Source organism: Fundulus heteroclitus, chromosome 9, assembly GCF_011125445.2.
Source record: "Fundulus heteroclitus isolate FHET01 chromosome 9, MU-UCD_Fhet_4.1, whole genome shotgun sequence".
Classification (NCBI taxonomy): Eukaryota; Metazoa; Chordata; class Actinopteri; order Cyprinodontiformes; family Fundulidae; genus Fundulus; species Fundulus heteroclitus.
The window spans coordinates 31,329,495-31,401,583 of record NC_046369.1 but is presented as its reverse complement, the minus strand read 5'-3'; the positions used below and the strand labels follow the sequence as shown (position 1 = coordinate 31,401,583).

At 40.1% G+C, this 72,089-nt stretch overlaps 2 protein-coding genes across 3 annotated transcripts; both read left to right on the top strand.

Moving 5' to 3' along the window:
* Positions 1–25,728: 25,728 nt before the first annotated feature.
* On the top strand, positions 25,729–27,142 carry gsx2 (GS homeobox 2). The gene is made up of 2 exons (XM_012851481.3): positions 25,729–26,232; positions 26,391–27,142. The coding sequence occupies exons 1-2, from the start codon at positions 25,857–25,859 to the stop codon at positions 26,732–26,734; spliced, it is 720 nt and encodes a 239-aa protein (XP_012706935.2). The 5' UTR covers positions 25,729–25,856; the 3' UTR covers positions 26,735–27,142.
* An 8,107-nt stretch (positions 27,143–35,249) lies between these two features.
* pdgfra (platelet-derived growth factor receptor, alpha polypeptide) lies at positions 35,250–59,905 on the top strand. Of its 2 annotated transcripts, XM_036141484.1 has the most exons (29): positions 35,250–35,455; positions 37,570–37,645; positions 37,730–38,002; positions 38,288–38,545; positions 39,434–39,570; positions 41,528–41,690; positions 42,098–42,290; positions 42,743–42,858; positions 42,948–43,238; positions 43,322–43,579; positions 43,689–43,813; positions 44,088–44,256; positions 44,365–44,554; positions 44,667–44,782; positions 44,920–45,046; positions 45,155–45,351; positions 46,434–46,528; positions 46,762–46,894; positions 47,168–47,272; positions 48,489–48,599; positions 48,972–49,125; positions 50,784–50,944; positions 51,246–51,361; positions 51,858–51,980; positions 52,080–52,191; positions 54,277–54,376; positions 54,553–54,658; positions 56,148–56,383; positions 57,468–57,615. In XM_036141484.1, exons 2-29 carry the CDS (start codon positions 37,588–37,590, stop codon positions 57,613–57,615), a joined length of 4,371 nt encoding a protein of 1,456 aa, XP_035997377.1. In that variant the 5' UTR covers positions 35,250–35,455; positions 37,570–37,587. The 2 variants fall into 2 exon arrangements, with proteins under 2 accessions (XP_035997377.1, XP_035997378.1); XM_036141485.1 differs by lacking the exon at positions 35,250–35,455 and having other exon boundaries at positions 37,588–37,645; positions 57,468–59,905.
* The last annotated feature ends 12,184 nt before the right edge of the window (positions 59,906–72,089 follow it).

The following is a 72,089-nucleotide window of genomic DNA, read 5'->3' as shown; positions in this document are numbered from 1 at the left end:
AAACCATTTTCAGGTCAATATACAGCACTTGGCATGTATTAATGCTCCGTGCTGGCCGCCTTTCTCAAAAACTCGGCAATGTGAATTGAATTCTAGTCGCTGAATTCTAGGTTACCGCCGTCTGTGCTCAGATTGCTGTAACAACAAGATAAAACAGATTTGACACTTACCTGATCAGACATATTTTTGGTTTTCTGATGCAGATATAAATAATTTCTCCATATATACTGGTCCAAAGCGGTCTGCTATCAGATTCCAAAACATGGAGGGAGACTGTTTAATTTTGCGACAGTGCAGTGTTGCCAGTGGCCTTTAGGGCCACTAAACCTGAAAGTAACAGGTCTAGTGCCCCTAGTGGATAAAATTTACATTATTGTGCTTTAAGACGGTTAATAATAATATGTTACTAACTTCAAACAAATTAACAAATTAATCCACAAGTGTGTTTTATGATGATAAGACAGTAGTAAGCATAGTTAAAGAAACCTGTCCTAGATACAGAAGCCTAACAAACAAGAGCCTTTAATGCCAAAGGCAATTCTTTGCTCAGTACTTATCTTCTGTGGAATTAACAGTGTAACCAGTCAACCACTCACAAGATAGATGATGCCAACATAGCGATTAAAAAGTCCAGTTCTGTTTATAGTGGCAAATGACATACAAACACCTCTGTCACCTGCACTGACTTATATTTACCTTCCCAACCTACACCCTCCTTATGTGTGCTTCATAAAGAGCATGCGGTGCACTATAAATGACTGTTAACACTAAACATCTGCAAAATAATGTGATACGAAGAGACATAAATCTAATATGGTGCTGCGACACAGTCTATTGATGCAAGCATTTACATTTCTATCGTGAGCTAAACTGTGCTGTACCTAATTTGGTCTGCAATCTGCTGGGCCCATTTTCACCCATTTACTCAGTGAGGGTAATAATATGTTTGTTTTGCTCATGGGTTTGGTTTGGATATGAAAAGGAAAGATTGACAGTGCACCTGTGGGCTGCTTGTAAAGGAGTGACCCTGAAAAAGAATGGAAGGGAAGAAGAGGGGGAGCGGCAAGCCGAAAGGTTTCTCAGCTCTGCAAACCACTTCAGTTCTCACTTGAGTGCCTCTCTTTGGGCCTTAACCCACACAGACCCCCACCTCACCGTTTCAGATTCAAATTCCTCCACTCGGCTAGACCCCGTCATTCCCCTCCCTCCCCCAGCGCTCGGCACACACCAAGGGGCATTCAAAACGCATTAACACCAAATCAATGGGAAACAGTAAAAAAGCAAAAAAGGGGGAGAAAAGAAAAAAAATCTCCTTAGCAACATAATCTAGACGGCCTGACGAGAGGAGAGGTGAAAAGAAAAGAGAAAGAGGGTTGGTGGTGGCTTTTAGGAGGGGAAGAAGAACTGAACACAAAAGCTGGACACACATACAGAAACAAAATTGAAAATTAACACAGAAGAAACTGTTCCTTTTTTCATGGGAACACAATCGGCTACATTAAACCCTGAGCCGGGCCCCACCTCCTCGCCTGGCCTCGCCTGGGCTCCCCTAGGTGGTGGCTGGAGGCTCCGGTGGAACTCTGCTTTGTTTCAGACAAGCCCAGCTGAAGGAAACTGAGTCTTGGGAGTTTTTAACACATTTGTTTGTACAAGATTTCTCCAATGCACGGCTTATGAAAAGTAAACATTATAATTTTTGAAAATGTTTTTATTTGCAAATCACCAAGTAGCAATCTGTACCACCTCAAGAAAAAATTGTCATTAAATGGTGGCAATTAAAGTGTTTTTTTTTTAATATTCATGGATCTACATATTTTTTAACATTACAACCACAGACTTCAATAGATTTTTTTTGGAATTACAGGTCATAGACTCACACAAAGCAGTGCACAGATGTGAAGTGGAGGAAAGGGATTTTTATTTTCTAAATGTTTTTTGCTGTAATAAAATTCTGAAATATGATGCACACGTTCTTATTCAGACCCCTTTTTTTCTGATAACCCTGAATGAATACCAGCACATCCAGCAGCCTTAAAAAAATCCCCTACTTAGAGTTCATTCACTGGTTATTTATTATACAATGTATATGCACGTACATACGCGTAGGTGCGTATGTAAGTAGGCGCATAGATATATGTATATATTTAAGTATATAGATATGTTTATATATATATATATATATATAGACCACTAAGAATGTAAATGAGACATCATATGCCCATTCCTATTTCCTTTTTTTGTATTTTTTTTGGTATTCTTTCTGATCCATTGTATATATGAAGATTCACTGTATATAATTGAATGCACCTTCCCTACTCTGCACCTTCTTGTATGAGCCGATGTGACGAGTGAATTTCTCCATTGTGAGATCAATAAAGACTATCTTATCTTATCTTATCTTATTTATTCTCAGTATAAATACAACTTTTCTATGAAGGCCTTAGAAGTTTGTTAGAAAACATTAGTGAACAAACAACCTTAAAAAAAACAAAACAAGGAAGCACATGTGTACCAGATTTGGTGCTTGTACCACCAAGTGAAAGGTTGGTGCTCCCTGCTCTGTTCTCCTCGTGCCTGACTGTAAATGAAATCATTTGAACTCGTCATGCTGGTCCACAACAAACCTCATCAAACATGACAATGTGAAATCACAAAGTGGGGGCAGGGATGCTAATGCACATACTGCAAAGAAGTTTTAAACTTGCTGCAGTAAACCGCTATAGACCTTCAAACTTAACGTGGCCTTCAGTTCCAAAACAGTGCAGCTGAAAGGAATGAGACATTTCTCAAATGACATCACATTTGCCCCCCCCCCCCCCCCTCCAAGAACACAACTTCTGTTGGTCCAAATGTAGATGCCGGAAAGTTGGCGGAAAGAAAGCTGCATTGGTGTAAAGGTAAGGCTTTCTCTTGCTTTCTCTTGCTAGTCTGAATATCCTGCGTTGCATTGTGGGGCATTTTTACTGTTATGAGGAGAAGGGAAGTCTGGATTGTCTGCTGTTTTAATTCCTCTGAGAAAAGCAAAATACCCGCACACGTTGCAGCCGCTGGTATTGGGTCTGGATATTCCTCTTTTGGCCCCTTACCACTGATGAAATGTAATAAACATATATAGGTGTTTCTGGTCACATTTTGAACAGTAAATGGTAAATGGCTTGTACTTGTACAGCGCTTTATCTAGTCCAATGATCACAAAGCGCTTTACACTACAGTCAGTCATTCACACATTCACACCCTGACGGTGGTGAGCTAGGTTAGTAGTCATAGCTGACCTGGGGCAGACTGACAGAGGCGAGGCTGCCATACATTGGCGCCACTGGTCCCTCTGACCACTGCCAGCAGGACATTTGGGTGAATTGTATTGCCCAAGGACACAACGACTGAGATGGATGGAGGGGAGGATCAAACCGGCAACCTGTCAATTGCAAGACAAACTCCTGCACCACTGATACCCCGCAGTGGCGCAGTAAAGCCGTCCGTCCCACTTACATGCTTGTATGTTGGCATTTGTTCAGGGTTTGCGGAAAGGAATGAAAAAAACTCCTTTCATATGGTCACGAAAGCCATATCGAGAGTCACTCAGGCACACATAGAAGTAGCAGTGTTTTGTTGTTACCATTATATTTGCTGATGTAATATTCAGGACAAAGCGTTCCATGCTTCTACTCTACAACGTTTGTCTGACTCCAAGATGGCCATAAGGCATGCGCACTGCACTGTTCAAAATTCAGTATATTGACGTCATTTGAAAAAAATGTCCTATTAGTTTCCATGGCCAAGCTCCAGTATCCAAGCTTGATTTAAGCAACTGTAATTCAAAGCGTTGGATGTTGGGGTATAAAGCCATCACCACAGGACTCTAGAACAGTGGAAATGTCTTCTCTGGAGTGATAAATCATGCCTCTTTCAGGCAATCATATGGACAAGTCTGGATGTGGTGTCTTTAAGTAGAATGACCTTATTGTATCTGGTACAAATTTTGGCAGATTATGATGTGGAGATGTTTTTATGTTTTTTTGTGAGTTGGCCCTTTAATTCCAATTAAATAAACTCCTAATTATTTGGTATACCAAGAGACAATTTCTTGCAACCAATGAAATGGTTAGTGGACGGGCTTTCCTGGTCTGAGATGACTGTGCACCATTGTACTAAGCAACATGTATAAAGACCGGGAGGAATGAGCTTGACTGGCTTATGGAGTACAGAGCTCAGTCCGATAAAACACCTTTGAGCTTGATTTGGGTGGAGACGGCGAGGCAGAACTTCTCATCAAACCTCAGAGTCTGACCTCAAAATTCCCTTTAAGGAGAATGTTAGTAAATTCACGTAATTTACACACTCTTAAACCATGTGGAAAGCTTTGTATTAGTCTATGAAAAATAAAATTCTTAGAAAATATGCAAAAGATGGGGTTGTAATGAGACAAAATGCGGAAAACATCAAGAGGTATGCATACTTTCTAAAGGTACCGTTGACACTTCCTACCCTGTGAATTCAGTGGTGCATGTTTGCAGACCACAAACACTTGTAAAAGATGTGAGCTGTCTCATCCAGCCGTTAGGTAAACACTTACCCGGGCTTAATGAACTCTTCGTCTGAGTTTGTGGAAGAACAATAAAGAAGTTCCTTAGAGATAAGACCAGTCTTTGTTTGCCCTGACGGTTCAAACACAACCAAATTCACTCTTAACCAAACAAGCTAACAAATAAAATGATTAAAATATTGATTTAAGTTCCTGAGGGGAAGCAGATGAACTGTTAATGTTTACCAGAGTGATCATGTCGTGTTAAACTGTGTATTTTGCAGGGGCAATTAGCATGGAGCAGGAACTCTGGCCACCAGCAGCCCTGTAAATGACCCCTGACCTCTCCTACATGATCAGCCCACTGAGAGGAGGACCTGCTTTAATTAGGAGGTCATTAAGACCCAACCTCGTTCACCAGAGAACTACACAAAGCCAGGCCTTGCTCCCACCTGCAAAAAAAAAAAAAAAAAAAAAATGGGCTAGTTTTATTATTCCAGAAAAAATATCTGCACATTAGTTTCATGTTTGTTTTGTCCAGTTCTATTTTAAATGACTGCTGATCACAGCTAGAGTGTTGAGTTATTCTTATTTATTCAGTATTTAATTGTATTTTCATTGCGCACATGTAAATCTAAGTTGCTTTTTTTTGTTGCTTTTTCTCAATGTTTTTTCAGTGAGTGAAACAACTCTGCGCCTGGCGAAAAGGTAAAGTGCCGGTTAAACTCTCACTGTGATTGAATGGATGAAAAATAGAAAGAAAATGAGTGAACCATGAAAGACAAGCTAGCGCTGCCCGGCAAAGGAAAGACTAAAGAGGTGAAATAACAAAGTCAAATGGACTATAAAGGTGGAGAAAATAGATGACAAGGCAAAGAGTGATTCCAGAGGCCTTTTATTCAAGCCTCTGATTTCACACTCGCACAAAGAGCTTTGGGGACGTTTCATCCTTTTCACATTTCTTCTGCGTTTGGTCAGTGTTGCGCTGCAGCGGAGTGTCTCCAAAACGGGAGAAGCAGCGCTGCCCTGAGAGAAGTCAGCTCCATTCACAGCTTTATAAATCACCTCAGCATGTGCAGACCATGGCCAATCGGCCAATTACGCCCCCCTGACACCCAGGGGCTGATAAAGAAGGCCCGCGACAATGGGATCACAGGCCAGATAAACGACCCTTTAATGAAGTCGCCCACAAAACAGGCCAAAACCGCGCGCCCCACTTACGTATTCCATCACGCCGTTGCCCTCACATTTCCTCTTGCTCAGTCTCCACGGCAGCCACAGCTGGGGAGAGGTGGCCGCAGAGAAAGAGAGGCAGAGTGAGAGAAAAAGGAGAGAAAAATGACTCTGTGCTCTGACACTGCTAAGCCCCCCACCTAAGGGCCCCTTTCAGACTTTTGGCTGAACAAAAGCATCTGTTGCCATACTGTGCCGCTCAAACTCACCCCCCAAACCAGCCCCCTCACACACTTCTTCTCCAGTTAGGAGCGGAGCCATGCCGAAGTGAAAAAAAAAGAGAAAGAGGCGGCAATGGGCTGTCTGCAGCTGAGGCTGCTCACCTTGTGGCACAAGCTATTGTGCGCCCCATTCCAGGAGCTTCTCCATCCATCTTTGTGTCTCCGGGACAAACGGAGAGAGAGGGAAACTTTGTATGATGGAGTGAGAGAGAGAGGGGCAAAGGACTGCAGCTGCGGGATGAATAGGAGAGGGAATGAAGAGATGAGGTGGGAGTGAGAGTGAGAGAGGGGCAGCTGCAGGGTGGTCCCACCCCTTCGTCCCTTCACCTCGGCAGAGTTGTTTGGCTTCTTGAGATTCAGAACACAAATAGTCATCCAGCCATGCACTTTGAGTTCGGGTTGCTCCTGTGAAGCAGCAGAAAAGACTGATGGGGTGGAGGACAGGAATGGCCAAATAACCAGAGAAAAAGGGTAGTATATTTGGAAAGATGTTTTAGTTTCATCGTCTCTCCCTATTTCCCCTTTAAACAGCACGAAGGGTTCACTTTTAACTCATTCTATCACAAAATGTATGCAGCCTCAATTTGTTCCAGTCTGGCAAGGTTAGGGTATTACTTTTACATTTGCTCACATTACAACCACAAATTACACTGTGTTTTGTGTGTTATACTTATTTAAAGTAGTACAGAATTGTACAATGGAAGGAATTGTTTCAAAGCATTTTACAAAAACCAGTCTGAAAAATGTGAAATGCTCATGGGTCAATACTTTATTGCAGCTTTTGCTCATTTCTTTTTTCAATATAGGTCAAGTTCAGTCAGATTGGTCGGAAAGCATCTGTCAATATAAGTGTTTAAGTATTGCCAGGTGTACTCTAATAGGTCTGGCCTTTGACTAGGCCATCCTAACAGAGCTGTGGATATCTGCAGCTCCCTCCAAGTTACCCTACACCCCTTGGTGCTTCTCTAATAAATGCTCTCCTTGCCTATCTTTCGGTTTAGGTTGACGGCCAAGTCTTGATAGAGATAGTGTGGTATTCTTTTAATTTTTGAATGATGGACTGAACAATGGGGTGTTAGGAGTGTGTTATTATATTTTATTACCTAATAACCTAAACTTCTTTCTCCCAGTCTCGTCTGCTCTGATCCTTGGTCTTCATGTTACTTCATGTTTCTCTAATTTCTGTAATACAGAAGAGCTGGATTAATATTGAGATTATATTAGACACGTTCAGCCTGGTTACTAACGTCTGAAGGCAGCTTGTAACACTGATTTTATTGGTTTATGGGCATTAGAACAGGTTGGTAGTTGTAAACTTGGTTCTAAATTGTTTCTCCTGGTAATAGAAAAGTAAAATAAAATAATAAAGAATAGATAAAGGGGGATAAACTACCGACAAATTGCTGTTGGCTTTTTGCAAGGTGCTACCACATTTTCTTTGATCTATCACTCTTTGAAATTGGAGGGCCCACTTGCCATCATCCTAATCTTTAGCTTCCTCCACATATTCTTAGATTCAATTCAGTACTCTGTTGGGCTATTAATATTATTTGCAGGCAGGCAAAACATGTAGGAAAATGTTTTACTGTTACTTTACGCCTAAAGTTAAAAAGAAAAGAGCAACATCAAAAAAGCAAATATAGAAAACTGAAAGCACAAAAAACTACAAAAAGCAAAGAAAAACAAAAATGCAATTAAAATAAAACCTAAATCTGACTGGGGTATGAATAGTTTGGGCTAATCTGTGGCTCCATCCATTTCACCACTAAAGTGTGTCATCATCATGCTGTGGGAACGCTGGGAAAGGAAAGCTGTCCCTTACTTCATGTTGAGCAATCACTGTACACCATCCAAACCAAAAGGTTTCATTTTGGTCTAATCGAACCAGAGTATCTTCTTAAACATGGCTACATATCTTGTGAAAAAGACCAAGTAAGTAGTCAGAAATAGCTTCATAAAGGTCAGACCTGTGCAGAACCATAGACATTATATACATAGACGCCTCGTTAGGCGGGTTCTGTCTATGCTGCGGATGAGTCAGAGCATCCTCCATGTTGAATGTGGTGAATCTGCTGTTAGATTCAGACACTTAACAGTATCAGAGGAACTTTAATCTCATAAAATACTTTATATTCATAATATTTTTATATTTGTAATGTTACGAGTTTATTTTCATATAACTTTGGTTTCATTCTCCTGACTTTATTATTGTAAAAAATAAAAATAACTAAAAGAATCTAACCTGGCCCTATTACTCCAGGACTAAAATAGTTCTGCAGATTTTGACTATGCTGGAAATCTTCCCCCTTAATTCTCATAATATGACATTTGTCTCATAATAATACCACTTTTTTTTTTACTTTATTCTCCATATTAGTAATTTTATCTCTTTAATACTCCCCCTAAAAGTCTGTTGCTAATCTGTGTCTATACCAGATCTTAAAAGGTTCACACGGTTTTATGAAATAATGAAGACCACAATGTTTAGGTTTAACCAACTGATTTTTATATTCATAACACATACACATATATATACTCTCTCTCTGTGTCTTTCTCTCTCTCTCTCTCTCTGTGTCTTTCTCTCTCTCTCTCTCTCTCTCTCTCTCTCTCTATATATATATATATATATATATATATATATATATATATATATATAGATATGATACTTATATTTATGTACTTATATGCATATACATATTATACATATGCATATACATAAATACATAAATATTATATATATAGACATGCATACATAAATATTATATATATAGACATACATACATAAATATTATATATATATATATATATATATATATATATATATATATATATATATATAAAATCTGGGCATATACTTATAAATAAACAAACACCTATTTATTTATAATACTTCAAAATCTATATATGCACATCTATATCTAAAAACATCGATCTAAAACTCTCTGTTCTGCCAATCTCTATCAATTATTTTTTTTAATTTTTTTTACAAGTACACGTAAGCTCCATCTATATATTTATATCTAAATACCTAAAACATATATACAGGGAACATAGACCTTCACTACTTTCTGCCACATATAATATGGCGGCGACGTTGACGTGCAAACCTGTGCCCAATGAGGCGTCTACGTATATATGTCTGTGTGCAGAACTACTGTCCTGTTGACAGGACTTGAGCTCTGGATCTCTGCAGCTTATCCAGAGTTACCACAGACCTCTCGACTGCTTCTCTGATTTATGCTCTCCTTTCCGTGCCTGTTGGGTTTACGTTAATCTTTCTATATTTAAATGATTGATTGAAAAGTGCTCTGTGACATGTTTGATCCTGAAGAGGACGTTGTCAAATCTCAAAACTGCTTCCCAACTTTCTCCATGACCCGTCTGTTGTTTTAATTCGTCTTCATGATGCTGTTTGTTCACTGATGTTCTCTATAGAAAATCTCTTAGGCCTTCCCAGGACAGCTGGAATTACATTATGATTACATTACACACACACACACATGGTTTCTGTTTAGCTGGTGACTTCTGGAGGCAATTAAATGTCTTAGATTTTATTTGCAAAAAGAAGGAGGATAGGCCCAAGATTGAAAGAGAGGGTCTCTAAGACTTTAGTGAGACCCGCTATGGGATATGGTTTGACTCTGTCTAACATACAGGAGGCAGAGAGGGAGGTGGCAGAGGTGAAGATTGGAAATGAGCAAGTCAGAGGAACAGCTAAGGCTGAGTAGTTTTGAGATAAAGTTGGAGAATTAAATTTGACTTAGTTTGGACATGTTCTCAGAAGAGATAGTGAATATATTGTAAAGAGGATGCAGGTGATGAAGAAAAGAGGAATAACCCAGAGAGGATTAATGGGCATGTTGAAGGAGAACATAGAGATGGTTGATGTAACAGTTGGAGAGGCAAAGAACAGGAAGAGATGGCATGAGGCAAGTGATGCGCTGCAGCAACTAGAGACCGGAGCATCCAGAAGTATAAATCCAAGAGTCCATCGGCTGGACACAAGCGAGTCGAGCCTTGTCCCTTTTCTTCCAAAAGGCAAATATTGTTTATTCATCACATAAAATCCAAATAAAATACATTGAAGTTTGTGACTGTAAACTGACAAAAATGAGAAATATTGCAACGCGTCAATGTTTACTTCAGTGTTTCACAATCTGTCACATGATGAATGGTCTTTTTAATACTTTCTGATGGAATCCTAAACTGTATACACCATCAACTGGTCCAGTCCTTCAGCAAAGTTAGACCATGTTTACAATGGGAGATTTATAGAAACCCTATATTTACCAAGACTGCACTGTTGCACCTATCTCAGATATTTTTACAAACATTTACCCAAACTGAAAGTGAAGTGTTTTGTAGATTTAGAGGCTACTATAAAGGTTTCTCTGGTTTGAGTGTACTCAACATTAATTCATAATGAGAAACCAAGATGAGTTCAGATTAACTGTTTTTTTCCCCCAGCAGCTGATCAAACACAGCATCTAACATAAGAACATTTTATTTGTCCTTTTCAAAGACTAAAGATCTGGTGCCAGAAGGGAGCCCAAAAACCCGTCTGAACAAGCAGAACCAGAACCCTTGTAGGATGTCGAAGATTTTTATTGTGTAAAATAAAATATATATTTAGCAATACAGCATTTACTTACTAAAGATGTCCGGATTAAAAAAAAGATTTTGTGAAGTGTGTGTTTTAGATGATGATGAGGAAACAAATACAGGATAAAAAAGAGTTTGTTTATTGCAACTGGGACAAATGAAATGTTTAACATCATCTTGTATAACACAGAGATTACATACTTCTCGCACCGTTTAAGCAGGCAGCCGGTTCCAGCAGCTCCTCATATGCCCCCTCCACCCAGTGGAGTGGGGGACACAAGGATTCTGGCAAATATGACGTCACTGTTGGACAATGTCTCCCACGTGAGTAGAAAGGATTTTTAATTTTCTGCTGCAAACAAACTCAATAAGTTATTTACTTCCCTGCTGTATTTATTAGCCTTGTAAATGGTTCGTCTGTGCTTTTAATGCATAAATATACACACATGTATTGCATGTTTTAAAAATCACCCTACCCAGTTGCGCCATTCTTTTATTTCTTGAGTATTGCCATTACTTGCTATTTTTAAGAACTGTAGAGTATGTTGTAAAGTTGCTCTTTGCTACTGACACACCTGAACAACAAAGGATCTTTCTATTCTATAATGCAGTGGTTCATCTCTGAACATTATTTTTTAAAACATCCGTCTCTTGTCTATAGCTGCTTAGCCGTGCGTGGTCTCGGGAGTCTTTGGGTTAGAGGTGGGCTTCACTCTGGACACGACGCCAGTCCTTCACAGAAAGGTTTTGTATATTTTAAAGGGGAGCAAATAAATAAGTAAATAAACAAATAACTAAAGAAATGAAAATAGATTTTAGTTCACTGCTTGTTAGTTTTCTCGGACGTTGCTGCTCATTGTCAATATTATAATTTAGCCGGCTCTATGGTCACCCATAGCGGTTTTTCTATGTGCTACTGAACAAAATTCTGACTTGACTCTTCTCAACCTCTCTCTAACCAGCTTACTTACTGATCAGTCAGTCATCAAGTTTTATTTCTTTGGTTGTCTTTTCAGGATGTTAACTAGTTTCTTCAGCAGGTTCCATACAGTCAGGTCAGAGATATTGACTACAGCTTCCAGTTATTTGTTTCATCTTAATTTCCTTTCTCACATTTCCACTGTTAAGGCAATTTGTGTTCAGTTCTGTTGTAACATTTAAAAGCCTTTTTTAAATACCTTCCCTTGTGATTCCTTTTACGGCAATCAACACCTTCTCCTTAAACCTGCTTTCATGAAGGACATTTATCCTCTTCACCATTGTTTCAGCTGACAGCTATTTGTTAGGGCCCTGCTTCCAGTCAATCAAGTAAAGCAAATTGTCTCCAAGCCTCTTTTGTCCTTATTTGTATTTGAGGTGTTTGTTTTGGAAGTCTCATTTGCAAGGTGTTCCCATAACTCTTTCCTGTCTAAAATGGGTAACATATACTCTTTTCATTCATTTTCATTTGATAAAATCACAATAATAAACTGTAAATAACAATCTGTTTTACAATCTAGTAAGTGCAGCACATTAGTAAAAAGTGTGCACATTTTTTGTTAACTTTTGTTAAGCAAACAGTTTTTTTATTCAACAAATACAACTGGACCAAATATTTCATTTGGATAAAATCTCAATCAATATTTGAAAAAATATTAGTTGAACAGCTAAACATCAAATAGATGAGTTGCAATTTTCAAGAAGGCATTAATACACAGAACTTTGTTCAACTCGAATTAGTGTTTAAGGTGATTTTATTCTACTTTATTAGATTATTAATCCAAATTTACCAAGTTTATACATTCAGATATACAATACTGCCTTGTCCTGCTCTGCTGATCACTGCACACTACTGAAAACATTAACCATGGTCTCAACTTATTTAAGTTGTATTGAAAAGGTGGATTTACTTTTATTTTATTTTTTTACTAAAAAGTATTTCTTTGTTAGTATTTAATTGGACATTACATTTAAAGACTAATGAGCTGGATTAGAGGGATACTAAAATTTAGTATCCAATTCAAAATACATTTTTACTGTGTAAAAGTTTTAGCTCTCATGTATTTACTTATGAGAGGTCAACGCAGTTTTTGTTTAGCCTGTCCTTAATGATACAAATGGTACGGTTGAAAAAACAAAACAAAAAACACACACATTTCAATAAATTGTTAGGGCGTCTGTGAATTAAAATAATTACAATGCTACTGATTATATAATTTTTTTTGTTCCTTTTTTAAATCTTTTTTATTTAATGTTTTTTCTTTCTAGAAAATATATTATGTTTCTCATCTATGGCTTGAAATGGCTCTTTAAAATCCTCAGAAACCACAAGCAAACAATCTTTAAGTACTGCTTTTCTCACAAGGATTTTTTAACTAATTTTTTAAATGCATTGTTTTGAATGGAACTGCAAGGAAAACAAATATTTATTATAGAATTAAGCGATGTAAACTTTTGATAGTTTTTCAGTGGTTAAAAAGTTAATACATCGCTCCACTTTTGACTGGATTTAATTTGAAGTAGCAGGTGCAAAAAGGGTCTGAGCATGAAAACCCCCTCCTTTGGTCGCTCTTTGCATCCGGCCTTCTGAAGTGGATCCTCACGTTGGACCACCAGCCTCCATCCCATCTCGCTCTACTTTGAATTAACCTCACAAATTCATATCAGATCATATATTTCTAATGACGCACCTTCTTGGATTTTTTTTTTTTTGCAATTTTGAGGCAAAATTTATTAAGTCTATATCTAATTTTGAGATATAGATCCTGAATATCTAAAGATATTCCATCAGCACTGCAGTGATACCTTTTCTTCATCCACACTAACATCTCTCAAACACAGTAAAGACAAATTTACTCTCTTTTTGTATTGTCCGGCTGCAGAATGACACTTTTAAGAGCGTGTTTAGCATTCAGGATCAGTCATTCATTCTTCCTGTCTGAGCCGAGAAATCTTTGTTTGGTCGATCCTCTTCAGACCTCGGAGTGTCAGGAGGGGCGGGGGGATCGATTTGATTCTAATCGGACCATGAAAAGAACATGATCTAACTACTTTCAGAGCGGAGTATATTTAAGCCCACTCCTCTTTACACTTTCCCTCACTCCGTCTCCCCCTCCCTCCTACTTTACCGCAGGAACAATGACGCTGGTCAATTTAAAAAGCTTTGAATGTCTCGTCAATGACTTTGTGAACACAGGGGAGAGAGCTTTGGAAAGGAGAAGAGGCAGAGATGGAGTGAGGAAAGTGGGGAGGAAAAAGGGAGAAATTGAGGGAAAAAAGGCCAAAGAGCAGACATAAAAATTCCAAGAGTTGTTTAAGCGTGGGTGGGTTCATTTGCATGACAGCGCCATGTGAATGAGACTGACCTCTTGGACCGCCCCGGTGCTAGGCCGAGCTGCAGCCTGACGTGCAGGCTTTGACCCAGCTCATTGACTCTGAATGGATACTTTGTCAAAAGGAGGGACCTAGCAGCTCTCAGCCGGACGGGCATCTGCAGACCTCCTGTTTGACACCAAGCTGCCTCTGTTTCAATCACCGCTGCTAACACAGAGACCTGTCCATACACACTCGGACGGCTACTGACAAAAATGGATCATCATCGCTGTCGCTATCATAGACTTTCAATCAGATCTTAAATATTAAGACGAAAATAAACACATGAGGGACCTCTGGTCGGCTCTCTGTTGCACACACACACACGCACACACACGCATGCATGCAAACGCAGACACGACAGGTGCAGCAAAGCTCTTGCACGTGCAGACCCATCAACACGCTTCACTTGATGGCTCCATGATTTACTGCAGCAGGCAGGTGAGAGGACATAGAGTGGACCAGAGGGGGAGCCTGAGCGATGCATTCTGCATACAAATCCTGGTGAGTTGCCCCCAAACTCCCCCTCGACCCCTTTCTAGGTTGTGACTCTATGCAAACACAAAAAGCTCAGACGGTCTCGCAAACAGTCTCTCCTTTTATCTGGCTGGCACAGAGCTGGGACGGTAGAGACAGGAGTTCTTGGCCCTGACCTCAGCTGTCTCGGTGCGCTCAAAGGAAGCCCACTCCACTTGGGAACGCAAACAGAGCGAAGCGAGCACTTGTTACATTTATATAAACTCTCTTAGGTCCATAGAAAGAGATTAACAAAAGTTAAATAAGACCCAGAGTTGTGTCATTATTGTTTTTGTATTGCGTCAGGTTTTAAATGTTTGAACATTGATGATTTTGGGATGAATATAGAAATATACAAACAGACAATCAAACATCTTTCTAGAAAACCACATGAATTAAAATAAATAAATAAAAATATAACAATTTAAAAAGAGACATAAGCTTGTTAAGGAAAACCCAAGAGGAGTGTAGGGATGGAGGTCATACAAGCACACATGAAGCATATATGGAGGCAGAATCTAAGACTTTTACACGTACATTTGCTTTGTAAAGCCTGTGGATGCAGACATATTCAGCCTATTTTACTTTGTTGTTTTATGTCCTATTTCTTTTTATTATTATTTTATTGTTTATTTTCAAAGTTTTGTCATTTCTGGGTGTTTTTCATCTGTTTTGTTACTGTTGTTGTGATTTGTATAGTTGTTTGACTTTTAATCAGTTTACTTACAATTCACACCCCAACTTCCTAGCCACTCATTACTACTGACCATGTTCTTAAAACATAAGAAATCTGTTTAATTCACCACTTCTCAAGTTTGCTTAGAGTTATTGAATTTATAAGTCTTAAAACAGGTCCAGCCAAATCTATATTTTAATTTGATTATATGTTATTTTTCAGAAAATGTATATAATACTTGTATAAATCACCCCCGGCATAAGTATGAATTGTACTGTAGATGACTGAAATTGCACATCCCATGGCAGGAAGGTGTTTTCTGTGAAGGAGAAATTACTGAAAATGACCAAGGACTTCAAAAGTACGAAAAAATTATCAGCATAAGTTTGTGTCCTCTGGCTCCACCCATTGCCTCCTTATATTTGTTGTTGCCTGTCCACTTTATTTTTTTAATAACATAAGATGTTTGTGTCTTTAAGTCTTTGTGCCTCTAAGATAACTAACCAACAGAAGACATACCTACCCTAACCCTTTTTTAGTTGTTAGTTGACCAAATGTTACCTGTCACTGCAGGACCCACCAGGACAGGACCCAGAAAAAAAGGAAGAAACATAACCAGGAGAATCGTGGCTTGAATGATTATCTGTTATTGTGTTCACTATGTGCAGTGCTTGGGCAATTTAGTATATGTTTTAGTTTTTTATAAATTTAAGGTCAAGCAAAACTCACTTTATTCCAACAGTCAGACATTGTGTTTAGCTTGCACTGTTTTTGTCCTGAAGCCTGTACTGTAATTAGCTTTTGCTGCATCTCAAGCAACAACAGAGATTTTTCTTCCTTCCTTTCAGCCTCATTGACTAATCAAAACCCACAGAGTAACAAGTCAAGTCAAATTTATTTGTAAAGCACATTTCAGCAGCAAGGCGGTTTAAAGTGCTTTACATCATGAAAACATAAAAACATCATAAACACATCGGTCACTGGTTGTGTGACCAGTAAAAAACATTGAATTGTATCAGGTGAAAACATCAATAAACATCAAATATGTTGGTCAGTGTTCCTGTTATTGTGGGTCAAAAGCAGCTCTAAACAGGCGGGTCATCAGTCTTGATTTAAAGGAACTCAGTGTTTTGGCTGATTCGCTGTTTTCTGGAAGTTTGTTCCAGATTTGTGGAGCATAGGAACTAAATGCTGCTTCTCCATGTTTGGTTCTGGTTCTGGGTATGCAGAGTAGACCAGAACCAGAAGATCCGAGTGGTCTGGAGGGTTGATACAGCAACAACAGGTCTTTAATGTATTTAGGTGCTAAGTCGTTCAGTGATTTATAAACTAACAGAAGTATTTTAAAGTCTATTCTCTGAGGTACAGGGAGCTGTTGTAAGGACTTTAGAACTGGGGTGATACAATATTTCAGAAAGAAAATTAACACAAGGGCCGCACCAAGCCACAGTTCAAAGCCCTCTAAATAGATAAAGGTACACAGAAAAATTAATAAACAATTAACTTCTCCGTGAGAGGAGCCTGAATTTACATTTAACAGCTTGCTGCATGCTTAAATCTTTTTGTATCCTGTAATTAGTGGAATATACCTGCTGAGTTGAACTGCTTTGATTCCTTTTACCCAGGTAACTATTTATTTTTGGGGGGATCTGGATGCTGAGAGGATCATAGAAATATTAAAATTTGCTCATTTATGAGAGTAATATGCAAACTTTATTGTTTTGAGTTTGGCTTAATTACCTCTGTGGTGATAGCAATTATGTAAAAATCATCTGTGGCCGTTGATCAATATAGGAAGCTTCTGATCCAAAATGATATTTCTTTAACATGTATGAAAGCAAATCAGTGAATAACAAAATGTACTCATGATCAGTGGCACATTGAGACACTGTTTTTTTAAACCACTCAGTTTAACAATTCTGTACATTTTTCATATTTGATCTTTTCGGGTTATTATTTCTTTTTCGTTTCTTTGCCTTTGGTTTCTGTTTTTATCTTTTGTAAAACAATTTATGTTGTCCTTGCTGTGTATGGGAAGGGCTTTATAAATAAAGACTCTTTAACTAATTGGTTGATTTGTATTGTAAAAAATGTTCAATGTCAAAGCCTTTGTTAAATACTCATTTGTTTCATACAGGACACACATTTCATATTTCATCTGACTCCTTTAGCCGTCATAATGAATCATATTATGAGGTCATGGAGTCGGTAGAAATGAGAAAAGATTTAAGTAGTTTTCTCTCTTTTCCTTTTGTTTTATTAAACTGGTTGAGTACTACCATAGAAATGCCAGAATCCTCTGTTAGGAACTCAGAAACAAAGCACATTGGCCCAAGCTAACGTCTAATTGTGGTGAGAATATTTCTTTTTTTAGCTCATTATAGTAATAAAATTGTCATTGAAAATACGATTTGTTTTCTTGTTATTTTGAGAGAAACACAAAGAAATTTCTCAATATTATAAATTTCTCAACATTATAATGACCCAAGTCATTATAATGTTGTTGTCTGTTTCCTGTGAATGGATAATTTCTTATGCAGAATTACACCAATATAAAAAAATAAATAAAAATGAAATAAAATCACTGCCTTATTATTTTTAACTTGAATATCCACAGTAACAAAGATCAATCACTTAAGTAAGTGTGGCTCCTGCAATATTCTAACCCCTTTTTCCTATTCATTAATAATTAAGATTTTGCCAAAGAGCTTCATGTTTTACTGATGCTGTCATGGTTCAGTGCTGGGAAACACACCAATCAATCAAGTATTATTATTAAAATCAAAGCTTGTCACATTTCCTCTGAGACAATTTACACCACACAGCTATGTGTACCTATTCTGTGTTCTCATGATGTCAAAAATCAAAATACAACAAAGCTGCTGCTGCGTAACATTATTAAATATCGGGTCCCATAGAAGCAAAACGGTAAAACAGTATATAAAAAAAGAAAAGGAAAAATATCCACAGCTTTTTAACACCTGTTTTAGGTTCACGCCTGATAATTATGTAGGAAGAGATAATTTTTTTCTCCCAAAGGCAGTGAATCACTGTCTTTGTGTGCATGAACTGCGGCAGCATTCTCACATATACATCTGACAATCTACTCACAGTAACATAAGATGAAGCTTGTGTTCTCATAGGAAGTCAGGATGGAAGAACAGTGGAGGGAATACACCAATAAGATTATAAAACCAGCCGCTTTAATGGTGATGAAGACTAAAACAGAGGGGCAGATCGATGTGGTCTTGATTGTCCAAATGAGAACAAATCAGGCTGTGAATGCAGCCCGGTAGACCGTCTCCCGCTCTGCAAACATCTACACACTTTCCATTGAATGCGTGACGGATGGGAAAGTGAGGAAAATGTATAATAAAAAACATTATTTGAGTATTTGAGGGAAATTTGTCTTCGCAGGGGAAAGCTGAGTATGACAAGCTGTCTGAGAGGCAACAAGGAAAATCAACATAATGACAAGCTCTAGTCAACAAGATGCTTTTTCAGATCATAATTTAATCTGAGGAACTCTCCCCAGAAAATAATTCCGGTGTGGTGCTTATTTACACTAGGCACCCTTTTTGATGTCCTCCATGGACAATGTGATACATTTCTATTCGAGCCCTTTTACTCAATTACCCCTGAATACATTTCAGTGCAACCTTTAGCTGTTGCCTAATTAGTAAAAACAGAACGACTGGGTAATTTGATTTTCAGTATAAATCCAGCTGTCCTGTGAAGCCGTCAGAGAATATTAGAGAGCAAACAGCGGCATGAAAACCAAGGACCACAGCAGACAGGTCAGTGAGAACATTATGGAGAAGCTTAGTGCAGAGTTAGGCAATGAAGCGTTATTTAAAGCTTAGAACACGGATTACTGTTCAGTTCATTATCCTAAAATGGAAATAGTACAGCAAAACTGCCAAAATATAGTTCTCCACATAAATTTATAGTCCAGATATTGACAGTATTAATCAGAGAATAACCCCATTTTAGTGGCAGAAAGACTAACACTGCACATCACTCTGAAAACACAATCTCCATGCTGAAAGTTGTTGGTGAGCAGCATCATACCATCAGGATTCTTCAGCAGGCACAGAAGAGCTTCCAGGCTGGAAGAAGGAGGGAGCGAGACACAGGAAAGTCCTGGGGGAAAAAAAACATGTTAGAAGCTGGAAAAGACTTTGACTTGAGACAAAGTCCACCCCAGTACAGCCAGAGCTCCAATGAAACTGTGCAGAACAAAGCATATTCATGTGGTTTAGTCAAAGTACAGATCTGAGAACTGGGAATGCGTTTAAGTTATTAAAAATAGATGCACACAGTCGGTCTCCATCCAATCTGACTAAACTTGGGCTACTTTGCGAGGAAGAATGGGCAGACATTTCCCTAATGGCACACTTTCAATGTTTGAATTTAATAGCCGCAAAACATGGTCCACAAATATTTGCAGATTAAATCCTGGTAAAATTTTTAAACATGATATTTCAGACCAGCATTCATGCGCCAATGTGCATCAATGCTTTTGCCGTGTGATGAATAAGGGCTTCATCGGCACATGATATGCAGGGGGCTTTAAGACAAGGTTCAAAAAGGTTCAGGTTCATTCTCTGCTAAAAAAGGTTCCATTTGGAAAATGAACCAAGAGGAAACTCCCAGCATGAAGTGTGACAGGCAGCAGTGTGACTGACAGCTGTGAAAAGGTGCAGGGAAGGTACGGATGAAACACTTTTGGTTTGTTTGCTCCTTCACAGGCTGAAAAACAGAAGACAGAAGATGATTGCGGCCCACGTCTATTCATGGGCCCGGCTGGCGACAAAAGACGTGGCCTGGACACACATTCCAGCTTGCTTCCGCTCCAGCACACAAGCTCAATCCCAGGGATTTCCCACCCCTTTCAAGCAGGAGCAAAAGAGGCTACAATATCACCTCTTTTAAAACGAGCTGGGACTGGTGTGCTCAGGCGCTCCTGTCATTCACTCTTCCTAATTTAGGTTTAACTAGAGGTCAGAAGCTCAGGGAATGGGTGAGAACATTTCAGGTTCGGCCCACGGTTCATTTATATGTGAATTAAAGTCAGATTGATTTTTTTTTTTGGCATTTTCTGTGCAGAGGATACTCTTCTGATGAAGTTTGCAGGCATCACCCTGAGGTCACATAGATTTTCTAAAAAGCCGATCATTAACAAGACTAAAACAGAATCTTGATCTTCTTGGAAACCGGTGAGGGGCCCAGTAACAAGCCCTTATAGCTGATAACCAAAGATGTACCGCAAAGTGAACAACAATGGGGCGGCTTCGTATTTACGATACGGACCCGAATTCAAGACAATTTGACAACTCAAGCAAGAGCAGATTGAAGTAAGGGCTGTTCCGAGCCGTCTCTCCTAATGGCGTTTGCTCAGTCTTTTGGAAATAAGAGAGGAGATATGGGGACAAATCAGAGTTTGAACAATAAGCTTCAGTAAAGATGTTTCCCCATGAAGTTAAGCGTCGCAATCAGTCGGTGTTTATCTCATTTTCGGGGCTCCTTGATTGTGTGGGGCCGTGAAGCGCGGTCTCGCATACACGCAGCATTGAGTGTGGACATCCAGACGCACTCGTTTGGGCGCTGGGGACACACTTCAGTCTGGAGTGTCTGGTCTGAACGGCTCTGTGAGACTGAGGAGCGTCTCTCTAATTAGAGGGAGCCTGGTGCAGGACATCTCTATGAGCCATCAACAGGACCCTCGTTGGCTTTGTTCGGAAACCTCTTCTTCCACTGAGGCTGTCACTTTAGTTTTCTAAAGGGCTGAGGGCCTGGGCTCCTTAATGATGTTGTCTGAGTCCAATCACTGGAACCGTTTGTGGATAGATTTAAGGATATGGCTGCCACGAAACAATCCTCTGACACTACAGAAAATCTCTTTCCTGATCCCCGTTCTCTGCAGTTTATTGATCCCAAAATCCTCAAAAACTCCTGGCGGGGGGGGGACGTTAAAAAGGGCCCTCGGTTGCTTTGTTTTTCCCTCCCTGTGCCGTCACGGTGTTTAACATGTGATTATTTCCAACTCGGTTTTGCATACAAACCTAATTATTCACTGAGATATAAATTAAATTCCACATTCATGGACACCGCGAGCTCCCCCAGACTCCTGCAGGATGCCATTCATAGACAAGTCTCTTTTTCTCTGGCGTTCTCCTTTCTCCCGCAGTCCCCGAAACGGGGAGAAGCCGCTGCAGCTGCTGTTCACATCAAACAGATAATTGCTAATGAAAAGTCATTGCGTGACATTATGTCGTCCATGGGATCATTGTTCATTTCCCCCCGTTGCCACTTAAACGTATACAGAGGGTTGCATAGTGTTCTTCAGTATGTGTTGCCTGGAGACTAATAAAGAAGCAAATTATCCTCTGCACAACAATGCAAAGTTTGTAGGGGGAAAAAAAGAAAAGAAAAAAGAGAAGGCGTTTATACAAGTTAATGACGCTTGTAGAACAAAACTTTAATGGTCTTCTTCACAGTATAATATGGACTACAACGGCAAGTGAATGGGGGGGGGGGGGCTTCAGCGGTGCGCTTTGACAACTTTGGTCCCTTTAGTGCAGGTAGAGACACATAAACTCTCTTTGATGTTCAACCTCATATAGTCAAGCTACAGTGTGTGTGAATAAACTCCCAAATACTCTAAAAAGAGTACGTGTTGTGCCATATTCCCTATTCAACTTACATTTTTAAGTTTCTGAATAGGCCAGTGATTAATTGCCCATCAACGGGGTTTGAAAAGGCGCTGAATAGTGAAGGGGAACTGCTGCACCGAAGGGTGCACAGCAGTTGAGGGGAAAGAACAGGCAAACTGAGAGTACAGGGCCCTGGGTGTTTTCTTTTTTTTTATTTCTGATATTCACCCCCTTTTTTTAATTATTTAACATTTAAACAGTGAGTGATAGTTCACAAGCCTCATTTGGTGCGCAGGCATCTTAACCAAAGGGGGGAAAAAAACTGTAGTCCTGTCAACTTGAGCAGAATAAAGGGAATCAAAGGGTTTTTTTCCCCTTAAATGGACTAATTTTCTCCATGAATTATGAAAGTAATGGCTAGGTAACAGCCTGTGCTCAGTACCCGACGGCTTAATGCCTCCTAAATCCTTCCACGTGGCTCCACTAGTCCTTGCAATTAGGTCTCATTATAGCCTCATAAAGGATCTCATTTGTGGGATTACTTAATAGACAATGAAATTTTATCATGCAGAATTATAGAAAAATAATATCTGAGCTTGCATGGTGTGCTGAGGGCGCGCGCCACACATCATTCCGCTCGGTTTGCTTGCTCTGCTCCCGTCACCCCCCATCTCCCCCTCCTCACTTCAGTTCCTCTGCGGTTCATATCTATATCATAACAACTGTGCGTCCTCCCTGTCAAACGCCAAACTCACTTTGTTATAGCAATTATTGTCCGTGTGACAGACATGGGCGTTTTATCTTTGGCACGGTTGGATTTTAAAGACTTTCTAATTCTTTCCAGGAGTGCCTTTAAAGCCACACTTCAGTAAGTGCACCGTTGGCTTGTTTGCTGTGATCATGAGTTTCCTCTTTAATGAGCGTTTATGTGTCTTATATAATGTGGAAAGACATAAACAACAACTTGGTAATCCACCTCTGGATTCTTCAGCTTCTTTTTGCTATTATTTTCTCTCTTTGTTCAGGGTCCAGGTAGAAAAAAATACCAATTTAAACAAGGAACTTGGGAATTATTCAAATTGAGCATATTTGTTGCTAAATATAACGATAATTTCTAGTAATATTACCGTTTTGTAACAAATTCTAATAATAATCTTAAATAGTATCTAACAGAAGATGTTAGCTCAGTCAAAACTTGATCTGATTACCGCCGTTGTCAACAATATAAGTGGCGACAATATAAGGTGAATTATTCAGACTCCTATGTAACTTCAAAAACCAACAAAATATCAGCTAATGCTGAGTTTAGCAACTTTTTTTGTTTTATTCTGTAGACTTTTGAAGAGACTTTTCATCTTGACCAGCAGTGAAGGCTGCCATGGACCCCTAAAGCACTTCAAGGTCCAGTCCTCAGATAGCAGTCCCTCCCAGCTGCCGTCAGGGTCTCCAGACTCCAAATGATAGAAAAAAAAAAATAAAAAAAAATGCAATCTTTAAAATGTAAACGCTTAACAGTAAAAGTTCATTTGTAATTGTATAAACGTGTTTGGAATATTTTTTTTTTAGCTTCTCTTTTTGTCTCTCCTGTGATGTTAGTCCTCTCTCCTACAGCATCTATCCCAGTCGCATGCGCACAGCAAGTTATGCTGATTAGGTGGTGACATGTCCATCAGGCAACAGTGAGTGGTGGATGATTATATAACCTTAGTAAAGGTTGAGAGTCGTGGTCTGTGACAGGTTATCCAGATGTAATTCTTGACCCAGAGGGCAGCTGTTGCCATGAATGGAACATCTTAGGTGCTGATGCAGAGCAAAGGTTTACATTAGAAAATAATTTAAGCATTTTCTACTATTGAGTGATATTGTATGGCTCGATCACAAAATTTTTTTTTTATTTTTGGTTTCCTCTTACCCTGCAGGACAAACCCATTGACCTAATGAAATAAACAGTGAATGTGCTTGCAAGCCATGAGTTAAGGAGGACTAAGCCGAGCAGAGGAGCTCCTTTGCTTCCAGAAAACTTCTTGGGCATGCTAACAACAGCAAGGTGAAACTGTGTGCTATTTATTCATGTCTGCTTAATAATGATCAGTCTGCGTTTGTAGGTTTAAAAGAAAGTGGATTCTAGATTTGGATATTGTAAATACACTCACAAAATGGCGGGGTTGTCTCCTGCAGGGTTTCTGCTTTTGGGATAGAAGTTGGGTAGTTTTAAACAAAACATTTTTGGAAGCTTGAACGACCCGACCAGACTTCGTTGAACCGTTTCGTCTAAATGATATAACAAAACAGCAAGGTAGTGAAATGATGCTGTATGTATGCCGATGTAGGCTGTGTTACTGACTTTAGTTCACGCGTCATACAGAAACCAATCATATCATTACACTTGTACCTGCTATGTAGTAAGAGCAAGGTAGTGTGGCCCTGGTAACTATTCCTGCTTTGACCAAAGAACTGGTCATAAAGTCAACAGAGACAGGCTAAGAAGCTATATGTTTATTTTACGATGTGGTTTCAAACCAATTGTAACTTATGTACTTTATTCGATTAAAAATGAATTACATTTGAGATTTTGAACCAAAGATACACGAAGGAAAAGGAAACTTGTGTTTAAAATATGATATTTTTAATCTAATAATTTTCAACTAAGATATACATTTATTTTAATATATTTTAACCCACGTTTGACAGCCTTGGACCCTATATTCCTATAGGGTTAAAAACCAAACCCAGTATTCTGATAAAAAGTTATACCCAAATTGGGTTGTTTTTAACTCCATGTTTTAAGTGTATATTGCATTGTCCGGATTATGTTTTTTTTTTTTTTTATTAATAAAACGTACATTTACAAATATGAAGCATTGTCTCTAACCCTTGAGCTCATATAAAACAGAACAATTATGTAAATAATCACCTTAATTCAACAGAATCACGTTTTTAAACTGGACGGACCTTTACTCATCTGGCTTTAATTTGTCAGAGCTGTTTGTCAAGATCTACGAAATAAAATGAACGCAGACTGTTACGTAACTTTATTTGTTTCAATTCTAACGTTGAGTTTTTATATAACTCCTGAATTTTGGACCTGGACTGCTTGTGCCCCAAAGCCACTGACATCCTCTCCTCTCCTCTCCGAGGCGTTTTTACTTGGCAGATGAAAGCAGAAGCTAAACCTGCCCGGTGACCCGCCCGGGGGATCAAACTCGCTAATTATCGTCACAAGATGAGGGATTAACGCATTTCTGAAATAGCTGCCTGTTTACCCCCGCACAGACCCACCATTATAAACACTTTCTAATTGAGTCCTAATCGCCGTCAAATAGCTGCGGCCCAGACTCGCCTTCGGTTCATAATTATTTAATTGCTGGAAGTGAAACCTGGACCAACCGGATTCAAAGTGCGATTATGGTTGCTGAGCAGCTAAAGCTCTTTATCCTTGCGTGAACAAATCGCATATCGGAAAAATGTTGTTTACTGTTGTGGAATACAAGGAACAAGGGGAAAAACTGTCATTGGATTTAATTACTATAGGCTATAGCAAATTTAGAGAAGACAACGTACATGCAGCATATTATTATTCATATTACTATTATTATTATTGGTATTATTATATTTTGTTTTATTATTATTATATTGTGTTTAAACTATTGTATGTACTTTTCTAAAATTGAGTTGATCTAATTTGCTGTTCAGATTGACAACTTTGTAATATCAAATCGGAATCCAGTAAATATATAAATGTGGAATGTTACAACAGTTACTAAAAAGTGTGGAGCAGAAGAGTCACGGAACTTTTTATACTTTTTTTTTTTAATTAATGTTCAAACTTTGATTTAAAAAAAAAAAAAGAGCCCAAATTTTGATCGGAGAAGTGGAGAAGCGGTCACGTGGTTTGGGTCAGTGACAGCACAAACCCTTGGAGCCGGGTGCGCACGTGGGTGACGATGCAGGGCCAACCCCTCTTCGGGGTCCCTTTTGTTGAACCATCAAACATAAGCACCTTTGGAGATCCCGAGGGCTTCACATGAGACACAGTCGTCATCCTGCGCACTGGGCGATCACTCCGTAGCCGCGCAGCCATGTCGAGGTCTTTCTACGTCGATTCTTTGATAATCAAGGATACGGTGCGACCCGGGGCGGCCGAGCATCCTGCCCAGGACTTCCTCCTTCCCATCAGCGTGCACTCTCCGAGCGTAATGACTGTCACCGCTCCGGTGTGTCCCTCCAGGAAGAACGGCACTTTCTGTGTTTGCCCGCTGTGCGTCACGTCCCACATCCATTCTTCTCGCGGCGGTATTCCCATGCTGAAGAGCCAGTTTCCAGGTGTGGAGGCGCAGTACTGTCAAAGGATATCGCAGCAGCAACCTTCTGCGCTGGCGCATCCTGGACACACACCTGTTTGCACGCCCACCTTCGGCGTCACGGATCCCAGGAGATACCACTGTCTTTCTATTGGTAAGCGCCTATTTACTTTATAGTCCAAGACCTGTTAGAGTAATGTTGATGCGTCTACTTTTTAAGCACTTTTACGCAGACGGCTTTACGCACAGTAATGTGCGTCTAGTCTTGACAAATACAACCTTCTGCTAAAAACTCTTTATGTTTTACTACAGGCAGTTCCTCGGAGAACAGCCACATGCAGAACGGCAAAAGGATGCGCACGGCTTTCACGAGTACGCAACTCCTGGAACTCGAAAGGGAGTTTTCCACAAACATGTACCTGTCCAGACTCAGACGAATTGAGATCGCCACATATCTGAACCTGTCGGAGAAGCAGGTGAAAATCTGGTTTCAGAACCGCAGAGTAAAGCACAAGAAGGAGGGCAAAGTCACGCAGAGGAGCGCGCACGGCGGCTGTAAGTGCGCCGGCGCTCACACGAACTATTCCAGGTCGGAGGATGAAGAGTCTTTATCTCCGGCCTCTGCATCGGAAGAGAAAGAGGTGTCACCTATTTAAGAGAAACTCTGCTCCCCCCGAATCCCGTTGCTGCACTTACTCTGCCCCGCATGCTGCAGTTGGCATCACGCAACCTCTGAGCACATGCAAAAAGAAAAGAAAAAAAAGGCTTATTTCCTGCATGAAGTATGTCAATTTCAAACGAGTAATGTGAATATATATGTCAGTGAAATATTCTAAACGCAACCACCTGACCTCTTTTTGGGAGTTTGCATGTTCTGATCCCGTTAATTATGTTCAATAAATGTCGTAAAATATTCACAGGATCTGTCAGCGCAGCTATTGGATCAGAAAACATAAAAGCCCTTAGAAATAGCCCAGGTCTGAAATGTAAACCTGTGGCCTGTAGACATTTGTAAACTATGTGCATACCTGTATTTATTGTAATAAACATTCCGACTTGACCTACGAATGTGTCACTGTGCTGACTTGATATGTTGGGGCTTCAACGCTGTCGTTTCGCGCCTTCGCCGTTTCTTACAAAGGCTTTTGGTCGTTTCGAACCTGCTATAGCTGTGTACTACATGGAGCCTTCCACGGAACAGTTCGAAACCACTTTGACATGCGACCTTTAAAAGCAGTTTTGTATAATATCAAAACATATTGGGCATGTTGGCTTGAAGACTCCGACAGACACAATCCATCAGGTTAGGGAAAATCATTATCAGAGAGGTCGCTCAGGATTATTATGGTTTGATCAGGGGGTCATAACCCATCAGTTGTCATCAGTTGCATGACCCAAATGGGTATTAGAAAAAGATTAAATTAAATTAAATGATAAAAATGGGAAAAGGATCAAATTAGAATATGATTTAGCCTTGTATTTATACGTGACATTTAAGGATTTTCAAAATCATGTATTTTACTTTATAATACATTTAAATAATACGCTAATAAAAACACCTCCTTTAACCAATAATGGCTTAATGGGTAAGAAATGGAAGTAGGAATGAAGAAATCTTGGGTACGAATTAAAAGAGGGTCATCCGGAGGGGGGGGCGGGATATCTTGGGATGGCGCAACAAAACCACAAGCCAGAACTGAATTGTGCAGCTACCATATGCGAGGGAGAGGAGGAAACAGCCAAGAATGTGTGATAGATATTTAAAAGTTTCCCACTATGAAGAACATGGACAACACCGATAAATAAATACATAAATAAATAAAATTAATTTTAAATGTGCATCAGTAAAAAAAAAAAAAAAACATAAAATATATTGAATAGTTTCTGGTGGGGTGCCCAGCAAATTCAAAGGGGTGGCCGCTTCTCCAAAAACCCAAGCGTGACAGCGGCAGGCTGCGTATTGCTTTAACAGGGAAGAACTTTCATTACATTGTTGTTGTTTTTTTTTACAGTCAAATCAACAGATTTTCTTTTTACGGTGCAGATTGTTTATTGTAAAAAAAAAAAAAAAAAAAAGTCGACTTAGAAATGTTTCTATCATTTTAAACCACCCATGACCTCTTTTACTTTGTTTTTAGAGCATCACATTTAAATATGCTAATCACGAACTCTCATTTCTACTGAGCTGACGTGATCGCGGCAGTGCCCCGATGTCTGTGGGCCCGGCTGGTTCAGAAACATCAAGATTTAGTTCAAGGGATCTTGCCTGTTAAACTCAAAATGGATGGAGAGAGAAGGCCCTAGTTGTAATTTCTCCTTAGATTTGATCACAAAAGGGTACCCGATAACGCCCTCGGGGAGCAGCCAATCGTCCATTAATGTTCGCTTCTGAAAAGATTTCTGTCGTCCCAAAGCGAGTTTAATTGCGTTTTCGGTCCCACGTTGGTTGATTATGCCGCCAGTGGCTGAAGCCGCAGAACGAGGATATATAGAAGTGGGCAAAGGCTTTGACAGGTTAGATTGTCCTGCCTTGGGACCCGCATTTAGCCCGGGACCCCCGACGGCTGCGTGCTCAGAGAGCTTTGAGGGACATCGACAGGGTTCCTCGGAGCCACAGAGAACGATTTAGTCACTGTTTCATTAGGCACTATTTGAACCTTTCAACTTATGGTGAATTAAAAGGGGGCATGCTCAAATGCACTGGGGGATTAGATGGGAGGGGCCACTGGAAATTAGTGGACGCCTAATTTAACTCGTTTCTGTTGGAGTTTGGGATACATTCCTAATTGAGAGGGGAAGCAGGTGAAGTTTTGGTCCCACGCAGGCCCTTTCAGAGCGGGAATAAATGGTCTCCTTTCACATCCCGCTGCTGATCGTATATTATTGGGGGAAAGCCATCTAATGAATATATATTGAACTTCCTATTAATCGAATTAGAGTTCCCTTGCAGGTGTGTCGGACCAATAGACTGAACACAAGTCTTAAGCCTCAGAGGACGTGACCCGGACTTCAAGGACAGCACGAACTCAGATTCAGTTCGCTGCTGCATCCAAACCGCTCGCATCAACATTACACATCACCTCTTCCAGTGTGTCACACCATGTCACACAGATGCTTGGGAGAAAAAGATGGCAAGAAAAAGGAACTTTTTACCTGCCAACAGACAGAAAAATAACCTCTATATATCCCCAAAGAAGAGACGGGTCACCATTGAAAACGAGGCAATTACGCATGACAAAAGACAATTAATAAGAGCGCTTTTCAGCTGGTTGCAGCTGCTGTCTCATGCGGAGAGATGGAGGCCAGAAGAAGTTGAAGTACCCGACTACAGGAACGGGAGGGGAGGGGGGGGGGTCTCCGCTGTAAACTTCCGCGTCACCGTGCGCCATTTCTGTGTCCAAATCTTCTCATGTAAAATCCCACAAGCAGGAGAAGGCACGAACTTGAGGAGGGCAGGTTTTGAGATTATTGGTGGAGACTTCTTCTGCTGTCAGGTCAGCGAGTTTTTTTTTTGTTTTGTTTTTTTGTTTGACCTACGTGAAAAAAGGTGTGAGGTACACTCCATGCTCACGCTCCACTGGGTTAAATCGATTGCTTCTGGTAAACGCTACATAAGTGCAACGTATACCCTTTTTTTTAGCGTTAACTGGAAATGAAATGTTAACAAAGTGGACATTTGCCCTGGTTAATTTTTCTGAAGTAAAAAAAGCTGTAAATCCCTGTTGACACACAAACCCCACTGTAAAAGATGTTGGCAGCATGTTGCTGCGGAGATGTTTTCCTGGGAAATTGGCTTAGATTCATTAGATGGAAAACGGGTTTTCTTTTTCAGACAAAAAAGTACTCAAAGAGTAAATGTATAATACTTTAAAAATAATGACAGAAGATGAGATTTTTTCTAAACAAGTCAGGAAATTTGAATTCATATAAGTGTCGTGTTCTATATTTTAAGGACCTGTATATTCTTTATCAGTTATACAGTGGGTACGGAAAGTATTCGGACATCTTTAAATTATTCACACTTTGTTTCATTGCAGCCATTATCTAAGCCATTATCAAAAATGTACATTTTCTTTCTCTTTAATGTACACTCAGCACCCCATTCTGACAGAAAAAAAAACAGACATGTAGAAAGGTTTGCACATTTATTTAAAAATAAAAGGTTAAATATCACATTGTCATAAGTTTTCAGACCCTATGCACTGTGGGTCACATGCTGTCCATTTCTTCTGAACCTGCTTAAGACGGCTCAACTCTTTTATTGGAGTCCAGCTGTACTTAATTAAATTGATTGGACTTGATTAGGAAAGGCACACCCCTGTCTATAGGAGACCTTACAGCTTGTAGTGCATGTCAGAGCAAATGAGAATCAAGAAGTCAAAGGATGCCCAAAGACCTCAGAGACAGGATCGTGGAAAGGCACAGATCGGACCAAGGTTACAAAAGGATTTCTGCAGCACTCAGGGTTTCTAAAAGCACAGTGGGCCCCATATTACTAAGAGGGAAGACGTTTGGGACAACCAGAACTCTTCCTAGACCTGGCCGTCCAGCCAAACTTAGCAATCGAGGGAGAAGAGGCTTGGTGAGAGAAGTAAAGAAGAACCCAAACATCACTGTGGCTGAGCTCCAGAAATGCAGTAGGGAGATGGGAAAAAAGTTCCACAAAGTCAACTATCACTGCAGCCCTCCACCAGTTGGGGCTTTATGGCAGAATGGCCCGATAGAAGCCTCTCCTCAGTGCAAGACACGAAAGCCTGCATAGAGTTTGCCAAAAAGCACACAAAGGACTCCCAGACTATGAGAAATGTGATTATCTGGTCTGATGAGACCAAGACTGAAGTTTCTGACGTAAATTTTAAGCGGTATGTGTGGAGAAAACCAGGCACTGCTCATCACCTGCCTAATACAATCCCAACGGTGAAACATGGTGGTGGCAGCATCATGCTATGGGGGTGTTTTTCATCTGCAGGGGCAGGACAACTGGTTGCAACTGAAGGAAGGATGTACAAGTACAGATATATCCTGGAAGAAAACCTCTTCCAGAGTGTCCAGGACCTCAGACTGGACCGAAGGTTCACCTTTCTCCAAGACAATGACCCTAGGCACCCAGCTAAATAAAGGAGAGGCTTCGAAACAACTCTGAGGATTTTTGACTGCCCCAGCCAGAGCCCTGACCTAAACCCAATTGAGCATCTCTGGAGAGACCTGAAAATGGCTGTCCACCAATGATCAGCATCCAACCTGACAGAACTGAAGAGGATCTGCAAAGAAGAATGGCAGAGGACTCCCAAATCCATGTGTGAAAAACTTGTTGCATCATTCCCAAGAAGACTCATGGCTGTACTAGCTAAAAAGGGTGCTTCTACTCAATACTGAGCAAAAGGTCTGAAAACTTATGACTATGTGATATTGTAGTTTTTCTTTTTTAATAAATATGCAAAAATGTTCAACATGTCTGTTTTAGTGTACCTTAATGAGAAATGAAATGGACTGTTTTGATTTTAGCAAATGGCTGCAATGAAACAAATAGTGAATAATTTAAAGAGGTCTGAATACTTTCCGTACCAGGTGAAGTGATACTTTCTGTAGGTACTCTCTGCTGGTTTAGTGTATGTGTACTTCTGGAGCAGTCAGATTAAGAAGGGGAATGCTGACCATTTACTACAAGCCATGTACAAGGCACACCAACGTGGGTGTTCTGGCCAGATGAGACCAAATTGTAACTTTTCAGAACAGTTTCATGTTCAAGTAGAGTTTATTGTTCTGTTGTAATATCAGACCTTTAGAGCCCCCCCCCCCCCCCCCCCAAAAAAAAAAAAAAGAAAGAAAGAAATGTATCACCAACCACCACTGGGGGGCAGCATCATTCTATTGTGTGCTTTTGTTAGGTGTTTTGTCTTCTTTATCCATACAGAAATATCCATCCGATGAGTGAGTAACAGTGTTCGGACTCATGTCTATTTGAAAAGCAGCAGAATATACAAGTGTGACGATCCTTAGAAGAAGGGTTGTTTTGAATATTGGTTGAAACATCTTGTGCAGTGAAGTTTGAGAGCATGACTCCTTTGTGTGGCTACTGTGGAGCAAATGAAAAAATGTTTAATATCTAAGCTACATAAATTCAGAGTTTTTTTTTTTTTTTTTAAAAGAACATGTCCATTGGTGCAGCAGACGTGGAAGAAAGGACTGTGTTCAGATAAGACAAACTAGATCTTGTCGGAAGCACTGCTTTGTACTCAAAGCACTGTTGGATTGGAAGATATTAAAGCTTGGCTGGCCATAAACTTCCTAAATTGTAACAAAAGAAATACAAGAGATTATAGTGTTTGGACCAAGTGGCGCTTGTGAGTCCACCACTGTTGATTTGAGACTCCTTAAAGCATATTTTATACCAGATGTTACCTATTTGGATTCTATTATAGACAGTGATTCTAAATTGGATATTCAAACTAGAGCAGTTAACATGTCCTGATTTTATCATTTATGTAAGACAGTCGGCAGGCAACTCTTTGAAACAGTGACCCATGCTTTGATTTCTTCCCACTTAAATTACTGTAATGGACTTTATGTTGGAGTAAGTCAGTCCTTAATCTCTTGTCAGCAGCTGGTTCAAAATGATGCTGCATGTCTTTTAACTGTTACTCAGAAAACAAAACATATCACCCCTGTTCTGGCCTCAATCAGCTGGTTACATGTGCATTTTGGAATTAACGTTAAAATTATTAAAACAGGTTCTTATTATTAAAAGTATTATTTCCATTTTTAAATGTGTGTATTATCTTGTGCCGCTGTACCTCTCTGAGCTTGTTCATCCCAACTTACCTTCTCACGTCCGCCCAACAACAGCTTCTGCTAGTACTGAGGTCCAGGGGGGAGCTCAGCGGGGAAGAGACTTCTCCATTGCTCTCTCTCAACAGTGGAATAACTTACCCCTGCACATTGGAGAGGCTCCTCCACAGCCTACTTTTAAAAGTTTTCTTAAAGCCCATTTTTATTCTCTGGTATTTAACATCACCAAGACTTAGTTTAACCTTAGTTTGATGAACGGACAGACAGACAGATACAGTAGATGGGTGTTTGTGTGGTTGAGAGAACTGCACCTAATCCTGAGCAAATCATCTGATGCTAAAATGAAATGGTTTGATGACAATCCATATCCATGTGTTAAAATCGCCCAGTCAAAGCTAAAACTTTGATTTGAGTCATACTTTGTGAAACTGCTCTTAACAGAAAAACAGAAAACAATTCTGTCTCTGTGCAAAGCTGGTAAACATATGCTCCAAAATACTTGCCCCTGTAAGCACATCACACAAATTGGGTATTTTTCTGAAACGTGTGAAAACCAGGCGTCGTTTTCTTTCTACCTCTGATTAGATGCTTTATTGGTGTTTCATCATGAATCTTTATTAAATATACAAAGGTTTTTAGTCGTAACGTGATAAAAAAATTTGATAAAGTCTAAGGGGTGTGAATACTTTTGCTATGCAGGAAACTGATGGAAAAAAAATAAACATTTCAGCACCATGGACAGCTCTAAGGATGCCCACCGCCCAAAGGACTCATAATCCATCTCACAGAATGGTCTGAAACATTCCTTTTAGACAGCTATACACACAGAGACGAGGAAGGAGATGCTAAAAATAGAAATAAAAATGAAAACAAAACAAAATAAATACTTTTCACCAGATAAGCCATCACTTTTTAAAAAAATATCAGGAACATAAATAAAAAGTGGCTAAGATTTTTCACCACTACACACTAAACAATGAAGGCATGCAAGATCGGTGCTATAGTTTTTAAATAGTATATATTCCTTTTAATTCTAACAGCATCATGATTGTTGACAAAGTTGCAGAGGGCTGTTTGAATGACATGTGATATTACTTTAAAGCCCTCTGCTGGACAGCCCGGGGCACGACAGGGCGAGAAACTAATTTGGAGAGTTTTTTTTTTTCCCCTACCTCTCCAAATTAGAGAGGTAGGGAAAAAATGTGGGAATACAGGAATACATCAATCCTATAGGCTACTCTGATGTGTCTGGTTAAAAACAAAACAAAAATAAGCAAAAGATAAACAATAAATAAATAAATAAATAAATAAAACCTTATAGTGATGGATTTACAGAGATCAACTAGATTTAAGCAAACACGCTTTAACTAGTTAGGACATTTATTTAAACTAGTTTACCTGGATGTAATTGGTCGCAAGTGAGAGTCTAAACTTGCTTTGAGGTAAGTTGGGTCTTCCTAAGCTGAGATCCTTTGTTTGGAGAACAAGGAGACTGTTCTTTCCCCTAACATGTGGAAGTAATTGCGCCAAGCGGCTGCGTGGAGTGGGGAAGAAGGGGTGGGGGGCTGCGGCATCGGGCCCCGGGGCTCCGTCCACACACACACACACACACACACACACACACACACACACACACACACACACACACACACACACACACACACACACACACACACACACACACACAGGTCTGAATCCTCCATTCTGTGCCAAGAGATAGAGGATTCACAGGGGCCAATTATTCCTCTCATGCCCATCAGGGAAGCCCCCCGGGGTACTGGGGGGGATAAGGTTTAAGAAATCGGCCATACTGAGCGGTAAACAGAGGTCCTGTTAGTTTTCTGTGTCAAACAAGCGTAGAAAAGGACTTTTCTGACGGTTTGGACTTTTTCTGTTGATAAAAACTGCACGAAATCAATTAGAGGCGTGAGCAGTCATATGGTGGTGTGTGAGCGCCCTCTGGGAGATCTGCAATCTCGTCTGCAGACATTCTGTATGATGCGCCAGAATCGCGTCTTTTCACTGCAAATCTGTGATGCAAAAAGCAACAAATATGCAGATTTCTTTATCCTAAGACGGTAGACGGTAGTGAACTCGCCTGGTCACAAAACAGAAGATTTGTAGACACTTTCAAAAACAAAGAACCCCGTCAGATACAAGGTTTTAAAAGCACTGTTGACTACGAAGACGTTTCGGATCATTCTTCTTTTTCATCATTTTGCCGTATCACGAAATTCACGTCTTTTCCAAAGCACTCTTATTTTGAAAAGGGTTTCAGCGCGCCGAGGTTAGACTGACAGACAGGGGGTGCCGTTTCCTGAGAGTTATTTACTTTGAGCCAGATGATTACTTTTTTTCGGTCGGGGGGGGAGGACTGTAACATTGAATCAGTTACAGGTCGCTGTAGCTGGAGTGCAGTTTTGAAGGCGGCCGTGGATGCGGACGGAAGGGGCGCACATATGCTCTCACAGCGCAGGATCTCTGAGGATTATAGGCGCTGTAAAGGACCCTCGCTGTGCCTTTTGGAGGGACCAATTCACTGTGGATTTACTGACAAGAAAGGAATAAAAAGAGGGGATTAGGAAAAGGTAATTGTAAGGTCGATTAAACATTTGTTTTGAGAACATTCTATAAAAAAAACCTAACCTATTTTACTTACATTAATAAAACATTCAGAATGCATGGTACAATTACAGTTAATTGCTGCTGATTTTATTTATGTATTTACTGATTTCTATTTACTGAATAATTAGTCATTACAGCTTGATTTGACAATTTTATTCGTCACTTTGCACGCTGTGCAAAACTTTTGCACAACTTAGTTGCCGTTAGGATTTTATTACAGCTGGGTTTTGCGCCATATGGTCTCCCCCTGGACACCAAGCGACGGAACGTCCCTCACTCTCCCGGATAAAAGCGTTCAATTTCGGCCTCGCAGCTGGAGGTGTCACCTCGAAGACAGAAGGCACAGTCGTGGGATGTCGCTTGGTTTATTGGGGATCACGATGGAATTTTTGCATCACTTCTTTTCTCGTCCGCCGGTGGGATGCGGAGGAATTAAAGTGGAATATGATCGCTTGCAGTTAAGTGGAAAAGAGGACGCTGGATTTCATTCAGAGTCAGAAAGGAAAAAAAGGCCAAGTGCCGCTTTTTTTTTTTTGGGGGGGGGGGGGGGGGGCGCATTTTTCTTTTACCACCTACCCTGCTGCGAGACCAAACGGGTCTTTTCGTCGGATCTTTACATGTTCTTGGACTAAAAAAAAAAAAACCTCCAAAAGCCAATCTTTTTAAAGAGGACTGTATCAATTACCTAATAATTGTTGTGTTGGATTTTTTTTTCTCTTTTTCACTCTAAAATGACCTGTTGCACGGCATACCTTCAGCAGACGGTGCTTTTTATATGTGCAAACCTTCTGAGTCGCTTGGTGTGAGGTAGAGGAGAATAAATACAGAGAGGGACATGCACGGAGCTTCGCTGCCTCTACAGACTGTTTTAAGCGCAATTTCTAAAGGTTCTTCACCAAACTGCGGCCAAATATGAAAACGACATTATCAATTAAACTTTTTTTTTTCAGCCAAGGCGTGTCCATAAAAATCTTACAGTGCATTAGGCACTTTGTCGGTTGGATTTCCACGCAAATATGTCATTTTGCGCAGAGTGGATGTCCTAATTATAGAGTTTACGAAGCCACGCTGCAATGGATTATTCAGGCTGCTTCAACTGAGCAAGAGCGGACAACCGCAGGAAACATCAAGAGGAAAAAGAGTTTTCCTTTTCTTCTTTTTCTTTTTTTAAGACACCGAGAAGACAAGATGCCCATGAAAACAAAACTGGGAGAATCAAACATAATTAACCTAATTAATGAGGGGGGAGCTGGCATAAATAATATTTTAGTGAACGATTTTTGTCGTATTAAAGTCTGGGCTCCCATCAAGACATTGATCCAGACTGTCATGGTAAACACACTGATATGAAAATAATTGTTTCCAGAGCATAGTCTCATTACAACATGTATAGTCTTGTTAGAAAAAAGAAGAATACATTTTGTCTTAATTGGCATCCTCGATGTTAGGCATTGGAGCAGAATTTTTGCGTTTGTGTTAATGTGTAAGCCGAAGTGAAAAAAAGTGGCGCTTTTCAACGAAGGCAAAAAACAATCAGAGGCGAGGCGATTTGCTCGGAGTCGGCTCTAAAGTGTGGACTATGTCGCCCTCTGCTGGCCGCGGTAGGGAAGCGCCGTTCTGTGGACCAAATGTGGACTCTTGAGCTGTTATAGTCTGTTAATGAATACATAATTTAATAAATAAGGCGGCCATCTTCTACCAGTTTATGTTCAGTGGCTAAAATTAAGTTGTTCCTGTGGTTTCCAAAGCTGGGGTCAGGGCACAATTTAGCAAATGTGGGGTCTCTAACTTCTCTTTAGAAATCAAAAATGACAATAACGCATTTTGTCTTATTAATATACCTTTGTTAATATGACTTTCTTGTGATGTGTATGTTGCTGATAATCATGGTCTCTTTCTTAGTTGGTTTGTGGGTCAGACGCAGAAATGTTAATAAACTTCTATTTCTTATCTATAGTTCTCATAAGTTCATATGTCGAATCTATTGATTTGTTGTCAAAAATCTAGTATCAATGTGCAGATAAAAATGAGTCATGGTAATTGATAACAAAAATAGTCACTATTCTTCTCTTCACAGAGCTGATCGTCCATAGTCATGGATGGCGTGAAGACAAACCTGGTCTGGGGTGTTATCTTTGTGCTGATGGTTTCAGGTAAACATCTATTTAAGATATACTGTGATCCTCTAACGTTATTTTTATTTAAAAATTTCTAACATTCACCTAACTGTCCCTCAGTTTCGCCTGGATTATTCTCACCAACCATATGGCCTGGGGAGGATGACCTCAAACTGGAGCCCAACTCCCTCATCAACATCAGCTGCACAGGGGAATCAGAAGTAGTTTGGGAAGAACCACTGCCTGATGATGCCATAGTTATTTCAGATGGTTTCACCTCGACTCTCCTAATTTACAACGCATCCATTAAGCACACTCGCTATTACGACTGCAGACATAAAAACAAGGAGGACCAGCTGAGCGATATACAGGGAATCTATATCTTTGTCAAAGGTGAATAGAAAATTATGCCACAATACATAGCAGGGGGGGAGGGGTGTCCTCAATCAATACATAAAATAAATAAAAATTCAATATGTCACTGCTCAGATTACATCAAATAAAGGCATAAGTGTATGTTAATATGATTGAACGCTAATTTATAAAAAAAAAAATTGCCATGAAAACTAAGCTTTTGTAAATAACAATACATCTAGTTTTGTTGTGAGTATATTATAAAAAGGTCAATGGTTAAGGTGACATGAAGCATTGAAAAATCTTCTCTCTGCCCGTTTCTAGATCCCGACCTTCTATTTGTCCCAGAGGAACCAGAAAACCTGGTTGTTCCCTATGAGCAAGAGGTGGTCATCCCGTGCCGTGTGACAGAGCTGAACCATGCCGTGGAGCTGTTCAGAGTCCCCGCCAGAGAGAAGCTCCACAGGTTATACGACCCCAAGATGGGCTTCATGGGAGCGCTCTCTCCTGGCCAGTATATATGCGAGGCCTCATTTAATGGCAAGACTTTTCTAAGTGACATCTACACCGTAAAAAGTTCAGGTAAGTCAGGACAAAATCTGACAGTCTGTCATAGTATTTCCTATAAATGTAATATTACTTGTTTGATTGTTCCACAAAATCCCTCAATCTCACTTAGATATCGTTTGTCATCGATAAACAACATTGCATGGTGAAGTTTTCTTTTTGTTTTGCAAATATGTTCTAAATTGTAATTTAATCAAGATAAAATGCATTCAAAAGCAATCCTCGACCTGCACGGGTCTCTTATGACATCTCAAAGTGCAACTGAGCAGAGTTTATTTTAATTATGTCCATTTGAGTTTTGTTTTTGTTATTTTGGCCCTCTTGTTAATATGTTTTAATCAAATCCCTCCTTCAAAGAAACGTACTTGCCTTCTAAATGGCTGCAGTAAAACCCTAAGGTCTGGCTTGTGTGTTCAAACAGGATTATAAACAGATTGGTGCCAGTTAGTGTCCTGACGACTATCTTTTTCGCTGTGGCTATTTTGCTTTATGGATGTTCTTGAATTCTCGACTAACTTCCAAATCTACGTGGGAATCTGTCAAAATTGCTCGTCTGCCGTATTTTTTTATTAACGTCAGCTGATCAGCTTGATTCTTGTGCATCCTGTGATTTCTTTGATTCAGAGTTAGCAATTTTGTCCGTAGTGAGCTTTTTTAGAACAAAAAAAAAAATTATTTTAGAGAAATCCACATTTCTTCACACAGCTATGATTTTATTACTTGTGTACATTTGTTATAATAAGTACAAGACTACTTTATCTTTCAAAGTGGAGAGGTTGATTTTTAGGATACTTTAGTGAAATGATAAGGGTCAAAGAGTGGCAAGAACACTTGTTTTATAGAATAGCTGCGGTGTGATCTCACAGCGTTGCTTTACGTCACTTATGGTTGTCCCTCCTGCAGAACCCGAGGAGAACGACTTTGAGGTGGACGTCGTAGCAAGTGAAGAGAAGATGAGAGTCGGGCAGCCCTTGAACATCTCCTGCATCAGACCCCTTGGGCAATCATATCACCAGCAGTGGATCTATCTGAAAAAACAGGCAAGGAGCAGTTTTTTTCTCCCCTTATTTATATTCCCATTACCGCTTATTGTTTTTTTCATGAGGCTATCCAGAATTCGTTTAGGTCCAATTTGTTTCAGTGTCCAATCATGTTTTCATGCCATTGTTATATTAACCATGTACAACCATGGACGTATTTAGGACCCAGACCTTTAGTTTGCTGTTGTAATTGAGCTCACCTCTTAATGGTAGCAAAGTATTTTTTAGGAAATATGGTGTTGATTGGAATAACGTCCGTGAAAAAGCTCTCCCTGGCAGTTATCCCCATGTCAAAGAGTCTGACAGGAAGGTTAAAGGTTCATGACCCAAGGGTTAAGGAAAGGAGGGAGCTCAAAGGACTAAATAAAAGGATGGCAAGTCCTTTGAACCTGCTGACCGTGGGACCTGTAGGGTATGGATACTGTCTCTGCATGACAGCCAGCTAAACATCTGGGGGTTTTAAGGCTTCAGTTTTAAGAGTCTGGGACAGCACACACACAGAGCCTCGCAAAAGTATTCCCACCCTATTAGCCTTTTCACGTTTAGTAACGTTAAAACCATAACCTTCAGCGTATTTTAGTGAGGATGTATCTGATACAACAGCTTAATGATGAATTTAGGAAAATAATTGACAAAAAATATCTGAAATGTGTCGTGTGCATTTGTGTTCAGCTCCCCTGAGTCGGTACTTTGTAGAACCACCTTTCTCTGCAGTCGCTACGTGACTGCCAACTTCACTCGTCTGCAGCCACTTTTTTCGTAGCAAAATAGCTCAAACTCGGTCATCTTGCATGGAGAGCTTCTCTGAACAGCAATTTTCAAGTCTTACCACAGATACTAAGTTGGACTTGGGCCTGTTGGGTAATTGTAACACAGGCTGCATCCACTTTGATCAGAACCATTCCAGAGTAGCTGTAGTTTCTTTGCTGCATTCCCCTCCATCCATCATTCCCGAGGGACTTCCCTGTCCCTGTTATAGAAAAGCACCCAAAGGGTAATATGCAGCCAGTGTTATGTTTGACGGTGAGGATGGTGTGTTTAGGCTGAGGCGTAGCATTCGTTTTTTGCCTCACAGCATTTTGCATCTCAACCAGAATATTCCGTTTTGGTCTCATCTGACCAGTGCATTCCTCCGTATGTTCACTTTATTTCCTACATGCTTTGTGGCACACCACAAATGGGACTTCTTATGGTATTCCTTAACAACAGCATTCTTCTTCCCACCAGGTTTTTGGAGTGCATGACTAATAGCTGTACTGTCAACAGATTTTCCCACCTGAGATGTAGATGTTTGCAGCTTGCATAACAGCTCTAGAGCTACCATAGCTGCATCTTTGATCAGTTTATGTCTTGGTGGGTTTGAAGTTGTACTATATTCTTTCCACTTTAGGATGATAGATGGAACAGAGCTATGTGAGATATTAAAGGCTTTGGAGATTGTTTTATACCTTAACCCTGCTTTAAACTCCAGAGCTTTCTCTGTCTGCTGTCCTCCTTGGTCTTCATGATGCTGTTTTTTCACTAATGTACTAAAACAAACCTCTGCGGCCTTGCGGTTGTAATGTCTCAAAATCGGAACTATTAATTAGACGTATGAATACCTCTGCTAGCCACTGTACAATTTATGTTTTTGCTGTTTAACGTCATAAATCAGTGCAGCACATTATTCTATATCTGTGAGGGATTCTTTTAAGGTCTTTTTCCAGAGTAGGTGAGGTAGGGATACAGGAGGCCTGACTCCTGGTTCTGATCTCAGGTGCAATTGCAGGATTTTAAAAGGCTCTGTGATCCTGATTTATCTCCCCAGGCACCACCACTGTTTTAGTCATTAGCCCTGCACAGTATCTGTCAGACGGATAAGCCGCACAAAGCTTAAACAACCAAACACATGTTTTAAATCAAATGCTGATTTTCTTGTGATTATGAATTAATCCTATTCTATATTTCTTTCTCATAGGCTGTAAATGCGATTGAGACGAAGCAAAGTCTTCCCGACAGGGTCATCCACACTCTTCAAATTCCACAAGCCACCGCTCAGGACAGCGGCCGCTACGAGTGCTCGGTCACGCACGAGGCCAGTGGAAAGACCAGAGCGAGCAGCGTGGCTGTAACTGTGTTTGGTAAGTTTCCCGGTCCGAAACAATCCCCAAATATTTTGAACAGGTTATAACGGCGTGTGCTCAAAGTGATGGCTCACGGTCGATAATAAGCAGTCGATATCCTCATCTTCACTCAGGTGTTCACATGTGTGCGCGTGCTGCGTTTAGGTGTGTGTGGAGCTATTTTTTCTTCTATGCAACATTAAAGCTCGAGCTCTGTTTTTGACATAAGCCAGCATATTTTATGGGATGGCTTCAACAGATGTGTGTCAGGCCTTCGTTTCACCTCAGTCCTCGCCATAAGTCTGTCTCGTTTGTTCCTCTGACACTATAGGGTTTTTTTTTTCCCACACTGACTCTCTGCCTCTAGACCTTTTTGAATCAATATTCCTAATTATTTGCAACTCCTTCTTTTATTACTATCGCAGACGAAAACTCCTTTGTCACCCTGGACCATAGAGGGATTCTGCAGACAGAGTTTGTCAGCATTTTACAGGAGACGCAGTTCACCATTTATATTAATGCATACCCGGCGCCTAAAGTGTCATGGATGAAAGACGGCCAAGCGCTATCGGAGAACTACTACATTTCCACCAAAACTAGCCACATAGGAGGAAATCGGTGAGTACAAAGTTTCTTTTCCTAATAAAAATAAAATAGGGAGTTATGACTGAAATACATAGAATTATTAATACACCTGTAATTTTTTCACATTATGCCACCACACAGCCATAAACGTCTTTGATCTTAAATGTAATAAACTAAGATGTCCATTAAGTTGGGTGAATGGAATGGGGCCGGTCAATATAGATTTATTCAGTAAAAAAAAAAATTCCTTTCCTTCCATAACTATGGATTATATTATTTTGATTTATCACACAAAATCCCCAATAAATAAATTGGGGGTTGAAGGTTGTGGTTTTAATGTAACATCATGTGAAAAAGCTTGAGGGATATAAATTCTTTGCATGAAGCTGCATACGTTCTCATCTGGGTCCAAGCAAGAGATCAAACTTGCAAATATCATCATTTCATTAAAGTACGTCTTACCAGCTTAAATGTTCTTCACACAGGTATCAGAGCACTGTGACATTCCTGCAGCCTATGGAGAAAGACAGTGGAACCTACACGATCACAGCAATAAGTGGCTCTCACACTGCTCACTTCTCATTTCTCCTCCAAATGACAGGTAGAAAGAACAGATCGGAAAAACAAACACTATAAGTGGTTTAAGATTCATCAATTCTGACAGAAATCCTGATTTGTGTCCTGTTACAGGTTTCGGACTTAATACCAACCCATCCTCCGTCCCCATTCTGCTGCCAGACCAGGATGAGATGGTTGTCACTCTTCACACTCCTTTTACTCTGACATGTCGTGGAGATGCCAAACTGCTGTGGGAGACACCGTACCCCCTTGCGGAGCAGTCGCAGGAGGACCACAGTGGCCTTTTTGTCACCTCCATCACTGTGGATAAAGCGACAGTAATGCACACTGGTTACTACACTTGCTACTATAGTGGCATCCTCAATGAGGAAAAGTCAAGCAGCATTTACATCTATGTACCAGGTATGGCTCATACATCTATTTGTGTGTTTTGGTATTTGGCTTTTTTCTTTGCTTTGAAAGGTTTTTTTTTCACCCCGACACAGATCCATCCACTCCCTACGTTCCATCTTTTGAGAACCATCTGCTGGCTGACACAAATGAGAATGAGATTCCCTGTAGGGTGTCTGATCCCGAGGCTAAAGTGACACTGGTGAATGTTGACACGAACCAAACTGTACCCAGTGACTATGACAGTAAAAGGGGTGCTTTGGGAATATTTCCTACCGGAACTTATGTCTGCAAGGCCATCATAAATGGAGAGGAGTACATCAGTGAGCAATACATCGTCCATGATTCAATAGGTGTGTGTTTTGGGGTTTTTGACGGTGAATTTTACCTATTGTCACCAACTGTGATCAGGCTTTCTGGTACACTGCAATGCTTTTAGCTGTATTCATTGCCCTATTTCAGAGATCTTACAAGTTGAGCTGTCTGCCAAAAGAACTGCTCTGCTGGTTGGTGACACAATAACTGTCAAATGCCTTGCTCAAGGACCTTACCTATTGGAAGACAACTGGAAATACCCTGGCAAACCGGTAAGCCCACAAGTCAACCTGTAAAGCCCAATGATTTTTCCTGCTAGCGGTGGTCAGCAGGAAAAATCACCTACCATAGCTCACCACCATCAGGATGTGAATGTGTACATGAATGAATGCATGACTGACTGTAGTGTAATGTACTTTGGGGTTGTGGGACTTGGTAAAGCGCTACAAGTACAAGCCATTTACCATTTACCATTCCAATCTTTCTCATGTTTTAGTTGTCAGGTAGGACTGACCTAAAGGTATTTGATGACTTGTTGTATAACAGGCTAATCGAGGTACAAAAACTGTACTGGAAAATACGAAAGAAAGAAAGATCCTCTATACCCTGACGATCCCACAAGCCTCAACCAAAGACAGCGGCATCTACTCATGCTCCATTACTGCGGTAGCATCTAGAGACACCCAGACAAAGGAAATAGCTATTCAAGTGTTTGGTAAGAGTCTTTACCTTTTTCAGTTAAAGTAAATATTCTGTTGAGCTACTTTATCAAGCCTTTTTCTGAAGTAGCTATCAGCATCACTGACCAGAACTTTTCCAACAGCGGGAGAGTTTTTGTCCATCAAGCCAGAGTTTAAGGACCATGAATCTGCGGAACTGGATGAGGTCCGGCAGTTCAGTGCTACAATTTCTTCCTTTCCTGATGCCCATGTTACTTGGCTCAAGGATGGCGTCCCACTCACTGATCCAACCGCTGAGATCATCACTACTCTGGACCAAATCAGTGAGACCAGGTTAGTCTCTGTCACTATTAATTTGAAGACAAATTAAGTTTTCACAATTTGTCTGATCGCTCTTTTGAGCATCTGTAGTGAATGTAGTCTCTATTGCTCTTTTGTCATACAGCTACATAAGTAAACTCACCCTGATCCGGGTCAGGGAGGAGGACAGTGGGAACTATACCATGCGAGTGGAGAATGGAAACCAAAGCCATGAAGTCAGCTTAAACCTGGTGGTGAAAGGTCAGGTGGAAGACTTGAACTTACACAATCAATTGGACATTGATGATACCAACATTTAGGCATATTTAAGGTCTGCCTACTTTCCATCTTTACACACACTCATCTACTCAAACCCTGTGTTACTTATGATGTTACAGTGCCTGCAGTCATTTTGGACCTCATGGACCTCCATCACGGTTCAGCCACAGGACAGTCTGCAGTGTGCATCACCAGGGGGCAGCCCACTCCTGTTGTGGAGTGGTTTGTATGCAAAAACATCAAACGGTAAGATCCCCTTTTCATAGTTTTAAAATGACCCTGCAATGTTTTTTTTTTAAATACATACATGTACAGTCAATGCAATTAACATATCCTTGCTTTACTCCCCTCAAGATGTACCAATGACACGTCTTCTTGGGCACCTCTACCAACCAACTCCACAGAAATCACAATGGAATCCCACTTTGATGACGAGAGCAACCTGGAGAGCCAAGTCATGTTTGGTCATCTGGAAAGTACTCTGGCAGTGCGATGCCTTGTCAAGAATGAAATCGGTGCTGATAGCAGGGAGATCAAATTGGTATCCAATGGTAAGAATACACCTATCCAGCCTTGGGTTTAAAGGCTTTTCAATTAATACCTGTTCACATTCAAATCATTCAATTGTGGTCTATATGAAGTGGAACTGTTATGCTTTGGTCTTATTTCATCATCATTGTGGTCCCACAGTCCATCTATTACCCCTGTTCTGAGGTGCATCTGAGAGCAATTAATTTTGGTGCTGTCTCTTTAAATGTAAGGGGGCACTTCACACTCCATCCCCCTTCAAGCTGCAGAGCATTCCACTCCACCCCGTTCAGCCATTTTTGTAGTAAGCTGGGGGACGGTGCAAATAATTGTGTTGGTTTATAAAACCGACAGCAAAAAAAAATTTACTTCTTCAACTTGGACCACAAATCACTGCAAAACACATAGAAATGGCGTATTCACGAAATCCGTAAGCTGCAAGTCCGTGGACCTTGTTCAGCATCTCTGCAGCAAAACTGTGATGTAATTGTTCAAATAATGTAACAGAAAACAAAGAACTCTGATTGGCTTGAAGAACTGGACCCAAACAGAAAATTAAGATAGCTACACTGTACCTGGACAGACTAAATTCCAATTCTCATCAACATACAACAACATGTATAATGGCTAAAAAAAAGTGGGTTTTGCATAATATGTCCCGTTCGAACTTACTTTAGATGTTATTTTCTTTGTAATTGCAATTGAACTTCTAATTAACAGTGTTAAGGCTAGCCAGAGTTGCAACAGCTGGAAGACAATGAGTTTGCGATGAGAAAGCAGATTTTGATATATGGGTAAAGGACAGTTTTTATTGTGAGAGATAATTCAGGTAGATCACAGATGTTTAGACCATTTGGTCCACACAGATGAGCTTTTCACCCCTATCCTCACCCTCTAACTACTCTGCAAGCGTTTGGTCTCCTTGGCTCCTGCATTTTCAAATTAGCCTACCAAGACACCTTTTGAAGGCTAGTTGTCAGGACACACCTCATCTAAAAGGGAAATTTCCCTTGCAACACATTTAGTGTATTTCACTGCAAGCACACACGTGATAAATAGCGTTCAGAATGTAACATGTGCAATCACTGGCTTTCCTTACAAACAGGCCCTCACCCTGAGCTGACGGTAGCTGCTGCTGTGCTGGTGCTCCTGGTCATTGTCATCATCTCACTCATTGTCTTGGTTGTTATCTGGAAGCAGGTACTGTTGGAATCCACAGTTTCACTCCTCGCATGCTGATCCATTCTGTTGCACATTTCCATTTTTTAGACCTTCTTACGAAGCTACAGATCAAACCAAAATGTGCCCATATTTGTGCTGAAGTGATACTTAAATATAGAGTATTTGGTTTTGCAGCGCTGCCTGTTCAAAGACAGCTATATTCTGGGGTTTTCTGTGGATAATTGTGAATTCCTGTGTTCTCTGCTTTCCAGAAGCCACGGTATGAGATCCGCTGGAGGGTGATAGAGTCTGTGAGTCCAGACGGCCATGAGTACATCTATGTGGATCCCATGCAGCTTCCCTACGACTCTAGATGGGAGTTTCCCCGAGACAGACTTGTGCTTGGTGAGCTAAATGAAATGCTTTTATAATGTTCTCGACCCATCTGGTTCCCTGTGGAGTTGTGGCGACTTGTGAATCTCATTCTGCCTTTGAAGTTGGGCTGTGATAAGATAGCTCAGACTAAGTGTGATTCTAATGGCTGGGATTCGGGTTAACCTATAGATCAGGAGGGGGGGGGGGATTTGGCTGCTGGAAGAGTCACTGATGATAAAGCAGATTGTCTGTGTCTCGTTTCACCCTGGATGATTGACCCGTATACCTTCCTGTAATTCTCAGGTCGGATCCTGGGTTCTGGAGCTTTTGGGAAGGTGGTTGAGGGCACCGCCTATGGACTCAGCCGCTCTCAGCCCGTTATGAAGGTGGCAGTGAAAATGCTGAAACGTAAGTTTAAATAAGTTGATTTAAACAACAGCTAAACCAAGGCACTGATTGGTTACCATTAGTCTGCTCTAATGAACAGGATTAGTTTAGTCTCTTTTTCTGCTAGTTCAAATAAATTAGAGGTTTTAAAAGCATGAAGTGAAGCACGTTAACAAAGTCAGCATCAGCATAATTGCCTGCACAATTAACAGTTTAAAACCCATTCTTTGAGACACTGAAGATGAAAAAAAGATCTGCAAATGGCTTCGTTGGCTTTGTTTTAATTAGTGATGATCAAGACGTATGATTGTAAAAGGGAAAGATAATGATATTGTCTACACTTAAACACATGTAATTATACTTTTCTTTGTATTTTATACAATGATGAAGTACAATGTTTACTTATTAGGGATTAGCATTTGTTAAAGATTTAGGAAAAACCATGCATACATCTTTTTTCCATTTCACAATGTTGCACTACTTTGTGTGGATCTAGCACGTACAATCCCAACTAAATACACTAAAGTTTGTGTTAAGGTTTAAATGGAGTGGATACTTTTACAAGAAGCTATAAACAGAAACTTTAAGTCCAGGAGGCTGTTATCTACTCCAGTTATATAGGGTTCTTATAATACACCAGTAATGTAGGTCACGTTGTTTTTTTAAATAATTATAAATGCTTTATTAACGTTCAACATAATGTGGTTTGTTGTAAATAGATTAGATCACATATTTACTGTGATAAACTGGAGCTGATGTTTTACAGCTCTTAACTTTTAATTTTAAAAATCTCAAAATGAAAAAAATTTCCTATTAATCTTGCAATCATTATAATCATCATCATTGAGTTTCTTGCTCTTGTGATCATTTAGAGAACATTTTATTTATTGACAACATGACAGTACTGTCTATTTGCCAAGTGATAAACCAATACTGTTCTTTTATGGAAGATAAAACTTTGAAGCGGTAATATTTTAGTATTTTACTATTTTCTTCTGCATGTTCAAAACAAATTACTGAAAGAAAAACACAGATGTAGACAGAGAAACAGCATCATGAAAAATGAATGGGTACTTCTTAAGCCAGTTGTAAAGCGCAGCAAGAATTTCCTAAACAAACCAAGACAAAACAGTAAGGAAACCTTTCAGAAGAAAGAGATAGGGGATGCATGGGCTGATAACTCATTGGCGCTTCGACTGAGTTGTGTTAACGTCATGGCTGCTGCATCTTCCTCCAGCTACGGCTCGTTCCAGTGAGAAGCAGGCTCTGATGTCTGAACTGAAGATCATGACTCACCTCGGACCCCATCTCAACATTGTAAACCTGCTGGGAGCATGCACCAAGTCAGGTAATAAACGCACACACAAAAACAGCAGATCTGTAGAAATACACTGACTCACAGGCAAAATTTTGCAGCATAATAATAGTTTAGTACAACCATCGTTGTCACTATCATATCATTTCAGTCATCACTTTAAACACAATTTGCCCCTCGTGTGCGTGCATGCACACACAAAAACTCACTCGGGCTTGGCCGCAGGAGACTTTTGCAGCTCTAACGGCCATGACAGCTCTTGGTGGGCGTGCTATTTTAATTGGCTTTTTATGGGAAAGTAGAGGCTTGCTCTCCTGACTGTGCTTTTAGCCTTTATGAGCCCCTGATAAGATTAGCCTGCAGACTGACGCCGGTGCACACTTTTATCTTCTGTGTCGTTCCCAGGCCCTATCTACATTATCACTGAGTACTGCTTCCATGGCGACCTGGTCAACTATCTGCATAAGAACAGAGAGAGCTTCCTCAGCCTGAGTCCAGAGAAAAACAAGAAGGAGCTGGACATCTTTGGGATCAACCCTGCAGACGAGAACAGCAGGAGGTACGGCGTCCAGAGAGCGTTGCCAAGAATCCCTGCATGTGCTTTCTCCCCCCAAATGGTTTTGGGTCAATCCATAAACGTTTTATTTTTGTATTTACAACCACTAGTGTTGGGAAAAGATAAAAAATGACATGTAAAAATGCCCTAAACAGTAACACAATCACTACTTTCTCAGTGGTAAAGGATATTGTCCGGCATCTTCTCATAATCTGATCAAAGCTCGAAGTGATCTCAGCTTTCAGCCTAATGTCATTTCTGCCGAGCTACCTGTTAATTGTATCTGCCCAACCGTTCAGTGAAACATCAGCCTGTCCTCTCCTTTTTTGAGGAGCATCTTGTGCTGATGGATGACTCACAATGACCACACCTCGAAACACCCATAACATGATTTAGTCCTGGCTACGTTAGCTTCTACACCATCTCCCTCTAACCTCAGCCCAAGAAATGAGAGGATGAGTAATTAGACAAATGGATAAAAAAAACGAGAAAACAACTGATTTAACTGACAAACTGATGTGTACTCATTATTAGGTATAGAAACTATTCATGTCCCTTGAACCTTCCTCATTTTGTCACGTTACAACCACAAATATCAATACATTTAGTCTTTTTCGTCTTTCATATAGACAAACACAAAGGAGTAAATAATTTTGAAAAGGATACAACATTTTTCACAGTTGTATTTCAGTGACATTTATATCCTGCATCCATTACTCTGGCACCCCTTAAAATAAATCCAGTTCAACCGGTTGCCTTCAGATGTCCACTTAGTAAATAGAGTCCACTTCTTTATTATTTAATCTCATCAACCACCTGTTCTATGAAAGCCTCAGATGTTTGTTAGAGAAGCAGCATCATGAAAACCAAAGAGCACAGCAGAGAGGTCAGATGAGGTAGTGCAGAAGTATAAAAACAGGGTTAGGTGAACAACATTGTTCAATCCACTCGTCCAAAAATTTAAATATTGTCGCACAACTAACAAGATTTGGTCTTCAGTCTTAACTCACAGCTCAGACAAGGAGAGCATTCACCAGAAAAGTAACTGTGGAGGATCAGCAGACACCTAGAGCTGAAGTAGTAACATCTTTCAAAAGGACATTTCTTAGTTGTGCACTTAAAAAAAATCAAGCTTTTCTAGGAGTGTGTCAGGAAGAAAGACACAAGAAGTCTTGTTGGCATTTTACCGACACCAACGTAGGGAGCACAGCAAACATGTGGATGAAGGAGCACCTGCAAGAAGCTGCCAAAGACTTGATACTGGGGTTGAGGCTCACCTTCCACAAGGACAACAACCCCATTCATACAACCACAGCTGCAATCTGATGGTTTGGATGGAACGGGTTTTATCTGTTAGGATGCTCCAGTCAAAGTCCTGATGTAAATCAAACCAAGTGTCTCTTACAAGACTTATATACTGATGTCCACAGATGCTCTCCCTCCAAAACCTTTTCCTGCCACTTCACAATTAACCATTACTTTGTGTTACATAAAATTCACGTAAAATAACGTTTGTAGCTGTGACATGTCAAAAAGCAAAATAGGTCCGGGGGTGCGAATATATTTGCAAAGCAATAAATGTTCATTTTGTCATTACAGCAATCAGTATTCCTCCAACCTGCCATCTCTAACAAAACGTCTTCTCTTGTCTTTGTTCTCAGTTATGTGATCCTGTCCTTTGAGAGTAAAGGCGACTACATGGATATGAAGCAGGCGGACAGCACTCAGTATGTACCCATGCTGGAAATGAGCACCACCTCCAAGTACTCTGACATCCAGGGCTCTAACTACGACCACCCTCCGTCTCAGAAAGACTCGGGCGGTATGCACTGCAGCTCTTCTCTCTCTCTCTCTCTCTCTCTCCGTCTGTCCTCAGAGTTATTGGCCCTAGCTTGCTTGGCCTTGGTGTTGCATTTGAGTCATTGTTGGTTAAAGGGGTGCACCCTTGTCAGAATTTAGGCCTGGAAGTGGCCTGTAATTACACAGAGAAGATAATTGTAGCACACACATAATAATGCCCAGTTTGTGGCTGCCATTAAAAGCCAGGTCTGGGAAAACTGTGCTATATTTACAACATGTTGTATCCTCATTGTGCGTTTTTTTTTTTTTTTTACCCAAACCAGAATCCGATATGGACAACCTGCTGTCAGATGATGTGAGTGAAGGCCTCACCACCACCGACCTGCTGAGCTTTACTTACCAGGTGGCCAAAGGAATGGAGTTTCTCGCTTCCAAAAACGTAAGCCTCAAGAAGTCAAATACGCTGCCAATCGTCGCATTCCCCCGATTTCCTAGGCTATAATGGCAGGTTGTAGATTTTGTTATGTGCTCTGTAGGATGACCGCTAAGGGTAGTGGGTGGGGACCGAGGAAAGCACTTGCTGTATGATAAGCAGCCCCATAAAGGTTGCCGTACCCACTCAGGAGAGAGGCCAGACACTTAATATAGCAGCAGTAACGTTAGAGCTAGAATTACCAGGCCCAGACAAGCTGCAGCCAGAAGCTATTCATCCAACTTCATAGTTATTATCCCTAAATATCCCAGCGGTCATGGCCGTCTCTCCAACTGGCCTGTTTACACAAAGTCGGCGCTTTATAAAGCAAAATGAAACAGTATTAAAAATGAACTCGGCTGAAAATGAAACACAGGAATAGTCTGCGTCTGTGGGAGCAGAATGCGCTGGAAAGAGATGACAGCTACTCCTTCATGCTTCTGATGGACTTCCTTTTTGACAGTGCGTGCATCGGGACCTCGCAGCCAGGAACGTCCTTCTCTCTCAGGGCAAAATTGTTAAGATCTGCGACTTTGGGCTGGCCAGAGACATCATGCATGACAACAACTACGTCTCCAAAGGGAGCGTGAGTGTCTGCTCAGACATTAACTTCTAAGTCATGCAGTGTTTTAATGATACTCCATTTTAACAAAAAAAAAAACACATTGCTTCTCTTTTATAATAGACCTTTTTGCCGGTGAAGTGGATGGCACCAGAAAGCATTTTTGACAACCTCTACACCAGTCTTAGTGATGTTTGGTCATACGGCATTCTCCTCTGGGAGATCTTCACCCTCGGTAAGTTTTTAAAAGACCTCAATTCATAAATAAATGTAATGATAAATGAAAGATGTATAAAAAATAAGTGTGAAAAGGTTGCTACAGCTGGGTTCATACTGAACACCACTGTAGAAATCCTAATCTAGCTCAGTTGTATTTGTCACATGACTCCTAAAAATGACAGGATGCGAGTCTGACTATTTCCATCAAACAAGATTAGCCATTAGACAGTCATTAAACAAAGTGGTTTCACTTTAATGTTCATTAAATAATCATTTTGCCTGCTGTAATAAATAATTTTCTTGGTGTTTTATCAAGTTTGAAATCAGACTTTTTGGTCTTGGAGGCTAAAGCTAAAGGCTAGCTACTGAGGCAAGACTAAAGTGGACTTCAACCACGTTCAAACAAGTCCAATAAAAAAAAAAACCAACAACATTATAGCGGTTTATGCAAAACACTATTATATGAATTTTTAAAACCCTTATTGATCGTGTTTATTAAAAATTAATAAGAGATTGTTCATTTAAATATAGAACATATAATGGATATAGATCTAAGTATCTAGTTTGAAAATGAATTAGGCATAACTCCGACCCTTGGATGTTGGAAAAGTGCATCCAACAGGATCCTCGGTGTGCGTTGGATTTGCATCAATGTGAGTTAGTAGTATTCATGTGCCACCTTAGCTGTGAGGGAGTTTGAGACAAATTTGTGACCATCATCACTTTTTCATTGGGTGTTTATTTACAAAGAAGTTGGTGAATATTCAAAAAGCAGAAGCAGGTGGGAGAAGGTGTGCAGATCCCTTTCTGAAATGGATTGAAAACAGAATATTGGAAGAGTTTCCAGCTTTCCAGTATACAGAGGTGAAATGTTGTAGGAAACAATCAGATAATAGCAGGAAACACAATTTTCTTGACTTTTCAATTTATTTTTACCTTTTGTATCTGAAAGTTGTTTTGATGGGGAAAAGCTCCACATGTTCCTTCCTCAGTAGATAAAAGATTCAGATTCATGAAAGTCAGAAAATAGTTTTGGTGGTGCACAAACGCCATCCAAATAACAATCAGCTCCTGTGTAAATACCTGCCCAACGGAAGCTCAAACACACTTGAAAAGCTAATAAAAAAAACATTTCCCTACACTGCTGTGATGTTTTTGAGTTTATAGTCCTCCATAGATGGTGGGAGTGTTGGCTCCTCTCACACTAGCTGTTACTCTAGGTTCATCCAACTGATTGGATTCATACTAAATAAAACGTCTAGAGATTTATTTACTGCAGATAAGATAATAACTGCTTATATCCTTTAAACAGAACCTTACTTCAAAAAGGTTTACTTTTTAGATAAAAAACAAAAGCTGCTTTTTGATGTAGATTTATTTCCACTTGGATTTATTTGCATTTGTTGGCACACTTAATATTTCATATTATGTTGATGAGGGTGGATTAATACTTCACTCCATCCAATAATTATTACAAATGTAATAATTATTGCCTTGCAATCTGCTCAATGCGCTGTTTGCACCAAGCGGTTCTCGTAGGATCTGCATAAAATACAACACAGAGGCTAGTTTCTACAAGCTACCCCTCAAAATAGCAAAGAGAAGAGAACATGCCATTCAGTTAAAGCAGAAGTATGCTGTTCTTCATAAATCCTGAAATGGTATCAGGAAAGTAATGCTGATCATGTGTGCAGTCAGAGCAATTTTGAAGGAGTTCAGAATAACCTAAACTACAAAGAAAACAACTGCATGAGGACCAAAAATGATTTTGCCAATCTGAACATTGAGAGAGTTTGTCAAGGAAGGCAACAACAAAAAAACGACAAAGCCGACTGATAATCAACTACTGTGATTTTTTTTTTGTATAAGACTATGTTCCTGCCAGAATGTTTATTTTATTTTAATGCATTCTACACGTCTATACCAGCACTATAAAAAACTGTGCATGGTGCTGTATATAATACTCACTGGTGATTTTAATTACGAAGCGCATAGAAAGAAAAAGATCCTTCAGAACAGGAGCTGGTTCTCACTTATAAATGGACTGCCTCTTTGTGTAGCGGGTCAGAAAATGGATGGATTGATGCCTCTTTGTGTACAGGAGGCACACCGTACCCTGGGATGGTGGTGGACTCTAGCTTCTACAACAAGATCAAGAGCGGATACAGGATGTCAAAACCTGAGCACGCTCCACAAGATGTGTACGTGATCACACGTTAGAGCATGCCGCCTTTGTCTAAACCTCCCTGACGTCATGTGATGCCTTGTTATTTCTGATCTCTCGTGTGCAGTGGCTGACACCCATCATGGTGAAATTACAGGGCACAGGATGTGCTGTCTTTTTTTTTTTTTTGGTAACGTTGTGTACTTTTTTCAGGTATGAGATGATGATGAAGTGCTGGAACAGTGAGCCAGAGAAGAGGCCGTCCTTCATGGGCCTGAGTGAAACTATGGCGTCTTTGCTGCCCTCGAGCTACAAGAGGGTGCGTGTCCTCCTTGACCTCTCTTATCTCAGGAGCCTCTGTTTCTGTAACACCTGCTTCTTAAATTTACCACCTCTCATTATTGACCAATATGTTCCCTTCCTCTTAGTTTTTTTTTCCACTCTCGGCACATTTACTGGCCTTGTTGCCAAGCAAAGTACAGATTCAGGATCCTTTTTATCCACTATTAAAGTAGTTTAAAAGCCCTTCCACATCCTCTATAAGAGCCCTGGGAGAGTTTCTGGAGGCCCTCTCCCTCCATCTGTGTAAAAGTGATTAGAGCCTTAATGCTGCAGCTGGATGGTCACAGTGGCTGACCTCAGTCTGGGTAATGACACAGCCTTGGTTCTCGCCTCCACCACCCAGCTTTAATTAGACTTCCACGCCACATATTGTGCGTCAGAACAGCTTTGCCCCTGTCCTATTCCTCGTTTTAATGGCTAGCAGTTCAGGAACAGCTAGTTTTAGTACGCTCACCTTAGATCAGGGGTGTCAAACTCGTTTTGGTTTAGGGGCCGCATTCAGCTTAATCTGATAGCAGGAGGGCCACACGAGTAAAGTCATTGCAAGATTAAATACAACTAATAAAAGTGGACTTTTTGTTGATTTTTATATTAAATGAATTTCACTTTTACACAATATATTATGAATAACCTCAGTGTTTTTAGGAAAAGTATGTGCAATTTCAACAATACTTTTACTCAGTTAAACATTTACTTAAGTGCATAATGCATAAGAACTGATCAGAGTGATTGTACAATGTTGAAAACATTTATTCACATTTTTTGGAACTTGACACTGTTCTGCCTGACAAAATACATCAAACAGATAAAAATTAAGAAATTATTTAAAATCAATTTTCCATATGTTGATTAAAACACAGCGCCCCTCGTGGACAATATAGGAACTGCAGATTTTCAATTAAACGAAGTACTTTTTTTTTTTCAATAATTGTTTTATCATTCTCTTCCTTTTATCTCCTCTTTCTCTCACCTTTTCTTTTGTTCTTCTTGTTCTTCCTTTCCTCTCCTACTTTCCCACTGTAGTGTCCATATCATTTGAGATATTCCCCACATGAATCATAATAAAACTATTCAGATTCATAAATCAAGCGGAGCACTATGGCAAAAGCAGTACTGCTCCACTTTTGAAAGTCAAATCTGATGAGCTCTTTTTGGCATTAAGACAACAATTCCTATTGCCACATTGCCAGACAGGACACTGGATAAAAAAAAAGAAATAATAATAATAATATTATTATTATTTTTCTTAATAATGATAATGCATTTAGCCACAGGGCCGGACTAAATTGTTCGGTGGGCCACACACAAGCCCTTCACACAAAGCTTTATCTTCTGTTGATATATGTTTACACCGCAATGACTGTATTCCATCTGCATTTCTTGTCTGCACCATGAGAAATTTAATATATGTATTCCTTTTAGTTAGCCTGGCTAAAGGCATAATGCTTCTCTCCCCCCCTGTGCAGCACTATGAAAAGGTGAACCGCGAGTTTCTGAAGAGCGACCACCCGGCCGTTACCCGAGTATGCATGGAGTCTGACGCAGACTACGTCGACATTCCATACAAGAACCAGGGCAAGCTAAAGGACAGGGAAAGCGGCTTCGACGAGCAGCGGCTGAGCTCAGACAGCGGCTACATTATCCCACTCCCTGACCTGGACCCTACATCTGATGATGAGTATGGAAAGAGGAACAGACACGGGTATGGAGAGTCACTATTTTATCATTTATCATTAAATATGCTTTAATGAATTCATATCTCTGAAACTACATCCCGTTATTTTGGTCTGGTTCACATGTCAACAAGTGTATAGCTGTGACGTAAGGAAAATTAGGGTTTTCAACATGTTTTATAATGAAAAAAATAAAATAAAATTCAGTCCCTCTGTTCCAATACCTTTAAAAAACTAGAGCATCTAATTGCCTATAAAGGTCACATATTTAGTAAATAGAGTCCAATTAAGTGTCACGCAAATCTCAGACTAGATACAGCAGTTCTTGGAAGACCTTGGAGATAAGTCAGAGAACATTAGTGAACAAACAGCCTCATAAAGACTGAGGAAACACAGCAGGTCAGGAAGAAGGATGTGGAGAAGTTTAAAGATCATATCCCAGCATTTAATCATTTCCCAGGGCACCTTTTAATCCATCATTTGAAAATGTAAAGAGAATGGCAAACTGCAGATCTAACGAGAGATGGCCATCCACCTAATCTGAAAGCCACAGCAAGGAGAGCATTGATCAAATAAAACATCCGTTCAACAGGAAATAGGACTTTCCACAAATACTGTCTTTATGGAAAAGTGGCCATAGGAAGGTCATTATTTCCTGTTACTGTGGTTACAGTTGTTTTTTTTTATTTTCAAGTAATCAATAAAGGAATAAGAACATCTGACATGAAAATGTTAAAAACAGTTTTCTTTTGTTTACGTAATAAGGCGTTTGAGTTATTATGTGTTATGTGTGGACATTATGTTGTGTGGCTCTTTGGAATGCTTCTGGTTTTTATTCTGGCTCTTAATGCTGAACTGGCTGCCCACCCCTGGTTCAGATCAATGCACAATTCATGTGTTAAAATGGTCTTGTCAAAGTCCAGACCAAAATCCAATCAATACTTTGTGGCAGGAGTTGAAAAATGACCGCAGGCTTTCCAGCCAATCTGGCTGAGCCTGACTTGGCTCGGAAAGAAGAATGCCCAAACATTTGCTGAAATATACTGAGTTTTGTGGTAGTAATGTAAAAAATACAAAGTTATTGATGATGTGTTATTTTTTTTCCTCGTGTAGCTCTCAAACATCGGAGGAGAGCGCCATCGAGACTGGCTCAAGCAGCTCCACTTATGCGAAACGTGAGGGGGAGACGCTGGAGGACATCACGCTGCTGGACGAGATGTGTCTGGACTGTAGTGACCTGGTGGAGGACAGCTTTCTGTGACAGCTGCCCAGCCTCAGCAGGAATGGCACAGGGCAGAGAGCATGGGACACTAGAGTGAGACCTGTAAATCAGCCAAAGACTCTGGCCATGCCACTCCTTCTGCAAGGACAGAACAAAAACCACTTCCCAGTCTCGGTGAGTCCAAGACCAAGGTACGCCCTTCACGTCTCCCTGGACAAAGACCCTTTTTCGGGTCGGAGATGTGGACGAGCATTAATGAAAACGAGACTGAAGGAAAGGATTCCAAAAGGGAGCGAGCCTTTGTGTTGGACCTATCCAGATCAAACAGATTCGAAAACACACCTTCAATTTGAAAAGCTTTATTGTGTCGGGCATTCTTTTACCTGCAGTCTGCATAAGCAAGAGAGAACAAGTCAAACACGTCGGTCAGAAACTCCACACGTCTCCTGCACCATACCACTACAAATGCACTATTATTACTATATGATTCCAATACCAGGAACTGTATTACGAGGAAGTAGGACCTGTTATAATGGAAGCACCTGATGCTGGCACAATCAGTAGCAATACTTTGACTCTAAGCACAACATTTGGACTGAGTGCGTCTTTTTCTCTGTGACTATATAATGTTCTCAAGTAGCTGAGTACGTGCAGTAGTTCAAATTTATTTTTTTACGTCATCGATATAAGAACATGTATTATTGTGAAACCAATTGTTAGTAACAGATCATAGCTGTCTGAGTGGGTGTGAGAAGAGCTTCGGAGTTGCATTAGTCTTCGTGTTGCGTCTCCAATTTTACCCCAAACGATTAAAGATCCTCAGCTTTATTCCAGACCTAGCTCATATTTGACATGTGGGCCTTTTCCATATGAAGTATGATTGTAATGTAAATAGCTCCAGAGTTGTTTTATAAGAGGGTTTACTAGGGTAAAACTCAAGTATTATATGTGAGTACAAAATAAGCTTCCGCATCCGTATCTACTCCTGGGACGACACTGCTTTTTAGAAATACGTCTGTTACGGTGAAGGTCCAAAGAACAACATGGGAACGTGAAAATTTACTTTTTTTTGGATTAGAACAAGGCATGGGCCGGTTTGAGATTCATGGTATGGGCCAGTTAGAAACATTACGAAATGGATAAGATGATCTAATTGGATTTTTTTTAAAAACAGAAAGGCAACAACTCTTCATACTGCCGCTAAAAATGTTACAACATATTGGTAATTTCAGTTATGATGATTTAATTTACCACATGTATATGTGGTCATTTTGATACATAGACATTTGCAAAAATATGATGCTAAATTTTGTAATAATACATAAGAGCTTGTTGCACAGAACAGCTGTTTTCGTTGTTCTTGCATTTTGCTCTTTTTAGGCTATGTTTAAAAAGAGTGATGGATGGAACTACTTTTTTTGAAAAAGCATTTTTTATTTATTTATTTTGTCTTTTTTTGTGAGTTGGAGAAAATGTATTAGCCTTTCTTCTGCTTGATGACCGGCAGTGGGCAGCGGTGGGTTGGGTAGGAGCAGTGAAGCATTAATCAATGCACCATACGGCTGAGGGACATTTTGATCAAATCAGTTGCTCCTACCAACTGGAAGGACTCTTTAAGTTGTAGGAATTGTATGATGGGACGGTTTAGCCTTGATATGGGCAACCAGCCCATGCCTTGTTTCAACATGGCTAGGAAAAAAACAAAGTTTGTTTGTGTGGATGGAGTGAAGTATCAGTGGAAGACCTAGCACCTACATCCGTGGGAGCTATAAAATAAAATGGATCAAAGTCAAAGGAGCATCTGAACGACCGTATATAACGACCAAAGACCTTTCATCATGTTTCATGTTGTGTTTCACTTGTCTCATCATTTAGATCTCCAGCAGCTTCTGGCCATAATGGGGCATTACTATTGAATTCATTACTATTTTCACGCGGATGTACTGTGGTCCACCTGTAACGTATTAAACCCAAGTGTTGCCCCACTGTCGTCTTCTCGCTTTAGCAGCAGTGCCCCCGCCTCCTCTTACTGACTGTGATATTAACTACAATCATTGTTGCACTTTGCTTTTTTTTTCTCCCATTTGTCTTACGTGTTTGCAGATGAATATCCGGGTGGAGCCTAAAATACTGTATTCTTCCTTGTCCTCAGATGTATAAAGCAGTGTGGATGTGAGTGGTTATGAGTGATGTGTTGATGATGGTACTCTATCTGTAGTCAAAGATAATCACACCCAATACGATGTTTTAGTACTATGTTTCATTATTTGACATCATGTACATTCAGATGATTTATATTTCAATAAATGATTTATAATGTAAACATTTACCAGGTTCCATTTTTCCTCACCTATTGCAGTAATACGTGGGAAGGTTGATCCGATGCTGGAAAACAAATAAAGAGACGTTTCAAGGATGTGTGGCAAACAGATAAAATGGAGGGTTTGATTTGTATTCTCAAAGATATTTTGTGCAGAGAAATGGGAGTTCAGTGCATAGATGAATGGGGCTCATTTTTATTCACAACAGGCTTATGTTTTGATACACCAACACTATATAAGTCATAGAGTACGGCAGAAACAGATAAGCCCGCTACCTATTTGTATGTTTTCCTAGAATATTAAACCCTAACACTTATAAACAGTCATGAGAGACAAACACACTTTGCTCACTGTGGAAAATGTACCTACATCAATATTCTGTGGGAAGCTATATTAATTACTACATACAAAATGTACTTTGGATAAGCAAGAAAAGTTACTTTTAGAAAATGTGCAGCATGTCTTTTAGCTGCCGCATGTGCAGCAGCAGCCAGAGGACAACGGTAACTAGGTAATTATGTTCAGTGGTTTCCATCCAGCAGAATACAAAATTAATCTGGCAGATACAGATGATTTATTTTACTCAGAACTGGTCAGAACATCCACTCATCATGGGCATGGGTGTCATTAACTTTGTGCTTTTAATGATGCCTTTACATTCCTCTGTTAGAGAGGGTAGACTCATAATACAACATGTACCTTTAAGGATTTTTAAAAACAAAATCTAAATGCACAAATTAGAATTTGCTCTGAACCTTGGCAAGTTACCTCCATAACCACATGCCTTGTTAAGTAATCAGAGAGCTGCTGTTGAATAATTGGAGCTTTCTTCTTGGTCGAGATGCTAAAGTTCATTTAAGCTACTTTGCTGCCGTGGACCCCATCAAGCATGGTTAACAACGTTTCTTTGGATTAAAGGCCAGCACCACTCCACAAACTTAATGCAAAGCTTCCAAAACAGTTTTGTAGTGTTTAGGATATTTGTTGGAACACCCTGCTGTGTCCAGATTTCAATCAATTGACCCAAAGTCGATTGGTCTCTCACACGAAAGAAAATTAATTATGACAATAAAGCCATTCTGAGTCATTTTTGGGTGGCGCTCCCCTATAGGACCTTTTGAAGACAGCACTGTTGTAAACTCGTTCCTCTCTGCGTGGACCCCACACCTCAGAGCTACAGCGCACTGTCACTCTCACAGCAGCTAGATCAGGGGTCACCAACGTGGTGCCCGCGGGGACCAAGCAGACCCCGGGGACCACATGTGGCGCCCACGAGCCTGTTCTAAAAATGGCACAACCCGCCATTGAGCTGCATCTAAAACTTTATTTTACTCCGTTACTCCGTCTGTCCGTCCGTCCGTCCGTCTTCTTCCGCTTATCCGGGGTCGGGTCGCGGGGGTAGCAGCTTCAGTAGGGAGGCCCAGACGTCCCTCTCCCCGGCCACTTGGGCCAGCTCCTCAGGAGGAATCCCAAGGCGTTCCCAGGCCAGCCGGGAGACATAGTCCCTCCAGCGTGTCCTGGGTCTCCCTCTGGGTCTCCTCCCGGTGGGACGTGCCTGGAACACCTCACCAGGGAGGCGTCCAGGAGGCATCCTGACCAGATGCCCGAGCCACCTCAACTGGCTCCTCTCGATGTGGAGGAGCAGCGGCTCTACTCTGAGTCCTCCGTTACTCTTCCTATTTATTCACACTTGCATTTATATATATTTAAAGATGACAATATCTATAACAAAGCATGAAAAATGTGTTTATTTTACAGAAAGTTAAGATGAACTCTGACTCTTCTAGTTCGAAGGTCAGTACTGGTAGCCCTTCGTATGACAAAACAGCTATGAAAAAAAAGTTTCAAAAAGTTTGGTAAACCCCTGCTCTGAGGACACAATGATCAGGAAGCTAAGACAACTTTTATTCTTCTTCTGCCCTCCTTACAGGTTATCCTCCTATCTAGTGCGCCAACACTGGCTATAACCCACCTTTTAATTAAGTGCCTTGCCCAGGGACACATTGACATATGACAGGGATACGCTGGAATCAAACCCACAATATTTCAATTGCAAGACGATTACTAGACCTATTGAGGCACAGTCGCCCACAGACGCTAGATGATGGAAGATGCTAGAATATCAGCACAGAGAAGCCAGTTTACTCTCAACATGGACTGAGAGGGAGGTGGGGAAAAAAACACTCCTGTTCAACAATTCACTCCTTCAATCGTACAATTTGCAGATGCAAAAAAAAGTTTGATAGTCAGACAAGGCAAAGACTCATCTGTTTGGCCTTAATGACCTCAATGCTTGAAAAAGTCATGGTGGGGCTCTCCAGCTGGGGGTAGCATTGTTTTAAGGATCAGTTTCACTGTCTGCAGCACTGCTGCATTGAACAAGTTGGGTTGAATAATGCATGAGGACCTCTACCTTTGTTAACATCACTTCAAGTTAACAGGTGGATGGATGTAAACACTGAAATAACTGGGTGTTCCACCAAGATAATAATACTAAACAAGCATCAAAATTGCAGATCAAAAACGCATGGATCATGCTGAAAAGTCATTGGTCAAATTTCGGCCATGTGTGAATAAGAGAAATTTCACAACTGAAGATGTACGATATATTATTAGTTAATCCTGAAATTTAACCATTAAAGTGTATGATTAAAATGATAATGCTAATATGCAATTTATGACATTGATTTTACCAAATAATGTATGTAAACATAACTGGGACATAATCACAGCCCACATTTCATACATTCGTTAAGGTTCTGAATTAGAAATGCATTTAAATGTAAGGAAATCACTATTTCCTCCCTACATTGATGCATTAAACGTAATGATATATGTTTTGATAAAATAAGTGAGTTTAAAAATGGGAACGCTCCAGTATCGGAAAACTGCACTGATGTGGATAATTGAAGCAGGTTTTCCTCTTCCATCAATGGAGGCAGAGTTAATTGCATTTTACCTGCAAGTTAAAGTTGCCTCTGGCACCAAAATGCAACACAAAGATCACAATTCCTTCACTGCGTTTAGCACGCAGTGAAGGAAATGAAACGTATAATACGTTTCATTTTTTTTTTTTCCAAAGTATCTTTCAAACTCTCGGAAAACAGTGCTTGTTATTATCTACTACCTCCACTAGAGGGTGATAGCATACAGAAAATGCACAAGGTGGATCGGGTAATAAATGGGACGTTGGCTAGACACAACGCAGAGATGAAGCCAGCAGACATCAGTGAACCCCATTCATTAAGAAACCCCCCTCAGCTTTGATGCAGATGCAGCAGGAGGAAGGTGAAGATGTGAATGGTATCAGTTTTTAATGTTTCAAAGCCATGACATGCTACCCAAACAAAAATGTATGATACTACTGCTGGTTCTTTTTCTTACAGATTTTTTATTTAATTTTTTCTAACATGGAAGCATTTTTCTCTTTTGTCATATTCATTCCCTCCAGCTGGAAAGTTTTTGCCAAGTTTATTCAGTTTGAACCAGCTGATAATTCTAAAACTGAAACCTGTGATGGACACATACAAATAAAAAAATGTTGCTCCAAACAGGTGGAAGTACGTAGAGAAATTACAAGCCAGCTTTGGCTGCATAAAATAAAGTAATAAAATTCAACAGAGCTTTGGGCTATATTTAAATGGTGCTGTGTCTGAACAAAGCAAGTGTCATGAATTGAAGAATGAGCAAAGGTAAACGCCTAACGTCCGGGTCAGGCTTGACTTTTATGTTTTCAAAAGAAGCAACTACACACGGGCTTGAAAAGCAACAAGGATCCTAACATCTGGCGTCTAAATTATAAAGCTGAAAGTCTGTTCAGAGGAGATCTACTCTGGAGTTTGTCAGCAGGAGCGAAAATGCAAGAAATGTCAATATCATTACAGAAAAAGAAAGCTTTGTTTCTTTCTTCTGCTTTACATGGTCTGGATGGGGGGGGGGGGCTTTCCCCTCCCCACATAACGATAACAAACGTGGCATTCACTCAACTCTGGTTAATGCGAGCCGTGCATGCAAAGCGTTCCGGTGAACATGCGGCTGTAAAATAACTGAAGCTTTCCCAGAATGTTTAACGGCACACAGCAGTTTCGACCCTCATGTAAATGATCAAACAAAACGCTCTAATTCCTCCTGATTATTTCAGGAAAACAGGAGCAGAGGCGTTGTTATAAAGCAGAGGTGGGAATTTTATTTGAAAATGTGCTTGACTTGCAGCATAAAAGCACTTCTGTGAGCCTCAGAGTCAGAGTTAAATTGCCGTGGCAACAAGTTTATATCAACAACAATGACAAACAGTATGGTGCACAGCAAATTAAATTCCACCTGATCCTGTATCTACAAGGTTGGCTTTTAACTATATGCTTGAAATGTTCTTTTTCCGTCTCTGTGTTGCCGCTGTGATGGTCTATACAGGGTGTAACTCACGCCTCAACCGATGACCATTGGAGATAGGGACCAAACATATACACACCCCAACTTGCATGTGAAAAAAGACCCTTAGGAAGTTGCAGCAAAAAGTTTCTTGTGATAGATGTTGGCTTTCTATCACCTGAAGAACATTTCAAGGATTAAAGGACAAATGTCTCAGCAGCATCTGGAATAACTCATCCAGAATTGATCATGGCAACGGTGTTTTAACAGGTCTGTCTAAAAAGTGGATCAGACAGCTGCAGCTGATCCAGAACGCTGCTGCCTGCGTCCTCACTAAGACTAAGAAAGTAGAGCACATAACCCCAGTTCTAAAGTCTTTACACTGGCTCCCTGTATCTCAGAGAATAGACTTTAAAATACTTCTGTTAGTCTATAAATCCCTGAATGGCTTAGCACCTAAATACATCACAGACTTGTTATCAGTGTATCAACCGTCCAGACCACTGAGGTCTTCTGGCTCAGTCTACTCTTCATATCCAGAACCAGAACTAAACACAGAAGCAACATTTAGTTCTTATGCTCCACTTTTCTGAAAAAAAAAAAAAAATCCCAGATGACTGTACAAGTGCTTAAAGCCTGAGTTCCTTAAAATAACTATTTGTTTAGAGTTGCCTTTAATGTTAATGTTGAAATTTGAGTCCAAATTGTCTTATACAGCATCTGACCTGCTGCTACTATTCCAATGCAATGTGCTTACCTCTGTAATGTTTTTCCCTCTGTCTCTGTTCATGTACAGCACTTTGAATCGTCTAGTTACTGAAAGGTGCTTTTTAAATAAACTTGCCTTGCCTTGTAGCCATCAGCAAGATCTGATTTGATATTTCTCATCTCCTCTAACTATAGTTTATTGAAATGGTTGATTTATTTGGACATTTTCTATCGAGTTGAGGTTAGGGTCATTCCAAACACTTAGGTTTATCCACTTTATTTATTCCAAAATAATTTTTGGGGGGATCATTATCCTGTCCAGAGCATTCAATTTTGTCTCAGTTTTCTGACCCAAACTGTCTCCCTCTTATAAAAGAGAATCTGATAGGATGTTTAGGAACAGAGTAGGAACAACCCAAGCCTGTCATAAACGGGAAATTGCTGGTCACTATCCACAGTGATGCAAGTTTTCCATAGACAGAGAAGGGTGAAAACCCACTGCTCCAAAATCAACACTTTTGACCTTAGGAGAAATTTTCACCTACCCAACTGGAAAAATCCTGTTGCATTCTGGAAATACAATTTCTGGTCAGACAATGATTTTTTTTAGGTGTTTGACCATACTGACAACAAACCTATAAAGATTGTTTCAACTGTCAAGCATGGTGGTGATAGCATCAAGGGTCTGTTTTGCCACTGGCAGTGCTGGTGCAGTACTGGTATGAGATAAATAGATAGAAGAACGTAGAAGGATCACTTCATCCAAATTTATCAACCTCACTTTAAATCCACAACTGGTTGAAAGCTTGATACAATTTGATGTTCCACCAGGACAATGATCCTAAGCGCACACCACAACTACTTTAAAGAGAGAAAAGGCTGAGATTAAAAATCTGGAATGGCCCCTACATCAACCCTTTCAACAATTTGTGGACTGTGCCTAAAAGCCATTCATGTGCCCAGAAATAAGCGAATCTGAATCATCTCTATTTTGATCACCTATAGTGCTAGCCCAAAACATCTCCAAGTACAACTGCAGCTTGCATTTCATTCAACGCCGTCAACCATTTCTTTTCAGGCGGACTTTCTTCATCTTATTTCGTAGTTGCGGCCTCTGGAATCTCATCAGTGCACTTTCTCAGCAGAAACCAGTGTGCTTTATTCATCTGTTAGGTGTGCATCACTGTTTACCTGCCGGTGACACGTGTACCATCGTTTGAGAAGTGTGGAACTGCATGACTTCTGTGTTTCATGATTTGAGACAACCAAGCCCAGAGTCCTCTCTGAATAACTATTTTTTGATCTAAGACAACATTTTTAAAAAGTACACAATGAGCTTGGCGTGACAACAGTATAATTAAAATAACCTGTTCATTAAGATTAGGATTATCTGTCACTCTACATTGCTGTTTACACGTATACGAAAAACAGTAGCATGTATTAAGCTTAAGCAAATCCACCAAACAACCTAGCCTAACCGACCAATGCGCTCTAACGTGCAAAGATTTCCATCTCTCTGAGGGGAGAGGGAGACTGCACAAAGACCCACATTATCGACTGTGTCAACATTTGTTTATTTATTAAACTAGTGATGCTCTCCACACTGTTCTCTTTATTTCGCAGGCAAATTCAGAGGGCTTCTCCTTCTTGCAGGAGAGCATTTCAACGGTCAGGCACTGATGTTGGAGGAGATGTTTGCAGTCCCTGCTCTCATTCATTCCAAATGTGTTGTGACCGGCTGCGTACAGGACCGTTCAAGCTCTCCCACGTCAAACTTGTGTGGGCAGCTTGCTTAGTGCTGCCATTTTGGAACTGAATAGTGCAATCTCCAAACTCACAGACAGAAAGTGGGCATGCATGAAGTTCTTAAATATGCGGCACGGTATGGTTCAACGAAATAATTCTTATGTTACTTCGGCACCATAATGTATGTTGTGGTAAACAAGGCACAAGTAAGGCCCTATGAGGAACTGACTATAAGCTTTGAGAACCACACTGACAGGGGATTTGATTTAACATGAAAAATAAAGATCTCTTTAACAATTTGGAAAGACTCAGGGAGACCTTCCCAGATCATAAGTCGCAGAAGAGATTGAGGGAAATTTGATTGTATAATGTTTTACTTTGCGAGAGTGAGAGGGAATCTGATTTTGATATATTTGGCTGCAAGAGTGAGTGTGAGACAATTAGATTAGCAATCTCTTTGGTTTGTTTGATATGTAACATCAGTCTCCTTCGTGAAACCCGACACCCCGTTGCCGTCAGTGTGGTCTCCATCCACTGCTCCTCAGGGAGATCAGGTCCAGGAGCAGCTCAAGGTTCAGACATATCTGTTGTAAAAGATATTTGCCTCCTGGCCGCCGCGTATCCTCAAGGCTGGTGTCTTGTTTCGAGTTCTCCGAGGAGCTTGCCTTGTTTGTGCTCCACAAGCTTTTTGTTTAACAGGGAAGCGTCATATCCAGATTAAAACACCATCACTGTAACAGATATGGCCACTGATATGTCTGTGTAGGATGGAAAAATAAACAGCAGCCTTGAGAAAATTGTTTTTAGGCTAACGTAGGCATGCCACACATAGAGAACACATATATTCTGTGTAAAACCACAAACATATTGATCTCCTGGTCTCAAATTTATAGCTCTGATCACATAGGCCTTGTTGTTGGGAAATTGCTTCCAGCCAGGAAAACATGCTAACTCATGACTATGAGAAGCATTTGCTCTCAGGAATCATATGAGCCTGCTTCAGGCTGGGATAGTACAAGATCCCAAACAGCATTTTTAAGAATTCCTTTTATATTTATTCTTTTAAGTAACCAAGGCATCTTTTGTTTGGTCACATTTCCCCCCTTGATTATTAAGTCTGAGACTGTTTTATGCTATAACCATGTCACTTTGAGGCCATAAAGTTCTTAATTGACACACAAATCAGCATGAAGAGGAATATCCTGTGCCTAATACCAATTTATGATTTTGTACATATTTTATGTTTATGAATATTTCCATTTAAACTGGGCAGCAAGTATTTTCCAAGTAGTTTCAATTGTAGAATGTAAATGTAAAAGTAAAAAAGAAATAAAAAAATTACAAAGGGACATCGATTCACTTTATTTTAATAAATTATATATATATATATATATATATATAGGTGCAAAAAGTTGCAAAACTTGGATAAATAGAAAGAAAATGAACCATTGCTGTAATCTAAGTACAAGTCAGAATAAGCCAAAAACCAAAGCTGCATTTATCAGGAATGCCAGATTTTATAGGTGCAAAATGACCAATATACTGTATCATATTCTTAAAAGGGAACTCTCTTTTATTTAGTTGAACACTTTCTCAGTTTTGTAACAGATCGTTGGTCTTTTTGGATTCAGGCAATGTTTCAAATGGAAAGATCTTTGAACTACCACAGTGTTTGCTGTCAACTAGTAGAGACTTCTATGTAAATAACTGTGTAATGCAAATGTGATGGCGTTGTAAGGGCTTGAAAAGTAGTATTCATGTGAACCACATGGAAATTCTTTTGAGATTGATAGATGATAGTGAACTGCCTTAGTTTTGTAATGGCTAAAACTCCCAGACAGAGTCCAGATACCCTTATCTTAGCTGTGGTGTCATTTCTGGGTGTCCACTTTAGATAAGATACAAAGTACTCTAAACCTCCTTAGAGTTTTTGGTCCTGGATAACTTCTATGAACAAAGGCAATAGATTGACAGTTTTGAAAGTGGAAGAATTTGGATGCTGGACCACAACTCAAAGATCACCTTTTATACATTTAATACATTTGTTGAAGAAATAAAGAAAACCTCTGACCCAAATATGTAACTTAATGTGTCCACCACATGGTCGCGAGACACCATGTGGTGGACACAAGATGATTTAAATAATTATACAAATTTCTGACTTTCCAATGTCAGAGATACACTTGTTTTAATATTGCAAATGTATGCCTTTAACTGTGGAAAATTGAAAAACATTTTTCGACATCAGCAAATATAGTTTTTACTTGCAAATATGTAAAATTAATAATAAACTTAAACTAAAAATAAACTTCACAGGTTTTTGTGGAAATTTACTTCCTCGTGACCAGTAATCTATTTTCTTTAATCAACAATTGCCTTAATATAATTATTTGGGGGGGAAATTACCAGAATATAGTCAGAATATTGGCGTACAACAATAAAGAATATAACGAGAATAAACTCAAGCAAAAGACTGCATTTTTTTTGTAAGAGTTCTCATAAAATTACAATACAGCATTTCATTTTTATTCATCTGAAGAAAACTACACATTGATTTCTTTTATGCATTTACCCAGTGCTTAAATTAGTTACCTGGTGACATTTAGATGTAGATCAGTGTGTTGTCTGCATAGTTATTGTAACTTACAGTAACTTGTTGATTGTTATGATCTGAGCTATGGGGAGCAAACCTAACCATGTAAAAGTTAAGTGGGCATTTTATGGACCTCTTATCTAGCCTGCATGTATGACATTCATAGCAGATATCTGAGGCATACACATCTGATTAAAAACTTTAAACATCCCATGTTCGGTGCTCTCTCACCAAGTGCAAATGGGTCCAGAGACATAATAATGCATTATTGTTGAACATCTTACATTTTGCTGATGTTTCTCGGGGATCTGCATTTTGGTCAAAAGAAAAGCTTAAAATTATGACAGATCTAAGTGATTAAAGAAAAGTCATTTGTTTATCAGAAGTTTAGTCCTATACTTCATTAAAGTATATGCTCTATATATGCTTGAAATGATAGTGGTTTAAAAATGTTGTAAAAACTACATTTTAACAGTGGTATACTTTAGTAAATAGAAAACGTTGCTTTTGGAGGATGGTTTCAATTGTAATAGGACAGGAGATTTCAGAACCAACCAATAAACAGCAATGAGCATCCCCCATTTGGGAGGAATTTTATTCCACCATTCTTTGCAGAGAATAGCTTTAACTCAGCCCTACTGGAAGGTTTTCAAGCAAGAACATCCAGTTTATGGTCATGCTGCATCCAATTATGATGCTCTAGTCTAGCAGCCAGAGTATCATAATCGGATTTCAGTATAAACATTGAATAAACAACTCCAAAACTATTTAGGAGTTTGTTTGTTTTTTGGAGCTTTTCAGAGAGGTTTGCTGTTCTGCTTTGGACCTTTGCCCTGCGCATAGCGCAAACACATTTGAGCATAAAGTCTGAAACTGAGGACCGGAGAGTTCGCTTCAGGATTTTCTGGCAGATAGGAGAATTCATGACTCCAACAAATCCAGAATCTGAAATAACAAAGTAGTTCACACCTTCCAAGAAGCTCCACTTCATCCCAAGGCTTAATTTTTGTCTGGTCTTATTCTGATTTCTGAATTATGAACAATGGCAGTGTTTTACATGTTGTTCTAGCTTCTTTCGTGACCTCCTGGAAGAGTTCTCAATGCCCTCTTGGAGTAGTTTTGGTAGGCCTCCCACTCCTTAGGAGGTTCATCACTCTTACATCTTTTTCAATTTGTCGTAAATCGATCTCACTGAGTTTTGATGGAGTCCTAAAGCCTTGAAATAGATTTGTAAAAAACGTGGTTTATCACAGTTACATGCAAAATATAATGAGAAATCAAACACTACTTTTTAAGATGTACTTGCCTAAAGCAACATTTCAATCTGAAAAACTCACACGGAAAGAAAAGACAATTAGAAGAATTTTATAGATACAATATTTTAAGACTTTGGCGCTCAGACCTCAGCAGGAAACATTATTGCTGAATTATACTTTAATATGCATAAGCAGGTGTATGAGAATAGGGATGTTTGCCCCCTGGCCTGAAACTGGTGGTGGAGTGGAAATAGATGAAGTTGGTTTAGACGCTGGTTGGCGAGATAATCTGCTTGGCTGTATTGGTGGGATCCAGTAGACTGCGTGAGCTGGTACCAGTACTTCACTCAGGGACCCAGAAAGATAGATGTCTAACTTGGATAAACACAGGTTTGCATGAACCTGTCCATGATGAGCAAGCATGAAGCGACTGTGGAGAGGAAAAAGTCCTCTCCACAGAGAGGGAAGAAACCTCTGGCAGAACCAGGCTCAACATGGCGGTCTTCTGCCGGACCGATTTAAGGAGTAACAGGAAACGCAGTAAGAGTCCAGGAGGGATTATACTCTGACAGGGACAAGGTTGAAGGAGCACATAGGAAAGCCAGATGGAGCTGCTATGATGGTGGAGAAGGGGATGGAGGTGGGTTGAAACAGGGCCATCTAAGTCCAATTCAGACATTGCGCAGCCACTGTTTGCTTGCTGGGTAGAAGCTGAGACGTGGATTTGAAGTTATTTTTAAGATGAACCCAGGATGCTGATTGGCTTCGTGGAGGAGCAGTTCAAAGCTGATTGGCTTGCGTCTGAGGCGGATGAGTCTCTGATTGGATGGAGGTAGGCAATAGAGTTTCTTCGATTGAACTTCCACTTTAAGCTCCATTCTCATATGGTTCACACAGCTGAATTACTTGATAAAGTCAAAGAATAGAAATTTTATTTTACTTAATATTACACCTGAGGGACTACTTGGTGGCACAGTTGGTAGCACTATAGCCTCAGAGGAAGAGGTCCTGGATTTGAATCCCGGCCTTTCTACGTGGAGTTTACATATTCTCCCTGTGCATGCTTGGGTTCTCTCCGGGTATTCCGGTTTCCTCCCGCTGTCTAAACTCATGGCTGTCGGGGTAATTTATCTCTAAATCACCTTTAGGTGTGTGCCTTAGGGCTGGACAATAATTCAGTAACAATATATATATATCGATCAACATCCGTATATCGATGATAGAAAAAAAAGGGTCAATAAAAAGTTCAATAGAACAACAGTTTTCCTTCCTTTTGCATTCTAGCCATGTAGATTAATACTACAGTCATTACATCCTCCCAACCAATCACAACGCAGACCCAGGAACACTCCATCACCAAGCTCCGCCCCTTCAGAACATTCAGAGAGCACATGTTCTTTTTTTATTCTATAAAAACTTGCAGTTTTGGTAAAAAGTTTTGATTTCAGTGTTTGTGTGTATCTAAAAATAGGTCGCTAAGCAACAGCATAAAATGGCCAGGGCTGCACTTAAAATATATGT

Bases quoted from the DNA above. Each gene is read 5' to 3' on its own strand.
- gsx2 (XM_012851481.3), top strand. From the start codon at position 25,857: ATGTCGAGGTCTTTCTACGTCGATTCTTTGATAATCAAGGATACGGTG. The intron at 26,233-26,390 runs GTAAGCGCCTAT...GTTTTACTACAG, and splicing joins ATACCACTGTCTTTCTATTG to GCAGTTCCTCGGAGAACAGC.
- pdgfra (XM_036141485.1), top strand. From the start codon at position 37,588: ATGGATGGCGTGAAGACAAACCTGGTCTGGGGTGTTATCTTTGTGCTG. The intron at 37,646-37,729 runs GTAAACATCTAT...ACTGTCCCTCAG, and splicing joins CTTTGTGCTGATGGTTTCAG to TTTCGCCTGGATTATTCTCA. The intron at 44,555-44,666 runs GTTAGTCTCTGT...TTTGTCATACAG, and splicing joins GACCAAATCAGTGAGACCAG to CTACATAAGTAAACTCACCC.